The sequence below is a fragment of the Lissotriton helveticus genome, chromosome 5_1 (genome assembly GCF_964261635.1).
Source record: "Lissotriton helveticus chromosome 5_1, aLisHel1.1, whole genome shotgun sequence".
Lineage (NCBI taxonomy): Eukaryota > Metazoa > Chordata > Amphibia > Caudata > Salamandridae > Lissotriton > Lissotriton helveticus.
This window is the reverse complement of record NC_136065.1, coordinates 1,876,150,170-1,876,222,258: the sequence shown is the minus strand read 5'-3', so window position 1 is coordinate 1,876,222,258 and position 72,089 is coordinate 1,876,150,170.

The window sequence follows — 72,089 nt, the reverse complement described above, 5'->3', positions numbered from 1 at the left end:
TCAAGGAAGGGAGAGCTGTGCAACCAGGGCTGTTGTCTGCCTGGCAACCAGACTCTCAGAGTTGAGGGAACATTACCTATAATCAACACTTTCTGTCGGAGGAGCTGAGGGTCTGCTTAAAAAGTCCTGAAGCCAGCCTGCTGATGGAAGTAGTGTGCCTGGCTCTGCAGAAGGAGAGACTGGCCAGGAGGAGAATCCCAGTGAGTTCTCAGCGTGAGGATGTCCAGAGTTGGTAGATGACCACAACCACGCGGGGACGGGACGTTAAAATAAAAATTAAAACTTACCTGACCAGGTCCGCTCGGCCTCTGCTGAACAGGAACAGGCATGCTCCTTAGTCCCTCACCTCCTATAAGCCTGTGCTTTAAAGGGATCCCTTTGTCCCTTGGGTCAGTTCACAAGTCTGCTTTATTAACATTTTACCAGGACTTGTAGTCCTATGCAGCCCTGAATACTGTACTGGTGTTACCAGCTAGGAGAGCAAAACGTGTCGCTACTGAAGAGAACCCTGATCAGCCAAAGGCAACATTTAACTTCCAACACATCTTCGTAAGGAACGTTGCCTGAGGCCCCAACTGTGACTGCTGAATGTCTAACCTCAGCCACCCCAGATGACTGCCAGTGCGGTAAGCTAAGCCTGCCACAAGCTCACCCTATATCCTCCCACCCCCAGGACTTTTCCGTAAACCTTGGCTTGATTGAGGTCACTGCCTTGGTTTCGCTGCGACAGAGCAGTCTGAATGTGATGGCAGAAGTGCAACCCTCGTCCACCTCACACCCTGAACTACTGCCAGCAATTATCAAGTGCACTGGATGACTTAGACTGCACCAGGGGACAAGTGAGTTTGCACGGTGCATAGGCGAGCCTATTTGCTTAAGTAACAATAAAAATAGTGACCTATTTGCTTAAGTAACAATAAAAATAGTGGAGGAGTGTGGCTCACTGATTAGAGTGGCAGACCCTGAAGCAGAGGTCTGGCCCGGGACCAGGGTTCAATTCCCGACACGGCAGGGTCCTGAGCCCAAAATGTCCACGGACTCGATAATTCTCGCCTCGGTGCCTATTCTAATCATGGGGTCCCACGCTGCAACTCTGGGCAATAGTTGCTTAATCTCCACTACGGCGGCCCACCCTGCTGCGGGATGCCTGGCTTTCACCCTGGGGATACCCAGTAGGGGTTATCTCACAGGGAAAAAGCCAATACGGGTTCCCAAGGCAAGCGCCTTGATGCCTTCGGGTGATATGTGCGCTATATAAGTCGCAATACATACATACAATAAAAATAGTGACCCTAGTTGGTCATTGAGAACTTTTGAGCCATCTGCAACAGAACATAAATCATGACCAAGAAAGTTAAGGATTTTGTTTTAGGATCTTAACCATAACTGGAGGGAGATCGGTTAGTGAGAACCTTTTGGGTTTTATTGCCTCACTTTTAGAAAGCAGCTTAGTACAGCCATGTATATCCTACCCAACAGATTGTGGAGTACTTATTACTGCTGTGATATTAAAGTACGTTTCCTTGTCATAAAAGAAATTACTGGGCGGGTCATTAAGTTATTGTCTCCTGGTTAACTGTTCTGAACTATTGCTCTCCATATTACCTCCCCAAGAAAGCTGTGACTGCTTGCCCTCGCTACCCTGAGAGTTAAATCCAGAGAAGTTTGTACTTAGCCCAGTTTGCAGAGCCATATAGGACGGAAACCAGGACACCAGGGGCAAACTGTCTCAACTGCCACAGTGGGCCCAGTGGCCCTGGTCTGTCCTGTGGCCCCTCAAACGGTGTCTGACAAAATGTATAAAATATGCTCATAATTTTACCTTTATCAGTTAGTTGAGGTGACAAAAAGCTGCTGTCAGAGTTGCTAGTACTATTAAAATGGTTGCATGATCTTAATATTCAATATATGCAAGGTACTTCTGCATATAACCTCTGCGGTGTCAGCTGGTGGAGCAACCAGCACATGACTGCAGACCTGCATGGCCAGTCTCATTGCAACAGCCTGCAGACTCAGCGGTGTTGGCAGTCGCGGCTCGCAATACTCGGTAGGGGTGTCACGCGGGGACGGGAAGTTAAAATAAAAATTGAAACTTACCTGACCAGGTCCGCTCGGCCTCTGCTGAACAGGAACAGGCATGCTCCCTAGTCCTTCCCCTCCTATAAGCCAATCACAACGGTGCAATGGCAGCGTTGTGATTGGTGCGGAGTCCCGGGTGGCGCCCAGCCGGGCACCAGTAGGAACGCCATTTTCTGTATGTAGGCTGCATGCAGCCTACATAGAGAAAATGTAGAGTATATATGACTGCTTTGGTCGGCCCCAGGGCCAACCAAAGCAGTGTGGTACTCGGAGTGGTGCAAGCCACTCATCCCCGATCCGCCCGCCCACCCCCAACCAGGCATATACTCCCGCCCACCCCCAACCAGGCATACCACTGCATTCTGCTTTCTCGCGTTCTGATAAAACAGTGGGGCAGTGCTCCAATGCCCTAATGGAGCGGCCGCCTCTGGGTGTTGGCCCCAGTGACAATGGCTGACTTCTCAGACCAGCAGTGCCTGGACTGGTGTGGGTGCAAGGAGGCCTTACTCTAGAGCCGGAGCAGCCGTTGATAGCAACTGAACCAGGCAGGGTGATTGAGGAGGGCGAGCAGCTTCATGGCTATGCTCCTGCACGGACTGCAACAAAGGATGGTGCATAGTACCAACAGTGGCCAGGCAGGCAGAGAGTGTCATAATAGATACCTGGATGGGCAGAGAGAGCGAGGTGTAGTTCAGAAACCGCATTAGTGAAGAGTGGCTGGAAAGTCAGACAGGCAGGCAGAGGAGCTGGAAGAGCTAGTCCCCATTGACCATCTGCATATAGGAGAGCAATGTACGTGATCTTATGAAGCACATCTCTTGGTTTCTGCACCATATTAGAAACACAAACTGGGACCTCAACCTCACCTGACACCAGACCAAAGAAGACCGCAAAAGATTATATTTCTCTCCGCAGTGCCCATGGTCATCTTGGAGCTCATCTCCACTGCAGTGACCTGAATCCTGTAAATATGTCCTGTGGGCATATATTTACAATCAGCCTGAGAACACAGGAGGATCTTGCACCCCTCAAGAAGACTGCCCACCATTGTGAGGCTCTGGCATTGCTCCCGCTGAACTATGCCTCGTAACCATAGTCCCTTCCCCTAAATCGGTGGCCCAAAGAATAGCCACTGATACACCAGAAGTGGGAGTTTGAGTCAGAAAGATAACTTGCACACCAAAACACCAGAAGTGGATACTCCATATTTTAAGATGCTTGCACTCCAAATCGCCTGTGCCCTATGACTAGAAGCTGCACTTAGCTGCAAGATCAATGTTGCTGGATACCCCAGAATTACAGAGAAATTCCCAAGTGTGTTCTGAATGCCATAAAACATGTAAATGTAACTGAGCATTTTACTTAAGTTGTAATATAAGGCATGTATATTTTTACAATAGAATACTACTTTAATTTAAATTATGTTGGTTTAGAATGGTGCGTGTGGAGCCGAATCTAAACATTCTGCACCAGATCAACCGCAAAGAGTAGGCAGCAACCGTTTAACTTCACCACACCCCAAAAGTTAATGTTTAAATGGGAAGTACGTGGAAAGTTAGTGAGCTCACAGTTGGATCTTGTTCCTAGGTTTTCAAAAACCACTGCAGTTCGTGTCACAAGGACCATCTATGTACTCTTGGGGCACAAAGGCACTTGAGAACTTCCTTCCTTGATTTTTTTTGTCAATCAACAATCAAACTCCCAAGGGGAGGTGAGAGTACATGGATATCGAAGAAGACAACACGCCTCTGCATCACACCAATCATGTACTTTAATGATGTCCATGGAAGTTCAGGCTTAGATCATGTTTCTTTCTAATCTTCTGTCTCAAGATCTGCTATTTCTCCTTTTTTGGGCGTTTGTTGGACATTGCATTGTTGGCTATATTAATGCAATAATTCCAACAAAACTGGTGGAATTGAGATATATTTACTCGAAAGGTCTACTAATAAGGGAGGCCCACATTAGTTAAAACTATAGACTGCATATTAAAATGCATGTTCATGACCAGCTAAAGTCACTATAATGCAGAAGATCAGTATTCTTTGATCGTTAGTTGATTAATTCCTTTTGGAATAATTCAGATCAGATTTCATTTGGTCCCTGATAATACATGTTGTAGTGTGTACGTGGACCAATGATAGCTTAAACTGTAGAATGGCCACCTTTCTCCAAAGCGGTTTCGTTTTTAATCATGTTTTAAGCTCTCAATCCATTAAGCGCCAATTGAATTGGCAATATTGTTACCTTACACTCGAAGACAAATTCGACACTATGGAAACAAATGGCTCATCCTTCTAAAGGGTCAGGATGAAGTCATGTTTCTAAGCTATTTGTGCAGTTGAATCACCAAAGGCTTTAGTGTGAGGCGCGGTCTTGAGACTCTGCACTGCAGCACAAGCCATGTAATATTTATTTTAGTACCTAATTTAGGCTGTACAGATCTTTCTGTAGAATATGCTCCCATACTCCTCCATAGTACATATGGAGTTTGTGGTATTACTTGTTGATATTGTAAGAATGCTTGAGTGGGATCATAATTAAACTTTATGACATTAGAATGTTGAGTTGAGGCCCACTGTACCCAGCAAAGGTGTAATGCATGTGCATTAGGAATGCTTGCTATAGTAGGTGCCTCTAATGTAGGTACAGGGAAAACTTGAATCTGCTTTTCCAATGCCAGAGGACATTCCTTCAAAATGTCACATCCATGGGAATTTTCTCAGTTGGAGTAAAACACTTCTCTGCCGATGAATAAATATAAATGTGATTTGCAGGTTTCTGGGGTTGTCTGTCCCTTATTGTATATTACACAAGTATAGCCAGAAGTGCTAAGAACAATCCTTATTACTAGGTTTTTCTGGTTGTCCCATGCATGAAGATACTTAGCTTCTAACATGCCTGCTTGTAGTCTACATAGAACAGCTATATGCCTAGCCTTCCAGTCTTCTCAGAAAAGGTGGGCTTCGTTAAGTCATAGAAGGGATTCACTTCTTCAGTGTAGTGTGGCAAGTACGTGGTTCTAAAACTCAAGAGCCTCCATAAGGAATTGCTATTATCTTAATGTATTTGGAAGTTACTTGATGGCACATTTTGCATGAAATCTGGTGTCAGTCCTCTGCCTTGACTGTTTAATTCATATCTCAAAATGTAAGGTGATCTTCAACTTGTGAGCCTTTATTTTAGAACCGTGTATTCCTAAAATAGTCACTATTTGTTCACCAACATTTAAATCATTGTCCGTAATATGTGTTCTCAATCTACAAAACGTCAGGGTCATCTTGCAGAATTTTCCGTATTCTTGCGTCAAATAACCCTGGACTACTTTTATATGTACATACTAATTGCCACCATATGTAAAAGAGCTCAAATATTGTGATAAAGGTGCTATATATTGGCTAAAGGAACCATTAGCAATGTTCACATTTGTCTTATACTTTTTCCTACTAGTTTTGTCATCAGTCCAGTACTGTGAGTTTTTTTACTAGGCATTTGTGCATGTACATGAGCTCAAATTTCTATAATCCAGTGTGTAATCATGTTAATGACCTGGCTTAGCCACTGGAAAAAGAGGTGTGTGCATCGTAGAGTGATAAGACGCTATCACTCCCTGATACCGTAGCTGTGTCAGGATCACTTTTATATTGCTGGATATTGAGCCTGTATTTGTAGTACAGAATCTTTGCCTCACTCTGTTTTCTATCCAAGGCCAGAGCTTGTTCCCACTTGTGCATACTTTCAAGGAGGAATCTCGTCAAGTATTACTTCCTCTCCACAAGGCGGGTCCCTTTGGATGGAGGTCAGACATGCTCACCTCGGATGATATTGAAAACATTCGACAAATGTGTCTAGAAAGTACCTTTTACAGTGCACAAAATATCCGCATTTCTACACTATAAACTCAGTCAGCGGTGTTTACATGTTCATCTGTGTGTGTATCTGCAAGTATTCATCAGCAGATGGTCAGATGCACCTTGATAATATGGAAAACAGTGGTTACTCCCACTGCTCTGTCCAGAAGCACTACTGCCAATCTCCCTTTCGGCAGAAGTACAAGCATTATCTGAGGCATTCTTCATTTTTGCCAAATCAGCCACTTTCTTATTTTTACAAAGAGCTTTTGATTTGCGTACTTTGTATGATACTGCGTTCGGCCGCTCCTTTAATCTTTTCTTGAGTGTCTAATCTGAGAAGAATGGCTGTCCGTATACGAATCCGGATTTTTAATTTTTTTTACAATCCCTGAAATTGTAATCACCTCCTCTCAACTCTTGTGGACGAGATCTGCAGTTAATATTTGCAATATAGCCAACAAAACCTTGTCCCCTCGAGCAATACTAAGAAATATCGAAGATCCAACATCAAAGCTTCTCATCACCTTTATGCCCAAATCAACAACTTGAGCAGCTCAATGTTCATTTTGTAGTTGATGATTCTGAAAATCCAGTGATACTGCTAAAGAGGGTGTACCTCGTGTACCTGTATATAGACTAGCAAATCTATTTCCCCATGTGGTACAATCCCCAAGGAGAAGACACATAGTCAATATTGTATATTTATCTTGGGGTATTGTATAAGGATAGACTGCTTCTAATTGTTTTGTTTTGCAAGCAGATCCTAGAAGAATTCCATCTTGTTTAGTAGGCACTTTGCCCATAACTGCATTTCTGATACAGATTCCTCATCTTACAATATTCCCCAGCATCCGACTAGATCTGAAAAATCTTGAGCAATACCGCTGCACGCCAATAGATGGCTGTAATCGGATCTTCATCAGCCACATTGGAAGTGACGTTGCGGTGCCCATATGAGTGACACCAAAGCATGCTGACATTAGTTTCTAACTTTCCATGCCAACAGATTGAGAGAGCTAATGTAGTCATTTTTTTAATATTATTTTCAACTTTTCTGAGCTATGCTCTCAGTGTGCTAGGTACATGTCTCCTAATAAACCCATGAGTTTTCAACGTGTGGAGAATGTCAAAGACAGATGTCTGTATGTGACCAACACTTGGTTTGCCTGGGGTGCTTGATGTTGTGCCATGAGCCAAGGGCCTGCTCCGACTGCCAGTCCATGAATCTGAAGGCCATTCAGGAGCGGGCATAGAAGCTCCTGGCAGATTGGTAGAAGAAGGCTCCATTCCTATCCCACGGGTGATAGGGAGAGCCATTCCAGAAGAAGTTGAAACATTCTTTGGCTTCCCCATCCAAACTTTGTGCTTCTAGCCCCCTCTCCCACATACCACCTGCGAAGCCGGCGTTCAGGCCCACTCCACAGTACCCCAAGTTTCATGGCGCCGGAGTGGTCCTCGCTCAATGTAAAGAATTTTATAACATGAAGCATGCCATCTTTGGGCCACTGACTCCCTCTGACATGCCTCCGGGCCCTGTAGAGCCAAGAGGTATCCCTGCTGGGTTACCACTGATAGGTTCACTCCCGACACCAGCTGCACTCTCTGGATCTACCTCCTATATGAACCGATGCCCTCACAGTTCTCCTTCCATCCTGGCTCCCTCCATTTAAGTGCTGCCTGACGATGAGCCTATCGGCATTCAAGTGCCCTGCCTACCCCTGGACCTACCAGCCCTATTGACTCTTACTTCCTGACTAGGGAGATAAGGATGAAACGTTTGGTCTCCTAGAGGAGGGCCCTGTACCAGTGCAAATCTGATCAGAGCTGGGTGATGCTAGTGGCCTGGAAACCTCAATGGACTCTGGTATCCTTTCCCCTCCAGGCCATTTGTCAGAGGAAGGTGCATCCTTTGCCACTGTGAAGCGCAGGGCAGCAGAGGTCCTGAACCTTCAGCTGCCTGTTGTTGAGGTCAAGACCAATGTCTTTATGGAGCTGCTTAACCCAGGAGCCGGTTCGGCTGAACCACTGCTCCCCTTTAACAAAGACCTCACCTGGGAGCAGGGAATATACCTTGCACAGGGACTCCTGTGCAGTGCATGACTGCCCAACACGATTTCCTTGCCCCAGGAAATCCAGCCTTCATGTCCCTGTACCCCTACCTGGAGGTGCAGGACTCCTCATCAAAGGTCAACTGAAAAGTATATTTCCATGCCACCGCACAGCATATTTTCTCTTTCACCAGCCTAGCCTTGTGGTAAGAGAACACCGCATGACTCTTGGGCCAATATTCCAGTGCATTGTGGTACTCGATTGCACAGAGTTGCTTCCCCTGCTTCCTGAGTAGGGTCCTGCTATTCTCAACTCTTAGTGGATCGTTAGGATGAGGTAAAGTTTGTCATCAGGTGTGAGCTGAATACCACAAACTCCTTAGGCAAAGCTGTGGCTTCTACGTTGGTGCTGCATCGCCATAGCTGGTTCGGTCCACCAGATTCTCAAGGGATGTCCTAGCGTCCCTGATTAACTTGCCTTTTGATGGTTCCGCCTATTGGGCTTCAAAGCGGACTCTGTGCTTGCACTTTTGGGAGATCAGCATCATTGACAGATCTCTTGGGATTTCCCTTTCGCCTCAGTCCCAACAACATTCCTTTCAAACCTGCCGCGGCATGTATGGGCACCCACTATACCAACCATACCCAGAAGTACAGCAACTTTCTCAGTCCATTCATTGCCAGGGTTGCAGATCTCAAAGCGGATGCAGGAGACCAAACGAGCTGTCCAGTCCCCCACCCCTCCTGCTGCCGCCACCTTTATGCTTCTTTAGTGCTGCCTCCATTCAGCATAGCTATCCCAAGGGCAGGAGGATCAGACACCACCTGCCCCTGTGGTCTGCGATAACGTCTGACAAGTGGGCGTTTCAGATTGTGCAGAAGGGATACGCCTTCCTGTTCATGGAAACCCCTCCTTCTTTGCCACCATCCCAAAAACGGCTGATGGAGGACTATCTTTCCTTAGTCCACCAGGAAATATAGGCTCTTCTGGCCAAAGGAGCAATCAAGAGGGTGACCACACCAGGAGTAGGGCATGGGTGTTATTCCCGCTACTTTCTGGTGCCCAAAAAGGATCGAGGTCTCCATCTTATATTAGATCTACACACTCTCAACTACTTTGTGAGACAAGAGACATTCAGGATGCTCACGGTGACTCGGGTTCTGTCTGCACTGGACCCAGGAGAATAGATGGTAGTACTAGACCTCCAGAACACACATGTTCAAATACCCATCCTGCCGGCCCTCAGGCTTTACCTACAGTTCATGGTGGGCCACGGGCATTTCCAGTTCTCTGTGCTTCTTTTCGGCCTTACCAGTGACCCTTGAGTGTTCATAAAAGTGATGGTGGTGGTTGCAGCCCATCTGTGGAGGTTGGGGGTTTTTAGTCTTATCTTGTTTTCCTCGAACCATGTTTGTGCCTGCTTTAGAATCAGTTTACCGAAAACTTTCTGCGAGGTGTCTATCAGACTGATTGGCCTGTAGCTTGAAGGTTCCCCTTATCACCTTTCTTGAATATTGGGATGATTTCAGCACCCCTCCATGAGCTTGGGATACCCCCTAGAGCAATGGCATTAAAAACAGAATTAAGTATGTAAACCCAAATTGATGGTTCTGAGCATTAGAGATCGCCAGGTATTATATCCAACCCTGGAGCTTTGACCTTATCCATACTGCCAAGTGCAGCCACAGTTTACTTTAGTGTGAAACTAAGTCCACTGCCTCTTACAGGGGGAAAGCGCTGATCGTCCTTCATAGTCCCATATACTACCCCCTGAGCCCAATTTAGCGAAGTGCTCTACACATACTTGCGGTCTCTCATCAAAAGGCTCTCAATCAGGCTTTATATAATATTGTCTAACATTATTTGGGCAAAAACTAGCCCTGTGATCTGTTATTATAGGGTGTGAATAGAAGCAGAATTCTCTTTCATCTAAAACTACTGAGCTTTTCTGTAAGTATTAAACCATATGAAAATAACATATGATCTACTGATGCACTATCCTGCTAAAGAGGACGTACCAGGTGCACATTGTAATACTGTGAAAAAATATATAAACAAAAATAGCAAGCTCCAATTATATATTATGCAATATATGTGTTGCTTTAAGCCACGATGAGCACATGTGTAAATAAACGTTACAAAGGGGGCTTTAAAGCAGAAATAATGCAAAGCATATGACGCCATCACTTGATCTTGTGGCCAGTTGTACATCTGACGAACTGCCAAAAGATAACTCAAACATTTGCAAACACAGAACTAGGATACACTGCTCAATTGTCAAGCATACACCCACATGCCTGGTGAATTACAATGACTGATTGAGGTTATGAAACTTGATTTGAGGTGCAGTAATATAGCCAACATACTATCACTGGGCGAATACTGCTGGGTTTACAGACTGCATATAGTTGAACTTTCTTACAGTGACAATTTTCAGTAGACAGGGTTCCATATTTTGGATATGATTTGTGTCATTCTTTGTCATCCTTGGAAATAGGACTGTCTGTAATCTTTAGATTCAACAACATCTGCTGTAACAATTTGATGGATGGAATGTGTAGAACTAGAGATGAGATCTGTGGATGGCCCTTATAGTGCCGTGTAAATTAACAATGACCTGTGACAGAAGTGTTGGGGTGTTCTTGCTTACACGCTGAGGAATAAAGGTGTGTATAACTACTCTATGTGAGTAGCAGTCATTGGCAAGTGCCCAGCTGGGTAGGACACTAAAAATTGCGATAAATTGGGGATAAGTAACCCATAGATTGACAGCGTGCTCCCAGATAGTTTGCTGTGGTCCAGCAGACTGCCTGTGTGTGCCATGTGTGCTGCAGTTGAAGTGAAGAATTGACGCTGGCACCTGTGGGGTCTCAGCGCAACACCAGGCTGTGTAAAGCTTTAGTGAATAAAGAAAGCATCCTTGAAAGCCTGCACATTGGTGGCTGAGAATTGAATGAGAAGGCCGCAAACAGAGGTACAGTGCTACTATGCAAATTAATGCTATAAGTCATACGGAGTGATGAGGCTAAAGGTTGATGTAACCAAGTCTTGAAAACTAGTTTATTGTGACAATTCAGTGCAAGTTAAACAATAATCTGATGTTCTATGAAGCAGAGATCAACCAGGTAGCTACAAAGAGACATTTAAGTGCAAAGCCGATAATTTTATCTGCTTATCAAATCATTTGAATATGAAAAGACAGGTCTACCTACCAAAACAACTAAAGAAAGTCATCAGCCTGTTGTGGAGTGGCCAAAGAAACAGGGTTGGGGTTGTCTGTGTGGAGCTGTCAATAAAATAAGCATCCCTACACCAAAAACTGCTGAATGGGGCTCTGAACAACTCTACAGATCTCCATTAAAGTAAAGAGCTCACATTGAGAGCAAGGGCAAGGCCTAAGTGCCTCCAGATGTCAAGGCTGACCTTAAGCCAGCACGTCACAAGGCTTCAGAGATGGTTTGCATGAGCAAGTTCACCAAGAAGCGTTACCACTGTTGTCCACCAATGGTTATACTGCTGCTGCTTTCTTAAAACCAACATCTTCATTTGATACTGCCCCAAAAATAATATTGGCAATAGATGGACTGCTTGAATAGAGACTTTTCAGGATTTCATAAACACAAATGATGAAACAGATGACAAAAAGATTATCAAGTATCTGAAGAACGAGACTTGTAAAGGTGTAAAAGAGGCCATAAAAAGCTACCACAGGATGGAGTAGTGACATATAATCACATCAAAGCAGCCTTGAATGTCAAGTTCAATCCAGTCCCAAATATAGATTATGAACAGTGCATCTTTGTAAGAAACTGGCTCTATATATACTGCACCAAAGTGAGGTACAGCGTGTATAGAGTCCTACGGTTTTCAAGGATTTGTCAGAGGCTAATGTTAGATAGAACCTTACTCTCTAAAGTGGTAGCTTGGTCGAGCAGTAAGGCAGGTTCAGAGGAGAGTGTAAAGCATTTGATGTACACACTCAGTCAGCAAATGGTCTCACACACTCAAGAACTGAACTCTAGGCCAATTGTTTAGTATAAAAGAAATTCTAGAACCAAGCAAGCCAGGTGCAGGTAAGCATAAAAATACTTTTCAGTAGTAAATTACTTGTATGAACACCGTTCAAAATAGCAGTGCAACTTGTACTGGTTTTGGTTACAGTTTTAAGAAAGCAGTTTGTAACACATTGCAGTTGGAGTACATTCAATTGAATGGGCTTTTTAAGTAAAATGTAGTTAATTACTTTTCAGATTACTTTTGCTAACACAGGACTGGATACTACATTCAGCCCTGGGACATTTCCTGAAAACAGGTGAGTAAATGCGTTTTAGTTAAAGGTACGATTTTAAGGAATATTATTGCATTTCAAAAGTTGACACTTAGAAACTTTTTCACCTAGAATCACCAATGTTATCCTACGGGAGGAAATTCACTTAGCAGGTAAGTTAGATTATTGTTAATTTTTCTTACTCCGTGCTGGATCCTGGATTCAGCACTGGGACATTTCCTGAAAACAGTTGAGAAAATGTGTTTTGGTTGATCGGCTGATTTTTAAGGAATATTTGTAGTTTTCAAAAGTCGACAGAAACTTTTTAGGAGAAAAAGTGTCAATGTTATCCTAGGAGGAAAAATTAGTTATTGGCTTCAAGGTAAGTAATCGGTCTTTTGAGTTAAGGTTCTGGAGTTAGACTCCCAGGGTCAGTGATGCACTGTTGTTGCACCCTCAGCGGCACTCGGGTCAGCCAGGTGCAGAGTGTTGAGACCCAATGTTATCCAATGGGGGTTAGGGGAGGTTCCGGTTAGTGGCGGCTGGCAAGCAGGCTACAGGGTTGTGGGACCAAAGCTCCTAGGGTTAAGCTCAGGAAAAGTTGGGGACCAAGTTAGCACAAAAGGGGCACCCTCAGCGGCGCAAGGGCAGCCGGGCGCAGGGTGCTGTTTTGAGGTCGAGTGCCCTGTTGATTTCAATGGGGATTCTCCGGGACAAAAACACTGCAGGCTCGGGACGATGATCTTCCAGGAGTGACCACCACTTCGAGGGGTAAGTTGGGATGTAGAGGGATGGTTAGGCTCCTCTGGGTTGGGCACACAAGGCTGTGGGGCATCGGGTGCAGGGGTGCCTTTGGATGTCAGATTTTCTTACACACTCTGGTCGCGGTAAGGGGTGTCCTCTGGATTGAGGCTGCAGGCGTTGTCTGGAGGCTTGAGGCAGGTCGCCGGGGGGACCTCCTTGTGGTGTGTGTTCACTCAAACACGGGCCGGGCTCGGCGGGTGCAGAGTGTTCTGGATTAGCGGTTTCTGGCTGGCACCAGAAGCTGCAGTTTAAACATGACCGGTGTTCATGGGAGGAGCAGCTTGGAAAGTGAATGCAGGCAGGTCCTCTGGGGATTTTGAGGTTGCTGGCCACTGGACACGCTGGGGTTATGCAGGAGCAGGTTGGAGGGGAGACAGGCCTGTAGGGCTGGGGCCAAATAAGTGGGTGTCGTCTTCTTATTAGCTCTGCAAGGCTTCTCGTCCTTCTTATTTTCTTGTTGTTGCTGGATCTGAGGACGGAAGGTTCAGGGTGCCCCTAAATGCTAAATTTAGGGGCGTTACAGGTAGGTAAAGGTCAGGGACCAATGACACCCCCTATACTGCCACTCTCCAGTGGGAGGGGGGCAGGAGCCTGTCCCTGGTTGGCTGGGTCCCCCATCCTCAAGATGGCGGGGACACGAGGTTGTGCTTCACCTCGCCTCCCCCACCTTAGTGGTGGAATTGGCAGAGGTGGGCACACCTCTCTTCCTAACTTTGTTTTTCCTGCTGGGTCTCCCGCCCAAAGTGGGGGGTAGAACCAGTGGGGACCAGTTGCTGAGTACAGCAAGTGGTCTGGAGAGGCTCACAAAGGTGGTATGCCTTTGAAGCTTCTCCTTCGTGAACCCTTCCCATTCTGGGGGAGGAGGTTTGGCACCTCGTCCCAAGATGTGCATTGATTCAGGCTCCCGAGAGCAGCAAGCTCTTGACCCAGGGGTCCAGAAACATGTCTGGTGGTGGCAGCCTAGACAGCCACTCAGTCAGGTCACTGGGAGTTGGTCGAGTTTCAGGGGGCATATCTAAGATGCCCTCTGTCATGCATTTTACATTAAATCCCACACTGGCATCAGTGTCGATTTAATGTGCTGAGAAGTTTGATACCAAACTTCTCAGTCTTCACTGTAGCCATTATGGTGCTGTAGAGTTCGTAATGACAAACTCCTAGCCCCATATACTCTTAATGGCGGCACTGCATTTACAGTGCCCAGGAATGGACCTGGGTACTGTAGGGGTACAGGGCTCATGCACCTGTACTCTCACCACTGGCATAGGGCACCCAGCTAAAGGGGTGACTGATGTATGCCAGGGCAGTGTTTTGTGGGCAAAAACCACAAACATCCCTGTGTGCCATGTCGACTATTTGTTTTGTTCTGCACCAAGACACGCAGCCTGCAAAGGCAGTGTGTGTGTGTCAGGGCACAGGGCGTCTAAGGGTGGCACAATAAGTGCTGCAGACCTTGGGGGCCTTTTCTTGTCACAGTGCCCTGGGAACCTGTGGTACTATTTACCAGGGACTGACATGTAGCCAGAGATGCCAATCGGGTTTAGGCTTCAATGCAGGTATAGGGAAGGAACACAGGCCCTGGGTACCTGATTGTCAGGAGCCCAGGGCACACTCAGTCAAAGCACATCAGCAATTCAGCAAAAAGTGGGGGCATACCATGCAAGAAAGAGGGCACTTTCTCACAATCTTCAGTCTAGAACACCAGAGATTAGGTGAAAACGTTGATGAATTTGTTGAGAGACTGGATCTCCTCGTAAAGCACTGTACTTTCAATTGATTTAATGATGAGAAAGCTATATGCCTCAGAGTGATAGATGAATGTCTATCAGATTCTTTTTGAAGACTATTGCTGAAGGAAACTCTGAACTTAGAGCAAGTCCTTACAGTTGCCCGCACTGATGAGCATGCTAATCATCAAGTGGCTAACATGGAGGCCAGCGGTGTCCTGAGTGTATCAGTCATGAACATGAAAGGTAAGCCAAAGCATAAAGCTGAGGGACGCAAAGTGAAGTCTCCACAGAAAAAAAAAATGTGCTTCAGATGTGGATTATCATTTCCAAACGACCGTCAATGTGCCGCCATTGGACAGATTTGCAATGGCTGTGGCAAGGTGAACCATTTTGTGATGGTTTACAAGGCAAAGGGAAAAGAAGTGCATCACAGTATGAAGATAAAATGGCCGACCAAAAGTTGCATCTATGTCGTTCGACACGCTCCCCTAAGGCCAAGTCGTCACACCAACTGAGGCTAATCGCCACCAAACGAAGGCGATCGTCATCAAAATCATTGTCAAGGAGTTCCTCAGTATGGATTTCAGGTAAAAGGGACAATGATAACTGTGCAATGTCAATGTTTACTACATGCACATGTGGGGCTAGTTGACTGCGAGAAAAAACACAGACGAAAGAAAGATAGACATGAAAAAGCATTGAAGACTTACAAACATTTTCTGAAGATTACCCTGAAGATAAATGGGTGTTCAATAACTTTTAATATTAAAAGAGGTGCGCGAATCAACATTATGCCTGAGGAGAAATATCATGAATTGTCTCCATTACCACAACGTACGGACCCAAAAAACGAAAGTATATACATGGGCTGCAGCGACACCTTTAAGAAGTCAAAGATCATTTTGAATTTTTCCCTAATATATATATATATATATATATAAATATATATCTGTATGCATGCATGCGTGTGTGTGTGTGTGTATTGTTGCTGTATTGCTTGCTAGAGGCTGTTGGAGCGTTCTTCGTTGATATATATATATATATATATATATATATATATATATATATATATATATATACACATATATATATGTATTCAATCTTGCCAAACTTGTCCGGTTTAAAGAAGGCGCTGACACCATGAATCTGAATCCAAACTCGATTTATTCGATCAGTATCTGCTTAAGACGCGTTTCGGCGTTGCCGCCTTGTTCACTACATCTGCATCTACATTCGGTTTCTAAATTTATACTAAGAGAGCCATGGGTGTGTCTGTCAATTAGCATACAGGTTAAATCCAGATGTTGCCATGGTTACATTGAAGGCAAAACCTGTATTGTGACAAAAGTCTTTTCTCAGTTTTTACACATATGGCGAGCATTACATCAGAAATGTTTTTCACACAATATAAATTCATAAAATCACCCAAATATGTGTATTAAAATGGTATTCGCAACCTTTTCATCATGTAGCATGTTAAAAATCACAGCTAACATTTAGGTACCATTAGAAGCATTTACTGGAATTCTGGTGAGAAAAATAATACTTTGGCACACTTTGCTACGATTTCCCCGTGTTGTTGCCATGGATGTTCCTAATAAAAGGACCTGACCTAGTAGGTCATCTGGTTTGCCTGTTTCATACTGGTACAGACTTCCCACTCATGACAGCGTACATGCTTGGACCCACCATACCGTCTCGAGTCAACCCCGTCAACCATACGCCTAAACAAACCGCTGTGTAAGTACTTAGCGCGTTACGCGGTTTATGTGATTTGAATGTCCATGGTTGCCGCTCGTAATCATGCGTCTATATACTTAGTTGTGCTGCCCAAGTGGGCTTTGATGACTTGTATGGTCATACGTGGCAGCAACAATTATACTGGTGCCTGTCACTGTTTTCCGCAGGAATTACTGTTTTAAATTTAAAGTAGGTGACATTGGACAATATAAACCATGCCGCGTCTGGGGAAAAGGGTTGAGGTATTGCGCGTGCGCCTATTATAAAATCTCAACCAGACAGTAATTCTCTAAGTAGAGTTAAAGAGAAGGAAATTCTTTGTATTTTGTTGCACACTGTCTGAAGTGGTTGTGAGATTTGCCGCGTCTGGAGAAAGGGTTGAGGTATTACACGTGCACCTATTGTGAAACAATATCCAGACAATAATTCTCTAAGTAGAGTTAAATAGAGGGGAACTCTATTGTATTTTGTTGCAAAGTGTTTAAGTGTTTGTGAGGTTGGGAAAGGGGTGAGGAGTGCCGTGTATTCAGACAACGTCGTGAGTCTGAGATGTGCTCTTATTGTGCCCATGTTAACCCCGTGAAATGTGTAGTAGATGAACTGCAGACGTTCTTCGAATGGTACTCAGGGCAAAGGAATGCCATGTGGATGTGTTGGAATCTACTGGTTATAAATGGACACTTAAGGCTTCGTCCGCATTCAGGCCGAATGGGATCTTGGAGTTTAAGAGTATAATGTACCTTGACTCCAAGCGGCGTAGCGCTAATGGGCGGTTCCCCCCTCTTATGTTTTTCGGAATGCTGTCAATTACAAAATACTGGATATTTTTGGCATTACCGTTATGGGTCTCATGTATATGCCTGGCCACCGGATACGTTGGATCATTATTGGCGATTGCTCGCAAATGCTGTAAGATCCGTACGTGTGCTGGATGGATGGTGGAACCTACATAATTCTTGCCGCATGAACATGATAGTACATAGACTGCAAAGTCTGTCTTGCATGTATATGTGTCTCTCAGCATATAAGGTTTAATCCTGAACGGGACTTGTACTTTCGTAGTGTTCACCCCATGGGTACAAGCTTTGCATTTTGAACACTTTTTGAAGCCCCTTTGGGAATCTAACCAATTTTTGGTTTTTTTAAATGCTGGCGCATTGCACACTAGTTCTTCCCTCATGGATTTTGCCTTTCTGAAGGTTATTAACGGACTGGTGCCCACTGATTCACCTATGCTTGGGTCCCCCCGAACTAGAGGCCAGTGTCTTGTCAGGATTTTGCGTAGGTTACTATGATATCTGTTGTAACCAGTTATTAATCTCGGAGGATCTTTTTTGTTTGGCTCAGTTGTTATTTGTGTTGCAGTCTCTGGGAAAATTAGATCTTTCCTATTTTTACCTCTGCATTTTTCTTCCGCCCTTTGGCAAGTGCTGTTAGTGTATCCTCTCTTCCTGAGTCTTTTAAACAACTCCAGTTTGGCATTGGAGAGTCCCTCATTGGTGCTACAGTTCCGTGTCATTCTCAGGCACTCAGCATAGGGAATTGATTGTTTTAGTGGTGTAGGGTGGAAGCTGTGCGCATGTAGCAGGGCATTCCCTGCGGTAGGCTTTCTGTATGTTCGTGTCTGTATTTTGTTGTCTTGTACATACAGTTCTAAGTCAAGGAATTGAATATTGACAGCATTTGTGTTACATGTAAACTTTAGATTCAATACATTTTCATTTAGAGCCAGTGCAAATCTTTCTGCTTCTTCAGCGCTACCTTGCCATAGAATAAAAATGTCATCAATGTACCTCTTGTACATTACTACATTGTCTGACATAATGTCTCTATGTTGGACTCCTAGTACCTGCTCCTCCCACCAGCCCATGTGTAGATTCGCATAGCTGGGGGAGAAGCAAGTACCCATGGCTGATCCTTGCAGCTGTTTATAATGGAGTCTGTCAAAGATGAAAATGTTATTTGTGAGACACCACTCTGCCATTTCCAATATCATTTTTGTGTGCTGATAGAGTTCAATGGGTCTGTTTCCAAGGTAGTATTTCATTGCATTGAGGCCGTCCCGGTGTCTGATACTGGTGTACAGTGACTGGACATCCAGTGTCATGAACCTGTAGTTGTCATGCCAGTCAACATCAAAGATTTTTGCCAGAAAGTCACTCGTGTCTCTGATGTAGGCTGGCAGTTTTTTGACCTCTGGTTGAAGGAAGGAATCAATGAAAATGCTCGTTTTTTCAAAAAGGCTGCCAATTGCTGATATTATCGGCCTTCCAGGTGGTATTTGTTCGTTTTTGTGAACTTTAGGTATTAAGTAAAGTTGGGGTGTGATCGGATAGTCATTCTTTAGGTAATTTAACTCCTCCTTGCTAATGAGGCCCATTCCCTTCCATCTATACAACTCGTTGTGATACTTTTCCTGTACACCGACATTGTGGGTGGGACTTACCCTCATATAACATTCCTTGTCTTGAAGTTGATTCAGGGCTTCCTGGTTGTACATTTGGAGGGGCCACAGCACCACGTTGCCCCCCTTGTCGGACCATCTGACTACCACATCTGATCTGGATTTGATCTTTGTCATTAGGTTATTATATTTCCTTCGGTGGTCTTGATTTTCTTGCCAATATTCTTTTGTGCTTTGCAGAGACAAGTTTTTTAGTTCTTTAATAACATTGTCAGAGAATAAATCCAGGTTGTCTTTACCCATTAGTGGCATGAATTGAGACTTGGGTTTAAAGTTCGTCTTGCCTGGAGCATAAATATTAATTTCTGATGTTGATGCTGCCCCACTGGGTGTTATTCCTTCCTCTGTATTTTGCAGTTCAAGATCTATTAAATCCTGCAGAACTTCCATATTTGCCACTGACAGTTGTTGAGCATGCTCATCAATCTGTTTTGATGAGATTGGTCGTTTTTTAGCGTTTACAAAATACTTTTGCAATTTTAATTTTCGGACATATTGAAACAAATCGATTCGCGTTTGGGCATAATCAAAGTTAGTATTGGAGCAATACGACAATCCCAGAGATAAAATTTCAAGTTCTTGTGTGTTGAATTCCATATCTGTTAGATTAATGACTGTGTTGTCTATTTCATCTTGTACTGCCATTAACGCCGTCTGTAGCGTCTGTTTTGTTTTTTGTTCTGTTTTTGATTTTGACCTTGTGTTTCTCCACCGTCTGTTTTTTCTTCTCCTGCTTTTAGTTGTTGTTTTTGCTTTTTGTTGTTCGATTTCCCTTTGTCTGCGCCCAAATCCTGTTTTGATGGAAAACGGGGCCTCAGTGTTCTGAGGCGCTGCAGTCTTAAAAAAGCCAATTCTTGTGCAGGTGTTGGTGGTGGGCCTGTACATGTCTCCCCATCCGTTTCATACTCTGAACTTAGTTCATTTTCGCTTTGTTCCACTGTTGTGTTGGCTCCACTCGTTTGTTGTTTCGGTGGAGATTGCCTTCTTATTTGATCATATTTCTTAGCAAAAGTGTAGATCCTCCCGCTTAAATAGTCATTACGGTCTCGCTGAAATTTAGTCGCTTTACGTTCTTTTATTTCTGTCTCCAGTTTCAGAACTCTTTCTTTGATTTCGTTTAGACTCTTGGTAATCTCATCTTGATTTGGTTTTTGCTCAAGTTGTTGCATTATTTCATTGATACGAATTATCATTTTCTGTCTGTCACTGACTGCGAACTGGATTAGAATTTTCAGCATGTTTTCTGAAGATTTGGCGCTATTTTCCGCCCACATTTGTAACATTTCTGGGTCTGGGTCCTCATAAGTTGGGGCTACTAAGACTCTTAGGCCTCTAGGGATTCTTCCCACTTCTAAGTATCTTGTTAGTGATTTCACTTCCCACCATTTGCCAGTAAGCATGGGCGGATTTTGCGGATTGGCAATCCGCGAACTTGCGTATTTACGGATTCGCAATCCGCGAAGATCCGCGAACTCTAGCGGACTTGCGGATTTTTCCGTTTTTTGTGTTGGCGCGTGTTCGCGCCGATTTTGGGACAAGTTCGCAATTGCGAACTTACTTTTCGGCTTGCAACGGCCGCGACTATGTTGTTTCTACGTCTGGTTTATCATCACAGGTTCACAGCACCCTCTGTTTCACCACTGCCACCCTCTGGGACACCCATGCCACCCTCTAGTACATCCTCACAGGCACCTATTAGGTTTATTTATTACTGTAGATTATGGTGGTTGAAAAAAGCTAGCACACCTGCCCTTCTTCAACTGCCATCAATTAATTTGTGTTTCATTAATGTGTCAGTAATTTTGAAAGTTCCAGTCTGGCTGGCACCTGCTTCCTTCCTTATCTGTAATTTGCTTTTTGTTGCAGTGAAATTTTTTTTTTACAGGACCTTTATGGTGCTATTCTATGAGCCTGCTGTTTGGGTCATAGCAGGGTCATAGAATTGTTGCAAACTCTGGAGGGGCCCATCAGGAAGCACTACCTTGAATGTTACTAATGTTAAGTTTGAACTTTTGCACCTGCTCATTGCTTTCATTTTAGCTAAAATCGTTTTTTTTGCAATTTCGCGCGTTATTTGGGGCGCGAATCCGTGCGAGATCGATTTCGGAAGCCGCGAATACGTGCGAATACAAAATTGTTTTTGTTGCGACGTGTATGTTCGCGTGATCTTGCGCGTGTTCGCGAGGCGCTTCTAGCTATTCGTTTGCCAAGTTACCCTATCGGTCGTACACGGGCGCGGCCATCTTGTTGGCGTGACGTAATTCCGTTTCCGCCCGCTATGTGTAATCTCGCAAAGTGTGCTGCTCGCGAGTACAAGTTCGCGCGTACTCGCAAGGAAAATCTCGCGCGAACTTACCCACGCGGTCGTGAACGGGCGCGGCCATCTTGTTTCTCATTCATTGCTATGGTTCTGGGCATGCTTTCTCTATCCTCTCTCAATCTCTGCCATCCTTTGCTTGTTTGAAGTTTTTTTGATCTAATTTTACTTATTATCTAACCCTCTATTTTTCTAGCTCTATATTTTTGTGTTTTCTGCAGCTTTTAGTTACTTTTAAACTACTTTTTTAAACTCTTTTATTTTCTTCTTCACTATTCTATTTCTTCTTTATCATTTAAGTTTATTTCTGCCCAGACCATGGTAAAGGGAGCCGGGAAGCACCCTGAGAAGGGGAAGGGTCCCGCACCCCGTGCCCGGCTCCCGTGCGGGCGTTTAAGGGGGGAGCAAGTGGTCCCGAGGGAGATCTTTAGCGCGGAGGAAGTGGCGGCACTGATCTTCCATGTCCAGCGCCGCCTCCCCAAGACGATCCTGGGAGGCGGCAAGATCGCGACCGGCTATGGCATCCGGGAGCGCCGCCAGCGGTGGGAGAAGGTGTGCCGGGCCATGTACAAGATCTCTGGGGTCCGGCGCACATATAACCAGGCCACCCACCGCTGGACCGATGTCATGGACCGGGAGCGGGACTTGCTGGACGCGCTCGGCGTAGAGGTCCCCGGGCTTGGTGAGTAGTAGTAGTAGTACATTTACTACTCTGTTTTATCCTGCTCTGTTATTTGCAAATCTTTGTTCTTTACCAAGAGCAATAATGCTGCCGATTACATTGAGGTAAATTATATTTCAAAATCTTCTATGCATTTCATTTTCAGGTGCACTGCTCTCCTTCTCAGTAGCCTTGCTTGCTACTATGCTTCTTTGTTTTGTATGTTGTGTTCAGAAGCATTTCATTGGCCTGAGAAATTATGTATCAGTGTACTGTAAAGAAAAGAACTGCGTAATGCTAGACAGTAAGGGTCATATTTTCAATTACCGGCGCATCCCTGCAAAGTAGCAGGGATGCGGCAGTAATTGTGTGCCATGCCACCACCACCCATTGGCCCAAAACGTCACAGAAGCCTTACGCATCTGTGCCGTAAAGGCAGCGCATTGCTGGAGTTGCGTGCCAACGATGGCGCAGCTCCAGCAATGCTCTGGGGTACCCTATCTCCCCAATGCTGCATCAAGCCGTACGTCGGCTTCAAGCGCGCAGGGTTTGAGTCATGCATCATTGTCATAAAAATGACTGATTGACATCTTGTAGATTTCCCTCAGCCACTTTTAGGATTCGTTCCTGCGCAGGTACGCCCTCCCTTGCGCCGGAACGCCCCCTGATGGCGCAGGGCTTTACAACGTGATGCATCGCCCATATGCCCATATGTGTTTTTTTTTTTAATATATACGCCGCACCAACACCATGGCGAGTCTTTTGTTCTGCCGCTGCGTCAGAAAAGGCACGCAACAATGGAGGAAAATCAGCCGCAACTTCCGCAAGGGACTTATAAATCAGCCCCAACAGACTGAAGTCCAGTGTCCTTCCTTTAGACAGTCACATGGCTATCAGAAGAAATAGTGGCGGTGGTGGCGGGTGGATTGATAGTTTGAGTATTCACTGATCTGCAAGCAGGATGGACTTTGTCTGTCACGTGTTGTGCACTACTGCCTGCAGTGCCAGGCCTAGGCAAACCTCTTTAGTAGTCTGTTTATTGAGTTACATAGGAACTTTCTAAGTCAACGTTCCGCAAATCAGGCAATACGAATAACGTAGTATACCACATGAGATAGATCCCGTGGAATAGTTGTCTATCTATTTGCTATTTTTCCAAAATATGTTGTTATTGTTCTTTTGAAATGTTTGATTTGGTTGAAAAATCTCATCCATGTTTTATGGTTTTTCTTTCTTTCATGTTGTACATCAGCTCCCCCCAAGGGCAAGAGGACACAGGAGGAGGGTGCTGAGGATGCAGGCCAGGATCGGGCAGGCGAGGGCTCCTTTGCTGGCCCCAGTAAGTTTACATTTTACTAAACAGTACCTATTTTTTCCTAGCGTTCCTCATTCGATTTTTTCTAAATCGTCTTTGATCTTCTTGTAGACTGGATATAAATTCTTATCCTGCCTCGAATATGATGACTCCCTGTGGTATTACTAGACTATTCTTATTAGTCTGTCTGTGTAGCTAACTAAGATTGGACATTTGGCAATTCCATTGGACTCCCATTATATTCAGCAATACCTCTATGCACTGTCTCCTTACTGACTAGATAGTGTGGCAGAGTCATTCAGCTCCCGAAGTCACCGATTATAGATCCCCAATGATCTCTAGATTATCGTACGCAGGACAAGAGAGTAGTACGGAGTCACAGCACAGTCAAGAAGTGTCAGAGGCACTCATGCTTGCAAAAATTCCAAAACCTTTAGCTCATCCACTCTAGTCTAGAGGAACAAAAACCACAGAGTCTATTTAAGTGTAAAAGCTTTATTAAAAGTAAACACATTTATTGAAATCTACTTTGTCATAAAACTATTTAACTGTAAACGGAAAAGTGGTTAGTGCTGACGATTAATTGGACACATTTCTTGTGGTCGAGCCGAACTCTCACCTACTTTGAACTTGATCCTGGTCGTGTTCTTAGGACTCAGGAGTCAAGCTTCTGTCTGTTAGGAGAAAAAGTGGTGCGTGTTAAAAATCAAAAGCAAGCATTCATCAGTTGTGCATAAAAGTGCAGCAAGACAACAGCCTTCCCTGGAAAATGGGACATTTTTACTATGGAGTAGACAGTCACAAATTATTACATTGTATTCTGTTTTTTTAACATTTCTCCTAGACCAAATATTATATAGTAGTGAGTGGTGTATTCTAACTTTCTTAAATGTACTTTGTAGGTGTAACATCTGGTGACGGGGCCAGCGCGGAGGTGGCTGATGTGTTGGACTTGGACTCGGAGGCCTCTGGGGAGGATGCGGCGGTAGAAGAGCTGGTGGCCGTTCCTGTGGGGGATCAAACGGTGGTGGCGGAAACAGGTAAGCTATATATTCCTTACTTATTGAGATTGAAGACTGCATAGTGTGCTTTCTGCACGGGTGTATTACAATTACAAATCAACCAGGTAGTAGCCTCCTCGAAATGTACTTCGACTTAGCTGTGAAGTTTTTGGTGAGAAGAATCCCAATAAGTTCTTAGACGAACGTGATGGATGGGATGAACGAAAAGCGAAAGAAGGGTGTAAGTAAGTGGGACGCGAACTTGTATGATGGCTGGCAAAGAAGAACGATATGTGTTTGCTTGGACCCAGAGGTGGCTGGGAAGGAAAGAATATGGTATGGTGCATGGCTGGGTCAATGATGAAGCAAGGATGGGTGGAAGGACAGCAGCCTGGGTGGGTGAAACAGAAACTGTATGTGTGCGTATACTTTGAATGAATGGATGCCTGGAGCATGGTATTCTCTGACTCTTACATAGCAAATGTGTATCTAGAGAGAGTAGATGGTCGCCAGGTGAAGTAAGTGTTACCTTGAAGAGCATGTACCACCGCACCCGCACGTCCGTCCCAGTGCAGGGAAGGCAAGGAAAAGAAATTGTAAATGTGTCCAATACTTCCATGAATAGTAGCAGTACTTTGTATTGCGTTTGCATTCACAGCATATATCTGGTTATTACGGTGGACACTCCGTACCTCTCTTAATAACTTTAGTTTACTTGTAGTACGTCATTCATGTGTGGGTGTATCACTGTGTTCACTCAATATTAAGCAAAGCACCTAAAGTCATCTCATCTGTCATTAAATACGTCCCATGTGAAGTGATAGATAATCAAATTAGTTAGCTTCTTCAGTTTCCTTTTCTAGTACTCATTTGCACTGTAGGGTGAAAGGTAAATTAATTAAGCAGTAGCCCTTGTAACAGAGTATTCTCAGTGCCACCCGTAATAGAAAAGTAATAGCTTCACCACCTGCATGTACTGGACCGGTACAGTAACGCAAGTCTGTCTCCATCATCATGGTGTGCAACTTTTTTTCTCGGGTGCAACTTCACTGTGCTGTGTCCATGTCATTCTGCCGGCTTGCATAAGATAACGTACCCATTTCCCTAAACAAGAGAGAAGAAGAAGAATAAGACTGGTGTACTGTCATAGTCGACTGTAATGGAAGTCCATAGTGGTCGTAGAATTAGTTCATTAAACTACCACTACTGTTAGAGCAAGGATGCAGAAGTGGGAGGGTTACATAGATACTGTCCTCAATAGTTATGTACTGTGCTTTCAATTTGCTACTTGTACTCTGTGACCCAACTTTCGGCTCAATCACTTTGTGTTATTAATAAGGAGCATTGGTTACAGACTGTCTTTCTTTCTTCATATAGTTGCTCCTTCTTCCAAATCAACAACAAGGAGGGAGCAGGCTAGATTGGCCCGGCAACGGAGGCTGGAGGCCACAGTCGCCGAGTATCGGCGGCTGGTGGCCCTGGAGGAGGAGGAGGACACGCAGTCGAGCGGGGCAACATCTTCGACTGCATCCTCCTCCGTGACTAAACCAGCGGGACCGAGCCGGGCTAAGAAAGCCGACCGCCACCGCCAAGCACCGGAAACACCAGCTGCCCCCCACAGGAGCTGCAAGGAACGCCAACACCGCCTACGAGTCCGCATGTCCAACCTGGAGCAGGAGGTCCTGAGGTATAAGACCTTGGTTAAGGGCCTCCGCTCCGAGCTTGCCACCCTCCGCAAGGAGTATGATGCCCATGCCGCATCATGCACCAGCACCAGCACCCTCCAGTAGTGGAGTGTCCCTTGCCCTTTTTTTATAGACTTTTGGGGGGTGGGATTTGGGAGTTGGGATCGTTTTGGGACGTTTCAGAGACAATCGTTGGGGTTAGGGTGGGTGAGGGAGATTATTTTGTTAGGGATAAATAAATATATTTTTCAACTACTTTATCTGACCATACCTGTTTTTTACTGCTTTTCAGTCTGGTGGGTGGGGGGCGGGGGTGTAACAGTAACTTTGTTTTCCTGAACAGTCGTAGGACTTTAGTAGTACAACCGTCAAACTCTTGTCTACTCCGAAATAATACTCCATTATACTACCTCCCACCAAACGCTTATCTTACCTGTAATTTGTGTTAGAAATTAGGGCTAGGCCCAGGGCTGGCTCCAGGTGAAATGGGGATTAACGTTGTCATTCCTGGGCGGGTGACATTTCCTCATTGCGGTGTTACTAGTGGTGTGACACAGTGGCAGTTGCATGCCTATGGAAAAAAAGAAAACGAAACCTTGTTTGTACTCCTTACTGTAGCATTACAACGGTTACGGTACGATCGAGAAAATAGCAGGTGACAGTACACTAGAACAGTGCCATAATGTAGCCTAACAAATGGTAAAGTATTGCAAGTATAACTAGTACTTGCGTTGAATTTATTTGACATTGGCTACTACTACTAGAAGATATAGTACTGAAGCTGAGTAAGTCTAGAAGATATCCTCGTATTCCTTCACCAGCCTGTTGCTGCTATCACCTTATCCTCCCCAGCAAGTGTGTGGAATTATTGATGTCATTTTAGTCAGACATCAAGCAAAACAACACAGCCCGGGGGAAGAGGGTTAGGGTTTGTAAAATGGATGGGAATGGGGGTTTCTTTTTGGGTAGGTTTTGTTGAGAGAAGAAAAAAAAAGCAGAGCATGGACAAACAATAATTGAAGATACAGAGTTTACAGACAATCTTTGGTTACAAAGTAAAGGTAAGCACATGCAGTCACACTCATAGAATAAAAGACAACAATGGATACTGTATCTGTATTGCGTATGTTGTTGGAGTTGTCCTGTTGAAATTGGTAAGTAAGTTGCATGCAGCAAACAATTCCTCTTATTGGCGGCACTCCTCCATTCCAGCTGACGCTTCGTCCATCAATGTGGTGGTGACCACTGACAGAAGAGACACCCTGTCCACTGCCTGCCTGGCGGATGTTGACTGAAACCCGGCCTGTAATTATTGAACGGAAAACAGGAAGTGCTATTACAATACCACTGATAAATAAATAAAAGGTATGTACGCTGTGTGGTTCAAAAAGTCACACTTTGATGATGCCTAGCAGAAAAATGGTTACAAAACGTACTTTGAAAGTAACAGTAGACCCAAATACAGACCGTGGATTGTATTCAAACCACTTGCCTGCAAGCAAAAGTATCCATAGCCAGCATCGCTCCAACAGTGCTCTACAACAACAGAACCGCGTTGCAATAGAACCCCCCTAAACACATGCAATCCTGCTGCTAGGGCTAACCCTAACGAACCCTAACTTACAAAGTGCCAAAACTGGTGTTTCCTTATGGATTTTGTCCAACTAACTTCTAGCCGGTATTAGACCTTCCCAGGAATGCCCCAGGCAAGACCCGCCAACCCACCCGCAAAAAAACACCCGACACAACACCACCAAACAGCGAAAAAGCTAAATCTCATACTTACAATGTCTCTCGGCCTTCGGTCCAAACGCGGCGCTGTGCAGCTAGGTCGTCATCATCATCATCAATCATCATAACTCCTGTTTTCCACCACGGATTTCCTGAAAAGCAAATGCAATCAAGATTAGACTGTCGCAGCAGTGCTTCGACAGAGACCCCGGCCGCAACCCACCCACGAACAGCAGGAAGCCCCCCAAAACGCTACATTGAGCAAGATGTCTGAAGAAATGGCAAAAAAAAGGCTGTTCCTTATGGATTTTGTCCAAAACACTTGTATCCGGTATTAGACCTTCCCAGGAAAGCCCCAGGCAAGACCCGCCGGCGCCAACCCACCCGCAAAAAAACACGCGACACAACACCACCAAACAGCGAAAAAGCTAAATCTCATACTTACAATGTCTCTCGGCCTTCGGTCCAAACGCGGCGCTGTGCAGCTAGGTCGTCATCATCATCAATCATCATAACTCCTGTTTTCCACCACGGATTTCCTGAAAAGCAAATGCAATCAAGATTAGACTGTCGCAGCAGTGCTTCGACAGAGACCCCGGCCGCAACCCACCCACGAACAGCAGGAAGCCCCCCAAAACGCTACATTGAGCAAGATGTCTGAAGAAATGGCAAAAAAAAGGCTGTTCCTTATGGATTTTGTCCAAAACACTTGTATCCGGTATTAGACCTTCCCAGGAAAGCCCCAGGCAAGACCCGCCGGCGCCAACCCACCCGCAAAAAAACACGCGACACAACACCACCAAACAGCGAAAAAGCTAAATCTCATACTTACAATGTCTCTCGGCCTTCGGTCCAAACGCGGCGCTGTGCAGCTAGGTCGTCATCATCATCAATCATCATAACTCCTGTTTTCCACCACGGATTTCCTGAAAAGCAAATGCAATCAAGATTAGACTGTCGCAGCAGTGCTTCGACAGAGACCCCGGCCGCAACCCACCCACGAACAGCAGGAAGCCCCCCAAAAGCTACATTGAGCAAGATGTCTGAAGAAATGGCAAAAAAAAGGCTGTTCCTTATGGATTTTGTCCAAAATACTTGTATCCGGTATTAGACCTTCCCAGGAATGCCCCAGGCAAGACCCGCCGGCGCCAACCCACCCGCAAAAAAACACCCGACAACACCCCCAAACAGCGAAAAAGCTAAATCTCATACTTACAATATCTCTCGGCCTTCGGTCCAAAGTAACGCGCTGTGCAGCTAGGTCATCATCAATCATCATAACTCCTGTTTTCCACCACGGATTTCCTGAAAAGCAAATGCAATCAAGATTAGACTGTCGCAGCAGTGCTTCGACAGACACCAAAAATTACACACAAACCCCCGGAACCCCGCCAAAGAGCACCTCAAAGGCAAGCAAGTCAGCAAAAACGGCAAGAAATTTTCACCTCATATTTGGTCCAAAACACTTTTGTCCATTATTAGAGCTTCACAGCAATGGGCCCAAAACCGTCAACTCACCCGCAAAGAAGTACAACACCCCCACAAGTGCTGAGTCTTTCTTCATTGTGCGTAATCCAGCACTCTGCTTGGAGGGAAATCGCAGTCTGGAGGAGGAGGATAGAGGAGCATGTTCTTCAGAACTTGTGAACCTGAGGAATGTAGACTGCGGCACCTTCAAATCAATAAGCAAACAAGTGAAGACAGTTCTGATGATGGTCTTCTTTTTGGGATTAGGTGATTAAAGTTTGAATTAAATTAACTGTGCAAAACAAAGAAAGAGAGACACAAAGCACACAGGAATAAAAGTGAATAAGGACGAAAAAGAAAGTTCTTGATTGATTGTCTCATTTTCAGGGCTCGGTGTCAGGGAATAAGAACAAGATTTCGTCATCATACTCTGCGAATTCAGGCTGGATGAGGTCAGTGGCACCGAACAGAGAAAAAATCCCCTCATCTACGTTGCTGTCCTCATCGTCTTCATGTGGCGTGCTTTCTCGCACTTTGTAATCTGGTGGTATGAGGTGCTGATTCATCTTGATCATTGTCAGCCGCTCCACATTTTTGGGCGATAGGCGGCTCCGTTTGGCAGTTACAATGCCACCAGCAGCACTGAAAACACGTTCAGAAGACACACTTGCGAGTGGGCAAGACAAATAGTTTATAGCCAGGTTGTAGAGCTGTGGCCACAATTGTTTTTTGCCATGCCAATACTGCAATGGCTCCTCATTAAGAAAGACCACTGTTGAGTCATTCAGATAGTCCTGCACCATCGACTCAAGGTCATCAACTGTTCCTCCACTTTGCTTACTTTTTGCTGTGCCTGTGACATTTTTTAGAGAACCATACCCCATCAAACTTAGCCAATCCTCCTCCCCAGCCACTGTTAGTGTTGTCATTGTGTGTGGTGCAGATGATCCAGTTGCCGGTGTCTTTAACGGCTGAGAGGTCACTTGTGCCCCAGCCACAGGTGCAGAAGTGGATTCTTGTGACTGCGGATGGCCTGCTGATGCTGATGCTGATGTACTGGCTTCTCCTTCAATAACCTGCCGTTCTTTTTCAAACCTCTTGGCTGACCAGGCTAACCAATGTTTGTACTTTTGAACATCTGCATCAGCGAAAGGAAAGAATGCGTTGTCTGCCAGCGCCTTTTTGTAGCGTGGATCCAGAATAGTAGCACAAATGTAATGCTGATCTGAGTTGATGTTTTTAAGACGTTCATCACCACGTAGGCGATGTAATAATTTCTCAGACAAAATGAAATGGTTTTTTTTTTTTTCATCTTTTTCAAACTCAGAAGAAACCGCCATCAGTTGGTGCTCCAGTATGCACAACAATGGGATAGCTTTTCCCAAATTACAGTCCTCCTGGCTGACTGCACGCGTGAAGAACTCAAAAGGACGAAGCATGTCTGTCAGGCTTTTAACTATGGCCCATTGCGCCTTACTCATCCGCAGGTCCTCCTTCTGAGATGTAGCCTCTGTCAAGAAATAGTGATCGAGTACCGTATACTGCTCATGCAGACGCTCAAGCATGTAGAAGGTTGAGTTCCAACGTGTTGCCACCTCCTGGATGAGTGCTTTCACTGGCATTCCACGTTGAAGTAGCAGTCTCCGCAGATGCTTCCGGGCCTTAAAAGAATGGCTGAAATGGTTGCACATTTTGCGGCAGGTGGCCATTACCTCGAACGCTGGACTCTCTTTATCACTCAAGAATTTTTGAACTACCAGGTTGATACAGTGCGCCAAACACGGCACTCTAACATGGTGACCCTGTGACATGGCCTTAACTACATTGGCGCCATTATCCGTGGAAACATAACCAATCTTGCGTTTTAGGGGGGATAGCATTGACAACACCTTTTTGTCAAACTCTTCCAAAAGGTTTTCTGCTGTGTGACTTTTCTCCAAGGCAAACATGGCTAGTGTTGCATGTTTCCGAGCAGCTTTGAAAACTTGGTCCGGGTCAACACCTGCGTTTAGCTTTGCTATAACACCTGAAAAAGAGACCCAGTGTGCAGTGATGCACATGTAATCATCGCCTGGGCCACTGGTCCACATGTCTGTTGTCAGATGTATTGTGTGAACAGCACTCTTCTGCAAAGCTGCCCCAATCGCCTGCAGCACATCTTCATGTAGTGCTGGAACCGCAACTCTGGCAAAATAGAACCGGCTCGGAACCTTCCATTTAGGGCAGAGCGTTGCAACTAATTCAAGAAAACCTACCGCTTCTACAAAAGAAAAAGGTAGAAGGTCCACAGCTAGCATTTTAGCCAGCTTAGTGTTATACAGACGCGTCAGTGGGTGGTTGCGTTCATATGGCACGTCTGAAGTAAGCATTGTTCTAATGTTGGCCTGGACCAAGCATTTACGGGCTGATAATGACTTCGTTGACCCAATTTTGCTCGCTGGTGAACTTTTGTGCGTTGGTGTCTCACTCGCTCCAACACTCTTAGTGTGCCTCACATTGGGTGTGCTGCTGAGAGGGGTACTGGGTGTAAGGGAAGTGTTTGACACGTCTTCTTCCTGCTCGTCAACATCAGATGAAACATCAACGTTTCCTTGATTTTGGCCTTTCTTGATCGCAGCTAGGTGCGCAAACCATTGGACACCGTGCTTTCTGTCAAGATGACCACTCTGGCCGCCGGTACCATAGTTGCTACCTGGCTTACCACGACTAACTGCAAGCTTACAAAGGGTACAAATGGCAAACCTTGGATTTTTGGGACAAACAGTAAAGAAGTCCCAAACTGGGGACTTGAAGTGTCTGTGGGACCTGGAGGAGGCGGCGATACTGGTGGTGGTGGTGGTCATGAAGCTAATGCCAGATGAAGTGGAGGATCTGGATTGGCCAACTTTTGTACGTTTTCCACTTTCACCGCCACTAATTAAGGTCGAGGTTGACGCAGGTCTCTTCTTGCCAGAAAGAAATATGGAAGCGGGACGAGTTGGTGTACTACTTAACTCCAATGATTGTGGTGTTTCCACTGCCTCCTCATCGACAACATCATCATCATCATCATCACGCGCAGCAGCTCTTCGGGCTAGGGTCAAAATGTCTGTTTGCTGCATGCCCGCTGGGGCTGCAGTGACCTTTATGATGACTGGGTCGTCGTTGGCAGAGTCTTCATCAGCAGCAGTATCCGCCACTTCTTGTTGAGCCTCATCACACTCCATAAGTCTGAGACTTTGGACGAGCTTCCTTTTACGCTTAAGTACCTTTGTTGGATCATGGTGTGCCTCACTCTCAGACGGCTGTGGTGCTGGTTCCCAAGTTTGATCCGTATCATCAGAAGGAGGTGTGCTTGAAGAGGATGTAGACACCACCCTTGATCTCTTCCTTGCTAGGGTTGTGGAAGACAATGAAGGATCATCAGGAGGAGTGGCTTCCTCAAATGATACCTCGCCTTGATTGTCGATTTCCTGATGTGCCCCTACTTCGGGAGGAACAACTATTGTGGGCACTTGTTGTGACCCTCCATGCACCTCTGCATGCGCATCTCCTTGCGCTGCCTCTCCTTCCACATGTACTTGGGCTTGTACTTGCACATGTGATTGTTGTTGCCGCTGTGGTTGTTCAACACTCGTCAGATGAGCTACAACAACCTGTGTTGATTGAGGGACATTGCTGCTGCTTTCTTGCGATGAGCCAACATCACTGGTCGATGGTGATTGAAGAAGTATACTGGCTGCCTCTGCAGCACTCAAGGGCTTGGACTTAAGTTGGCGTGGTGGTGGTGGTGGCACTGAGCCCAATGGAGCGGGGGTGCTGCTGCCAGCTTGGTCCCCAGCAGATCCCGCTGCAGCTGCTGCAGGCATACTTTTTTTTTTACTCACAAAAAAAGGGGCGGGCGGCACACCAGTGTCCTTGGTAACTTGCTTCTTCTGCTCCTTACTGGCACCTTTCTTGCTAGAGGAGCTACGGGTTACTTTTTTTGGGGCCATCTTCTTCAGAGCAGGTCAGCAGGCAGCAGTTGCACGAGTTGCAGAGGGTTCTGTGTCCAGACGTGACGTCGCGTGACGTTATGCTGCACACACCGCTGCAGGACTTCTTCCTGGCACTGGTGGTTCTATTGAGTCTTCTTGTGCACCTAAAAGCAATGGAAGACAGAGGAACATCAGTTCAGTTATACACCCCAAAAAATCGACAAAACACAGAAAAATGAGTACAATCCCATGCCATCCATGATGTTTACATTGAAGACACCCCACAGAAAGACTAGGGACATGCAAGTATGCAACACTCACTACCCCTGGGCATAAGGGATGAAAAGTAGGCAAAATAAGTGCAGGCCTCAGACACTGCCTCTCCTCAAAATGGCCCCCTTACACCCCAAGCACATGTTGCTGCCTGTACCAGCCAGCACTCAAGATGGCCACCACCACCACCCACATGGCCAGTCCACATCAACAGTACACCCCCAAAAAACAGAAAAAACAGCCAGAAATCACCACAATCCAATGCCATCCATGATGTTTACATCAAAGAGAGTGAGACAACACCACAGGCACACTCAGTCCATGCACCACCACCACCCCTGGGCAAGCAAAAGGCCACACCAGCAGCCCCCCAAAAACGACAAAAAAAAAAAAAATAAGCACAATCCCAGCCCATCCATGGCCTCAATTATGTTTAAATTCAAGAAGACACCCCACAGAAAGACTAGGCCCATGCAACACTCACCACCCCTGGGCAAAGGGCCACACCAGCAGGCCCAAAAAAACGACAAAAAACAATAAAATCTGCACAATCCCAGCCCATCCATGGCCTCAATGGTGTTTAAATTCAAGAAGACACCCCACAGAAAGACTAGGCCCATGCAACACTCACCACCCCTGGGCAAAGGGCCACACCAGCAGGCCCAAAAAAACGACAAAAACCAATAAAATCTGCACATTCCCAGTCCATCCATGACCTCAATGGTGTTTAAATTCAAGAAGACACCCCTCAGAAACACTAGGCCCATGCAACACTCACTACCCCTGGGCATAAGGGATGAAAAGTAGGCAAAATAAGTGCAGGCCTCAGACACTGCCTCTCCTCAAAATGGCCCCCTTACACCCCAAGCACATGTTGCTGCCTGTACCAGCCAGCACTCAAGATGGCCACCACCACCACCCACATGGCCCGTCCACATCAACAGTACACCCCCAAAAAACAGAAAAACAGCCAGAAATCACCACAATCCAATGCCATCCATGATGTTTACATCAAAGAGAGTGAGACAACACCACAGGCACACTCAGTCCATGCACCACCACCACCCCTGGGCAAGCAAAAGGCCACACCAGCAGCCCCCCAAGAACGACAAAAAACAATAAAATAAGCACAATCCCAGCCCATCCATGGCCTCAATTATGTTTAAATTCAAGAAGACACCCCACAGAAAGACTAGGCCCATGCAACACTCACCACCCCTGGGCAAAGGGCCACACCAGCAGGCCCAAAAAAACGACAAAAAACAATAAAATCTGCACAATCCCAGCCCATCCATGGCCTCAATGGTGTTTAAATTCAAGAAGACACCCCACAGAAAGACTAGGCCCATGCAACACTCACCACCCCTGGGCAAAGGGCCACACCAGCAGGCCCAAAAAAACGACAAAAACCAATAAAATCTGCACATTCCCAGTCCATCCATGACCTCAATGGTGTTTAAATTCAAGAAGACACCCCTCAGAAACACTAGGCCCATGCAACACTCACTACCCCTGGGCATAAGGGATGAAAAGTAGGCAAAATAAGTGCAGGCCTCAGACACTGCCTCTCCTCAAAATGGCCCCCTTACACCCCAAGCACATGTTGCCTGTACCAGCCAGCACTCAAGATGGCCACCACCACCACCCACATGGCCAGTCCACATCAACAGTACACCCCCAAAAAACAGAAAAACAGCCAGAAATCACCACAATCCAATGCCATCCATGATGTTTACATCAAAAAGAGTGAGACAACACCACAGGCACACTCAGTCCATGCAACACTCACCACCCCTGGGCAAAGGGCCACACCAGCAGGCCCAAAAAAACGACAAAAAACAATAAAATCTGCACAATCCCAGCCCATCCATGGCCTCAATGGTGTTTAAATTCAAGAAGACACCCCACAGAAAGACTAGGCCCATGCAACACTCACCACCCCTGGGCAAAGGGCCACACCAGCAGGCCCAAAAAAACGACAAAAAACAATAAAATCTGCACAATCCCAGCCCATCCATGGCCTCAATGGTGTTTAAATTCAAGAAGACACCCCACAGAAAGACTAGGCCCATGCAACACTCACCACCCCTGGGCAAAGGGCCACACCAGCAGGCCCAAAAAAACGACAAAAAACAATAAAATCTGCACAATCCCAGCCCATCCATTGCCTCAATGGTGTTTAAATTCAAGAAGACACCCCTCAGAAACACTAGGCCCATGCAACACTCACTACCCCTGGGCATAAGGGATGAAAAGTAGGCAAAATAAGTGCAGGCCTCAGACACTGCCTCTCCTCAAAATGGCCCCCTTACACCCCAAGCACATGTTGCCTGTACCAGCCAGCACTCAAGATGGCCACCACCACCACCCACATGGCCAGACCACATCAACAGTACACCCCCAAAAAACAGAAAAACAGCCAGAAATCACCACAATCCAATGCCATCCATGATGTTTACATCAAAGAGAGTGAGACAACACCACAGGCACACTCAGTCCATGCACCACCACCACCCCTGGGCAAGCAAAAGGCCACACCAGCAGCCCCCCAAAAACGACAAAAAACAATAAAATAAGCACAATCCCAGCCCATCCATGGCCTCAATTATGTTTAAATTCAAGAAGACACCCCACAGAAACACTAGGCCCATGCAACACTCACTACCCCTGGGCATAAGGGATGAAAAGTAGGCAAAATAAGTGCAGGCCTCAGACACTGCCTCTCCTCAAAATGGCCCCCTTACACCCCAAGCACATGTTGCCTGTACCAGCCAGCACTCAAGATGGCCACCACCACCACCCACATGGCCAGACCACATCAACAGTACACCCCCAAAAAACAGAAAAACAGCCAGAAATCACCACAATCCAATGCCATCCATGATGTTTACATCAAAGAGAGTGAGACAACACCACAGGCACACTCAGTCCATGCACCACCACCACCCCTGGGCAAGCAAAAGGCCACACCAGCAGCCCCCCAAAAACGACAAAAAACAATAAAATAAGCACAATCCCAGCCCATCCATGGCCTCAATTATGTTTAAATTCAAGAAGACACCCCACAGAAAGACTAGGCCCATGCAACACTCACCACCCCTGGGCAAAGGGCCACACCAGCAGGCCCAAAAAAACGACAAAAAACAATAAAATCTGCACAATCCCAGCCCATCCATGGCCTCAATGGTGTTTAAATTCAACAAAACAGTTGTATCATGCACCCATAACCAACCCTGGTCCTACTGGATACTGTGGCTACCCACAATATAATTTATTTAATTTTCTGAAAAAGTTCCAAAATTGTACTTGCAGCAACTGTAATGCCCCAAACAAACTTACTTGTGAAAGTTGATTTCTAATCCAAAAGTGATCCAAAGACAGTCAAAAAGGCCTCAAATCCAAATATCCAGCAGCACCCACAAAAAGTAATCCTTCCAGCTCCAGATCCAAATGAAAGTGACCAGGAGATGGACAAAGCACTGGGAGGAGCCTGCTGGACAGGAACAGGAAGTTGGAGACTGTGGGGCACTTCCTTCCTCCCCCCCCCCCCCAAAATGGACTCCTTGCAAAAAAAAAGGCCATGCAAATGTCAACCTGAGGAGTGATTCTGATAAAAATCATAATTTTCTGAAGGTTTATCCTGTTTGCTGGTGATTTTCTTGTGCGAAATTGCAAAATCTCTATTTCGCAAGTGCGAGATTGTTCCTTTCCGCCGCAACTACATGTTCGCAATTGCGAACTCTCGCGAGGTGTGCTGTGCAAGGTGGCAAGCCGCGAGTACGTATTCGCGGGCGACAAACTCCCGCGGGAACACGCAGCAAGATCTAAAATGGCGCGTCACTCGCAAAGAAAAACAACTCGGCAAACGCTAAAATGACGGAAAGTGAACGCCGTGCACCACGCCGCGCGCCGCAACCAAGCAAAAAATCCGCCGCGAGCGGATTCACGGATTTTCGACAAATTCGCGAGCGTTCGCGGATTGCGGATTTGCCGAAAATCCGAAAAATCCGCGAGCGGAGCGGATTTTACGCCCATGCTTATTTGCCAGTCTCTTTTTTGCGCAATTTTTCCAATTCAATGAGTAGTTTCCGTGTTTCATCCAGAACAGTAGGTTGTGCCTGAGCGCTGGGAGTTTTTTTGCCGCTTATGCCTTTATCAGTGTCTGTGAACACATCCACAGCAGCTTCCTCTCTCTCCCTTTCCCATTCGGCAGACATACTGATTATATTTAGTTCAATATCTTCCGTTTGCATAGATTCACTGCCCGCGTGTATATTTGGTCACACACCGGGTCTCCCTCTCCCATGAACCGGAGTATCTTTCACACCCGCTTCCCGTTACTTCCAGCTTCCAGCCGTCTTACCTGGAAATTTCCGACTACTCTCCAGCCGTCGTAGATCTCCAGACAGATGGCGTTCTGCTGTTTTGGCAGGTCACTCGGGTTTCTAGGCTCTTGCAGGTTCTGGGGGGCTCTGTGTGTCTTTTTTCGAAGAAATACCAGCCGGTGTCCTCTTTACACAGAGCAGCCAAAGCGAGGAGGGTCAGCGTTGGGTTCAAAGGACAATATATATATTCAAGCTCCATGTGCATCAGGAGTAATGGTGAAAGGTTACATGCTCTTCAATGTCTAAACTGTATTTTTTGAATAAAGGCTTCACGATGTCATGATTAAGCTCTGAAGAAACTATACCAAGAGAAAGAAACATTTCCATAATTTTAAAGAGAGTGAGACTAATCAAAGGTATATTAAAATGCTGAATTTTCAAAGGGTGAGAGTCGCTGGGATATGTACAAGACTTAAGTACTTTAAGGTAATATTGATATGAAGGAAAAGTAAATTTGTTTAGACAATGCGATGAGGATGATAATGAATATGTTACACTTAAATTAGAGACACTTTGCAGTCAGAGATGTCACAGTAATCAGTAATATAAACAGTTGTGGGCGAAATTGCACAATGAAATACCAAGAGCATGGCAAGACTCATGCTGGATGGAATCACAAATGCTCTTGATCTTTTGTTAACATATATATCTGAGAGTTTGTTACAAAATTCTTCTGTGCTGAATGAAATTAGAATTTATAGAAATGTAAATTAAGAGCTTAAAACTTTCCTTTTACTTATTAGAGGCATTTAAGACTTTGGGTAAGTTTATCATTTGTGCTCACCTGGCTAGCTTCAAGTTTGAGATTTTTAAAATCTTTGTTAAACTATGGGAATTGTATTGATTTAGTGTTATCCTTTCTGCAAGCTAACTGAGAAATTGTATCAGAAATTGAAGTGGCCAAATTAGCATATTACATATAACTTGAATTTGGGCATACAACTTCAGGCAGCGATGAGAACCTCTTCTTAAGTTCATCGTGGTGCAATTGATGTAATGATCTTCTTAATTTAATTGATGTAGGCGTAGCGGGGAGATTAAGCCTTATAGATTTATTGATTTTAGTTTCAAATGTATTTTATTGGGTGTTTCAGCAGGCATAAACAGAGACATCTCAGCATGTTTTAAGGGAAAGAGGCATATACAGCGGACGGGACAGACAAGCATGTCTTCCCTAAAAGTGAGAAGTAAACTTAGACAAATATGCCAAAGAGGTAGCATGACATCTTGAAAGCAAATGATCTGCGATGCAATAAAATAACATAAGAAGGACAAAAAGGGGAGTGTTCCTTCCAGATAAAAGAGACAGTTTTCACTGAACAGACCAGTGCCATTGGAGCAAGCAGAAAAGCAATTGTATGGCCCAGCTACATGAGTGGGAAAATCAATCATCTGGGAAAAGGCCAATATCTCTGCATTGATTGATTGATACTAACAAATGCTTTCTTGTTAAAGCACTACTAAAAATTCAAACAAATGATTGCATGTTACAGTTATCCACCTGCCACCTTGAACACAAGCCAAGCAAGAAAAATTACATCATATTTTGAAGATAGCTTTCATTGGTAAACAATTAATTATTGTAATCCTGATGGTTATTCACTTACTATATCAAACCATACCTGTGTTTCAGCCCACAAGAAAGGTGGTGTTTTGAACCGTAATAAGGAGTGCAAATTCAGAGACTATCACCATGTATATCATATGTAACACTTCAAGTTAAAACTTCAATGTTTAGTTATGCTAAGCTCTCCATAACTTTTTAGATATCAATGGTTCGGTTGTGCAGATTAGGCCTAGCTGTCTGACCAGCCACAACACAATACTCAGTGTCTCTATTTCTCTCTCTTTCCCATTTCCTTTTACTCATGCTTACTGTATACCTCCATAATGGTGTGGAGTTGGCTGTGAGCCTGGTAACATATGGAAAATATCTTCGACCCTGTCAGATCCAGATTTCCAAGATAGTGCATCCTGACAGGAGGCAACCATGTTATGCACTTAAGTGGGATTTGTGAGCTACAGTATTCTACTGTAACCGAGGGTAATGTCCACCATTTCAATAACATTCTGAGTTGTGCTGCTCCTATGTAATCTATAACATTTGGGAAAACTATGCAACCCTCCCACAGTTGTTTGAATAGAGTGTCAATGGCAGCACATGGGAACTTTAAAAAAAAAATGTATTTTGCTTTATTATCCAACAAATACAAACCAAATAGAATGTTTCTGTATCATGATTGCAATCTGAAAATTGATGAAAACATGACTAGTATTACAGTGTGAAATAGTCATATCCATTATCAAGTTGTCCTTCGTGTGGTTCAACCATCCTCCTCCTTCTAGACATAGAAAGTAAACTCTAAGGGCACAAGATGCAGAGTCTCTGCATCTTTGACATATTGCTGTTATGTCACAGGCACCATATCAATCGCAAGCCTCGTTCAGCTGTGACTATGGGAGGCCTAGTGGTCGCACTGGATCCCCGGAGAGTCTCCCGCACAGTGGTCAGTGCCATGTGCCTCTGTGTCCTACCTGTTCATAAAGACCTAAGGGGCCCCCATATGTCCCTCGGCCATGAGGTCACTAGGGGCCAGGAACCTAGGTTCTCCTGGTCTCCATCGCTACGACTCAGCCACCCTCCATGCTCTCAACCCCGGAGGCCACACCGACTGCGCAAGATCCTAGCCCAGCACGACCCACGGGCAGTTCTCGTGCAGACACTGCCAAAGATCCTTCACCATCGACAAGGCGACTGCAACCGCTGAAGGGCCGCCTACTGAACGTCCCACTGAAACCCTGACTTGCATCCTTCTCAACGAACGCTCCCTACACCGACACTCAGTAGAGATCTGGGACCTGATCGGCACCCTCTCACCCGATGTCACCTTCTTCACAGAAACCTGGACAAACGCCACCTCCAGCCCCGACATAGTCACTGCAATTCCAGAGGGCTACAAGATCCAGAGAAAGGACCGCCTACACCGCCCGGGAGGAGGCCTCGCCATCCCACACAAGATGCCCTCCAACTCTCCACATCCAGCACGAGCAACCCCCAGTCCAACACGGAACACCTCCATTTCCAGATCCAGACCAGCCCCAGGACCACGCTAAGCGGCACCCTCATCTACAGACCGCCTGGACCACGCGCCCAGCCCGCAACCACCATCGCCGAGCTCCCCGCACCCCATGCCATTACCTCCATGGACTACATTCTGTTCGGGGACCTGAACTTCCTCCTCGAGAACAGCCAGGACCCCGGTTCCACCACTCTCCTCGAGAACCTCGCAAACCTAGGACTGCAACAGCTCGTCAGCACCCTCAACCACAGAGCGGGTCACACCCTCGACCCCATCTTCGCGGGAGGATCAAACATCCGTTTCAGCCACACCACCCAGCCCCTCTAGACGGCCCACCACTGCGTCCATTTCACATTCAACACCACCGCCGCACCCAAGCTCTACCCGCGCCCACCGTGACTGAATTGGGGTAAGGTCACAGAAGAACACCTAAAGGGCACACTCGTCCAAGACCCACCCAACGCCATGACCGATACCAACTCCGCAGTCAGGGAATTCCACCACTGAGTCTCCTGCTGCGCCGACAAACTAGAACCTCTGTGCCGCACCGCCAAACAATGCCCGCTGAAGGCTGTCTGGTTCACCACCAAACTCCAAGAAGCGAGACACTCCTGCAGACACTTGGAGAAAACCTGGCGAAACCAGAAGACCACGGAAGCACAAAACAACCAAAAGGGCGCCCTGAAGGACTACCAAAAGGACTACCGTATATGGGACACCAAAAGGACCTTCATCAGAGACAAAGTCAAAACCAACGCATCCAACATCAATGAACTGTTTAACATCATTCAGCAGTTCACAAAACCCACCTGCGAAGCCACGGACATCACTCCCTCCCAGGAACTCTGCGACAAACTCAGCTCCTACTTCCACCTGAAGAGCAAGGCCCTCCACGACAATTTCAGCGAGCCAGCAGAAGACGCCATCACACCTCCCACCACCGTCTAGAAGCCTTCACCTCCTGGGCCCCCACGTCCGTCGAGCTCATCACCTCAACCATGAAGAAGACGCACTCAGGAGCCCCAACGGACCCCTGCCCCCCTCACATCTTCCGCAGGGCCAGAGCTGTCATCGCACCTGAACTAGGATGGACAATCAACTCCTCCCTCAGATCCGGCATCTGCCCAGATGACTGGAAGCGTGCAGTGGTGAAACCCCTCCTCAAGAAACCAACAACCGACTCAACTGACCTGAAGAACTACCGGCCCATCTCTTTCCTCCCCTTCGCAGCCAAAGTCACCGAAAGACTTGTGAATGCCCAGCTGACCACCTTCATTGAATAGAACTCCATCCTAGACGCATCCGAGTCTGGCTTTTGGAGCAACCACAGCACCGAGACCACCCTCCTCGCTGCCACCGACGACATCCGCATGCTGCTAGACCAGGGACACCCCACAGCCCTCATCCTCCTAGACCTCTCCGCAGCCTTCGACACCGTCTCACATTGCATGCTAGCCGCCAGACTCCACAATGCAGGAATCCTGGGAGCCGCCCTCGACTGGACCCAATCCTTCCACTCAGGCAGAACCCAGAGGATCAGACTCCCGCACCACCTTCCTCTCCGACCCCACTGACATCATCTGAGGAGTACCCCAAGGATCATCACGCTCTTCAACATCTACATGGCCCCCATCATCAGACAGCACGGGCTTAGCATTGTATCCTACGCCGATGACACCCAGCTCATCTTCTCCCACACAAAGAACCCAGAAGACACCAGACTCTGCTTCCAGGAAGGAATGAGAAACGTAGCAGCCTGGATGAAGGATAGCTGCCTAAAGCTCAACTCTGAGAAGACCGAGGTCCTGCACCTCAGCCTGGGACAGCACCTGGTGGCCCCCCACCCTCGGGAGCCCAAAGCCCAACCACCCCGACAGACCACGCCCGGAACCTCGGCATAATCCTCGACTCCCCCTCTCCATGAACCGCCAGATCAACACCCTCGCATGCACATGTTTCAACTGCCTCTGCATCCTCCGCAACACCTTCAAATGGATCCCCCCCAACTGCAGAAAGACCGTCACCCACGCACTAATAACCAGCAGGATAGACTACGGCAACGCCCTCTATGCCGGAATCAACAAAACTGTATTACACAAACTCCAAACCATCCAGAATGCCGCAGCCAGGCTCGTTCTAGGGACACAGCCCAACAATCATATGACCAAATACCAAGGAAGCCTTCACTGGCTCCCCGTCAAGAAGAGGGTCACCCACACCTACAAATCCCTCAACAACATCGGACCCTAATACCTCAACGACCGAGTATGTTTTCACGTACCCAAGAGGAACCTCCACTCAGTCAACCTCGCCCTGGCACAGATCCCCCCATCCGCAGAAACAGAACCGGTGGGAGAATGTTCTCCTTCATCGCAGCCAGGACCTGGAACGAGCTTCAGGAAGGACCTTAAGACCTGGCTCTTTGACTGACCCGGACCTGCTCCCCCCACCACCAGCGCCTTGAGACCCTCACGGATGAGTAGCGCGCTCTATAAATCTCTGATTGATTGATTGAGTAGGAGCATGAAAGCATAAGTTTCAGTACAGACTGTCAAATCTCTGAGGTAATCATTCTCCTTGGGTGTATTACGAGTACCCCATTTCAAAGCAACTCAATGTTTGGCCAAAAATATTGCTATTGCTGTTAAGTGCTGGAATCTTTTCGGTGAGTCTTTAATATAGCCGAGGAGTGTTACGAGTGGACTCATCTGTAATCGGGCAGCATCGACCATGAAAGCACAATGAAATCACATACAAAAATTCACAGTTTGATAAAATCATAATATGATATCACTATTAAGCGAAGATATATTGCCCTCCTTAAAATACAAAATTATACAAATGTCATTTAATTTAAATTTTTCACACCCATATTTCACACTGCCTCTAGGAATCCCTTAATCCCAACTAAATCTATACTAACCAATTAAGGCGAATCTTCATAAAAGTCAAAAACACGGATCAATCAATGCACATTTCTTCCTTAATCTCGGAGCTTAAGTAACAAAATTCAAGGCTGGAAAACATATCAGAGGAGACTCAAAACATTGTAAATAGTGCAAGCCCTCTTGATGAGTATTAAAAGATCCTCTGCTAAGTATAGGGCGAAGGAACAGTATTCTGGTCTATCATATTCAGCACATCGTGCCAGTAGGCAAGGACAATGGGGCATTGCCAGGCTAGTTATAGGAAACCTGCATGTGCTCCTGTTGGAAAATGTTGGGTCAACTGGGTGTTGGCGGGTCGGACTACTGTATGCTCTGTGTAGGAATTTAAAATATAGTAGTTTGTACCAATAGTTCATGGATATAAGTCATGTCTGTGTGCAACAATACTTCGATTGGGCGTCCGTCTGGGGTTTGCACAGATCTGTGTCCCATGCCTGCCCACCCAGCGCTTATTGGCTCACTTGATTTTGAGACACACAGTTGAGATACCAATCGCATCATGTCAGATGAGGCGATTGGCTGTGTCAATGAATGTGTCAATGAATGAAGGTAGATACCCCAGAAAATTGTCCCACATCATGGTCCAAAGTCTGGCACACATCAAAATATGTTGTGAGGTTACCTTGTGCCTGGAATTGCTGTAGTGTAAGGAAATGCCCATCCGTGTATAGATGGCCAAAGTCTGACATGGCCGTTTTCTCTTTTATGCCTGTTCCAGAGTGAGACGTAATAGGAAAGAGCTACACATTCTGTGACATAGAGGACACTACACCCAGCATGTTGTGCCTACTCTTTTTACCTCCTTCTGGGGCCTGGGCAATCCCAAAAGAAGTGTGAACACCAGAAGAGTGGAATCCGCGCGATCTTATTCAGGTATTAAGTAGAAAAAAACCTACGTCTTAGGGGTGCCAGTAGTAAGTGACATTGCACCACGTAGTAATCAAGTTCAAAGTTGGAGACCTTGAAGACGCTGTGTTCAAATCAATCAATCAATCACAGAATTTGTAGAGTGCACTACTAAACCCGTGAGGGTCTCAAGTGCGTGGATGAGGAGTTATGTTTACATTTATTTTTTATTGGTTTCTATGAAAATCACATGCATTACAAAGTAATATGGAAGCCACCAAAGTGAGCGCCAAGCGTTCTGGGCGAACCTTTCCGACAGGCTAAACATAAAACTTTCATAGGCCCCTGGGTGGCAGTGGGAAGCGAAAAGCTTTCATACAGCCTGTTTATCAGGAACAACCATAAGAAGGAAAACCAAACTTGCCCCCCAAACCTCCCCCCTCCCCAGCCAGTGTGTCGGATTCCCAAAATATAGGTGTTAGAATGCACAGCGCTCTCATCGCGATCCCTCTGCGGGCCCAGGAGGGTCATTCTTGGCATCTGTCAGGCGTAGCAAACGGAGGAATCTGGGGCACGAGATTTCATTGAATTCTTTAGGAAGGAGTGCAAGCAGCGGCTGCCAGACTGTTTGGAATGATGCCGCCGACTGTGTGAGAGTGGCTTGGATACGTTCCATTCCCAGAGTGAACCAAAGTTTATGCAGCCACCCCGTGTGAGTAGGTCGGGTGTTCGTCCCCCAAAGGGATAAGATGTGTTGGGATGCCGCCTGCATCGCAATGCCCATCTGGCATCCTCGTACCGATTTCAAAGGGAAGGTGAGTGTGTTTGGAAGACCAAGGAGGGTGTAAGCTGGAAATCTTGGGATCTCAGTGTCAAATGAACTATATATGTCGTTGAGTACTGCTGTGCAATACTCCCTAAATTCTGTGCAGTCCCAGAGTAGGTGAGTCAAGGTGCCCTTTTCCCCACAACCCCTCCAACAGGATGCGCTGCGGGTCGGGTTGCCTCTGTTCAGCCTCACAGGGGTGAGGTACCAGTACGTAGCTAGTTTCACCGCCATTTCACTGCCCGCGGCATTCCGCGCTGTGTGGTTGGCCCTGTAGTACACCAAACGCCATTCACGATGCGACAGTGTCCTCCCCAGCTCCTCTTCCCAGTGTCTCTGCCCCGCTGCGTGGTGTATCTCGTCGGGGGGTGAGCATCTTATATAACTCTGTGATAAGGCCCTTATCTGATTCTTTCGTAACCAGCCATTTTTCAAAACCAGTCATGTACCTACCGACTAATGGAGCCTGTTCGGGGTGTGTGAGCCAATGCCTGAGTGGAAGTACTGAAAGAGCTGCGGCAAAATTATATCATATCCCCCGAGTCTGCTCCGAAAAGGGAAGAAAGCCTTGTAAATCGAAGAGATGACCAGCCGATCTACAGCTAGACCTCTGCCACTGTGGAAATGCTTGAGGGTCAGTGCCAGGCAGGAACTCAGGATTGTCCCAGAGAGGGGTGAGCGGGGAAGGGAAAGTAATGAGGGCCCGTTTAACAGCAACCGTGTCCCATACTCTCAGGATGGTGCGGGTAATAGGTGAATTCTGAAGGTAACGTGGCCTGTGAGATCGATGTAGGAACGGTATCCTCCACAGAGTCGTCTGAGCCATGGCCCTGTCTTGGAAGAGCCACCTCTTCTCCGATTCTGGCCTGTACCACTCTACCAAATAGCGCAGTTGTGCTGCTTGAAAGTATTGTTGGAGATTAGGGATCCCCAGGCCTCCCTCGTCCATCCCTCTGTATGCCAGTTGCTTGTGTAAGCGTGGTCTCTCCCCCCCCCCATATAAAATGCTGGAGAGCTGATTGTAGGTTCGCGATACTCCCGGCCGGCGGGGACACTGAAATAGTTTGAAAAATATATAAAATCTTGGGAAGGGCCGACATTTTCACCGCTGCAATCCTTCCTAGCAAGGAGAGCGGTTGTTTGGTCCAGCGCGCCAGGTCTTTATGGATCTGCGATGCGAGGTTGGTGTAATTGAGGGCAACCGTCTTCTCCGTGGACGGAGTAAGGGTGATACCCAAATACGGAAGTTGTGGCTGCGTCAATAACCCCCGCCATACCCCGGTGTGTCGTGGGTAGAGCGTGCATTCTTGCCCAACGGCAGAATCAGTGATCTCCCTCTATATATCCAGAAGCCGGACACCCTTCCGAAGGATCCCACTTCTTCCAGAAACGCTGGTACAGAACTCTCTGGATGATCAAGAGCCGCCAGGATGTCGTCAGCATATAGGCATATAGAGTGTGGTTCCCCACCGAACGTTATGCCCCGTATGGTCGGATTACCACGTACTTTTTGTGCCAGCGGTTCGACGTAACAAGAGAGGGGAAAGGGGGCATCCCTGCCGTGTACCGTGTTGAATTTCAAAAGGGCTGGATCATAGGCCGCCTAGGCAGACCCGCGCCCGGCGGCGATGATAGCAACTCGCAACCCATGCTTGGAAGCGTTCACCCACTCTAAAATGCGTCAGAACCTTCTGCAGGAAACCCCAATCGACATGGTCAAACGCTTTTTCAGGGTCGATAGCCACTAAGACCGAGTCTGATTGCTGAAAGTAGGTTTTATCGACCAGATGTAGGAATCGCTTAGTATTGCCACTACATTGCCGACCCGGGACGAAGCCCGATTGGTCCGGCTCAATAATTCCAGGTAAACAAGATCCAAGCTGCGCCGCCAGGACGCCCGTAAACAGCTTGAGATCTATGTTAAGCAAGGAGATGGGTCGAAATGCCGACCACTGTGTAGCGTCCTTGCCCGGTTTGGGCAGCACTACCATCTCCGCGTCCAGCATGTCCAATGGTATGGAACCCGGGCCTTGGAATGAATTAAAAAGCCGAGTGAGTATCGGGGCAAGTAGCGGGCAGAAAGTTTTATAAAAACCGGCAGAGAAGCCGTCCGGGCCAGACGATTTTAGGGGTTTGAGGCAGGATATTGCCGCTACTACCTCGTCAAATCGGATGGGAGTGTCTAGCGTGTGCGCGCTCACTGAGGTTAGCGTCGTAGTGGCAATACCTCTCAGATAGGCGTCAGCGTCCGCTCCCGGGACTGTTTCGGCACTGTATAATGAGGCGTAATAATTGCGAAATGCCTCCGCGATCTGCGCCTCATCCCGAATTTCGTCCCCGTTCTCGTCGCGCAAGGCCAGGATTTTCGAGCGTTGGACCTTTGCCTTCAGTGCACTGGCAAGGAGGCGACCAGTCTTGTTCCCTCCTATGTAATAAGTATGTCGCAGGCGGAGGGCCGCATATTCGGCCCTATCGATGTCTAGTCCCGCCAATTGGGCTCTAGCCGCCTTTAATTGCTTCCAGACCCTGGGAGCCCCAGTGCGACTGTGGACCCGCTCCAGCTCTACGACTTCGGCTGTTAGGGCCTCACGTTTCACTTTACGGTCCTTGGACTCCGCCGCTGCCACCGCAATAAGTTCGCCGCGCACCACCGCCATCAGGGCCCACCGCAGTGCTGACACTGGCGTCTCGGGACTATCATTGATTGCTAAATACTCAGTAATGCACTTATGGAGTTGCCGAGCTAGGTCTGCACGCTGCAGGAGTGGTTCTCTTAATCTCCACCCACCGGGGGGCCTCCCAACCTTGGGGACTCTGAGTGTAAGCTCCACCGCATCATGATCAGAAATAGCCGCCGGAGTGATGCACACGTCTACTACCCGGGCCTCCAGCTACGAAGAACCTATAAAGTGGTCCAATCTAGCATAGGTGCGGTGTACATGAGAGTAGAAAGTGTATTGTGACGTTCCTGGGTGTTTAGCTCTCCACAAGTCCACTAACCCTCTTTGCTGCAGCCATTCTTTGCCTGCCCCGGAGATAGCGCCAGCACTGCCATACCTGTGCCCTGACCTATCTTTATCAGTGTCCATTACTAAATTAAGGTCCCCCCTAGAAGCAGAAGGGGGTCTGAGGAGCACAGCGCGTCCGAGAGGGCGTTCCGTAGGAATGGCTCTTGCCCCGTGTTTGGTGTATACAGAGACCCCACCGTTATCTGCTGGCCCCCCACCAGTATGCTGTGAGCTAACAGTCTACCTTTGATCTCCCCTACCTTATCCTTGACCTGCCCTCAAAATTGTTTAGACACCAGAATCGCAACCCCTGCTTTTTTCTCCGGTGTGGAGGAGAAGAATTTGTGGGGAAATGCGCAGGACCTCATCCTATGCCAGTCTTTCGAAAGCAAGTTTCTTGGATCAAACAAATCTCGGCCCCTGAGTTTTCTAGATACGAAAGCACTGCCCTCCGCTTAATGGGATTGTTCAGGCCTTTTACATTTAGAGTCAAGATTCTTAAGGTGGTATCTGTCATCCTGAAAGCAATGTGTAGTATGTGCTAAGTGAATCTAGTGACATTCCGTCCTGTCGCATGTTTGAGCCCTGCCCCTTCCAAAACACTGGTTCCCACCCCTCCTTCCCCAACACCCCGTCCCCCTTCCCTTCTGGACCCCAACAAAGAACTCCCACAATCGCCACCCCCCCCCTTGAGCCCCAATACCCACTGCCCACCTCCCCCCCAGCCCCAACCAGGAACTCCCAAGTGTGAGTCATAGTCCCAGGCCTATCAATACTCAGTTCAGGCCCGTGGTAACATTACGTGGAGGAGTGTGTGGCAGTGGCGACCTCGTTGGCCCCCCGCCCGTCTCCCCCCTAGACCCCCGTCTCCCCCTAGACCCGTGTGGTCTCAGTGCAAAGAAAAAAAACCCTGTTGTCGCTGCATCAGTTCAACGCCGCTGTGTCCTTAGACACTTCCTGGATAGCCGATGCCTGTTACTGTGCCATTGTCGCTGGGTCTGGTTTAAGACTGGCCTTGGGCGAACGTCTGCCTCCCACTCGCTGCCATCCATCTCGCGAGGTTCGCGGTGACTTCTCCTGTGAGGGTCGCAAAGCTGCCTCCTCCGTCTTTGAGTCCTCGTCGAGGTCAATGCCCAGCAGGGCACATGTGTCCCGTAGAGATCTGAGCTGATGCAGGGCTCCTTTCCATTTAAAGATTAGCCTGATGGGGTGACCCCAGGAATAAAGAATCCCTTTTGTCACGCAAGAACGGGCCCCTCCGTCCTCCTCCCCTATGGTTTCCTTCGCCGCAACTGGGGACGACGGGCCCTTCTCTCCTTAGGGGTACCCTTGACCAGCATGTCTGCTATGTGGCATCCGCCCCTGCGTCCCACGGCGGCCATGATGCGCCAATCGCTCTAGCCCTGGAGAGCCTCGAAAGCTCGACTGCTTGAATGGGATCTACTCTGATGAATGCATGCTCACTTGGTGCCCATGCAATGCAGGCCGAGATACTAAAGTCTTTCCTGGCATTCGTAGGAGCGCTGTGGCAAGGGTGTCCACGTGCTGCCTTATTCTGGAATTTTCTAATCTAGAAGCGGTGGCAGTGGTGAATCAACCACGCACCACCGTGTTCTTTGCCTCACAGTCTTAATAACTCTTTCCATGGAAGCAGAGCGCAGTGGTGAGGTTAGCAACACGTTTCCGTGATCCAAAGGGCATCGTGGTGCCTGCATTTGGATTTAGCGTGCAGATGGTTGATGCCACGCTTGGTCTATATTAGTTTTCTTCATTTACTTTTTATGCTTCCAAACAGAGCGGAGTGTTGTGGTTCTTGCCTCCTACGCATTACCGTGTCTGTGCATAACCTTTGATGATATTGTGCAAATTCCTGGCTTATTGAAGAAGTGATTCTGTTCATTTCACTTTACTTCTTTGGAGCTCTGAAAGAAAGATTTCTTTTCATGGACCACACAAATAGAAATCCATTTCACTGATAAGCCTGTTTGATTCATGGTAGGCCTATGGTATTAATCAGAAAGATGCTATAGAAGGTAGGGGTTTATAACATTTATGAGTATGTTCCATGTTTTCCAGGTTATCCATGCTGCTAGCGCCATATCTTCAGAGTATATCAAGTGGATGTTGTATCTCAGTTCCAAACAGGTATATTACAGTCTAGTGAGACCATATGAGAGTAGGCTGGTTGTATATGCATTGTTTATATTTATGTCTTTTGTTGTTATAGGCTCCCTTCCCTGCTGTCCCTTCCCTTTCCTTTCCCTCACCTAATGGCTCAAACACTCTGTGTATTACCTTTAGAGTGTTGGTGACGTTGGGAGGTGGACCATTTCTTACGAAAACTGGATTCTGCGGAGCACAGCCTGACATTAAATGCCCATGTATATCTTGGGGAATCACTGCATATTTGGCAATTAATGACCCAACTAATATGTGCTTTGAATGCCTCTTAGAATGCAGTGTATTTCTTTTCCGTGCCCTTGTTCAGCAGGAAGTATTCTACTATGGCCGTACATAATGCGTCGCAAAACATTGGGACTAGAAGGGAATTTATGGGAATTGCCACCATGGTCGGCACAGTTGGAACAAGGGAAATGGCACATGCAGCTTAACCGGGGAGTGATCCGACAGGGTACAGTTTAGTTGTACAGTGTCAACGACCCAGACCCCAGATTTGGTGCGTAGAACCAATAATCAAGTGAAGGTCTCTTGTAGTGAGGAACAGAATGTACATTCCTTAGTGATGGATGTGCATATTGCTACAGATCTGTTAGCTCAAGCAGACTCATAGTGCCTTCCACCATTTTAACTGATTGTGTGTGGAAAGAGCGTTGTGTACCCGTACAATCCAGTTGAGGGTTTAGAACTAAATGTCAACCTCTGAGTTCCTGAGTATAGGAAGGATTTCTGAGAAAAACTGGGATGCATCAATGTTTGGAGAGCAGACTTTATCAAGGCTAGCTTTATGTTCTCCAGAGTTCCTATCAGGACTGTCAAGCAGCCGTCTACGTCAATATGTGGGTGGTGTTGCCTACAATCTACATGTGTACGTATTAAAAGGCAGACCCCTCAGGTCTATGAACGATATGAAGAGAAGAACCTGTGAGGGCCCTCTTTTCAGGCAAAATAATATGTGCCTTTTGGGGATAAATGCATTTCCTGTAAGAGCTTGATGTCTCTAGCGTGTCTGTCTAGATATGCCAGAACTTGCCTCGCCTTAAGCCCCCGATGTTCCAGGAGAAGGAGAAAGGTTTACTAGGGGATATAATTTAGCTGGGCTAATCTCAATGTGATGGCAGAATTAAGGGCTAGATGTACAACCATAGCATTTTGCGACTCGCAAATTGAGACAAATTGCAAGTCACACTTTGCGAGTCGCAAAATGCTATGTACAACAATGTCTGAGACACTGTTTGCGATTTCCAATAGGGTTGCAAATTGCATGCCTCATGAATATTAATGAGGCAGTCGCAATTTGCGACTCCATTGGGAATGGCTAGCACTCCCAGGGATAGTGGCCTGCTGGGGTCAGCAGACCACCATGTTTGGAACTGCTTTTAAATAAAGCAGTTTTGTTTTTCTTCAAATGCAGCCCGTTTTCTTTAAAGGAAAACGGGATGCATTTAAAAAAGAAAAATGAAACTTTAAAGTTTCATTTTTTAAGGGCAGGAAATGGTCCCTGAGACCATGTCTCCTGGAGACCCCTTCCCATTTGCGAGTGCCTTACCACCCGTCTGAGAAGGGTGGTAAAGTGTTAGTGTTTTGCGACCGCATTTGCGGTCGCAAAACATACATACATTGGTTTTGGAGTTGCTATTAGGGAGGGACGCCCTTTGAATGCCCCTTCCTAATAGCGAGTCGCTAACCCTATTTTGCGAGTCGCTAATTGATTAGCGACTCGCAAAATAGTGTTGGTACATGGGCCACACATTTTTTGCTGTCGTAAACGGGTCTTAAACCTCTTTGCGACTGCAAAAAACGGTCGTAGATCTGGCCCTAAATTCTGTATCACAGTAATATATTTTTGGATTGTACAAGAAGAAGAAAAATGTATAATCTTGTAACATCTATTTTGGTGTTGTCCACTCTTAGTCCCTACCCCACAAAAACCAAGGAGCTCATCCTGTATCTTCACCCAAGCTTTTGGTTTAACATATTTAGCTGTGGTATATATATTTTCATGTATTGACCTGACCCAGATTTAGCTAGTAGTTTTCCTAGGAATTGCCATTCTACCCTGTAGAATGCCTTGTCAGCGTCCAATGCGAGGAGCATGATTTAATGTGTATCTATCTCATGTAGTCATGTTGATGTTGCCCCAAATTTGTCTGTTTTTGATGAAGCTAAAGTGGTAAATGTAAAAGAGTATATGTTGGATGATGCTGAGGTGTGTCACCAAAGTCTAGTATCATATTTTGCATCACTGTTTAAAAATGTTCCTCCGAACTAATTTCATAGACAATTCCACATACAAAATCATTTGGGTTATTTGATGAAGTACCACACTCTTGCTTCAAACTGATCTTGTGTATCAACCTAGAGAAAGTATCTGCTATGACATTTTCTGTTCCATGAACATATTTCACACAAAAATTGTAACCTAGCAGACAGACAACTCACTTAGATATTCGAGGAGAAATCAAATCAATGCCCTTATTCGTGAAAACCTCACAAAATGGTTTGTGATCCATTTTAATCATGAATGTAGTGCTCCATAAGTATTTTTTACATTTCCTAATGGCCCATTGGACCGCAAGAGCTTCTCTTTCAATGAGTGAGTATCTACATTCTGCTCCTTTGACACCCCTCGAGATAAACATAATAGTGCTTCCAGGACCACAACATCCTTGATACAATATAGCACCCAGACCCTTTAACCTTGCATCAGTGGGGATAACAGAATATTTATTGGGATCAAAGTCCTAAGCTTAGGAGCTTGTGAGAGTTTAGTTTTGATTTCACAAAATTCCTTCTCATATTCTGTACTCAACACAAATTTCTCTCCCTTTTTTCATAAGTTTCTCATGTTGTAACTGACATCTGCAAAATTTTGACTACAATTATTGTGGTATTCAGCCATCCCCAAAAACGCATATGTTTGTCTTTGGATGAATGAGAGGCCATATTTTAAATGGTGTCTACTAGCTCTGCCTTGGAGACCACTCCATCAGCAGTTATTGAATGACCCAGATAATTCATTTCACTGACACCAAATTTGCAATTCTCTAATTTAATGGTGAGATTTATCGCACTAAGCCTGTCCAGGACCTGTCTAACTCTACTGCCATGCTCCACCTCATCACATCCATGTACCAGTATATCATCCTGATACACTTATATCCAACAAAGAGCAGACCCCCCAAATCACAGAATGACTAAAAACCATTGATGCTCTCAACTGTATTCTCATCCCTGCTGACTCCCTAAAATCAATGGGAATCACTCTGGACCTAAACTTAGGCATGGTCAAACATATGAAGAACACTGCAAAGAGAGCTGTCCTCAACCTAAAACTACTTAACAAAATAAAACCCTTCATTCCTCCCAAGGACCTTAAACAGGCTACACAATCCCTAGTTCTGTCCAGATTGGAGTACGGGAATGCAACCCTCACAGGCACAGCAAAATCTCACTTAGCTCCCCTCAGATCAACTCTATACGCAGCAGCCAGGATGGTCACTGGAGAAAAGAAATACGAACACACCTCTCCCACTCTCAGAGAACTGAAATGGCTCCCAATCGAAATGCGTGCCAACTTCAGAACTGCACGTCTCACACACAAAGCCCTGCACACGGGCAAACCTGCCTACCTGGCCTCCAAACTCAATACAGCTGGTCATACAAGGAATCTCAGGAGTACTAACACTCTACTTCTCATTCCTCTGAAAACTCGCAAACAAAAAACCTTATCACGCTCCTTCTCTGGAAATGCACCTAAAACCTGGAACGCCATCCCAATCCATATCAGGACTAACCCCTCCTTCACAAAATTCAAAAGCCAGCTCAAAGACTTCTTCCTCAACCGAACACTTCCGAAGGGATAGCTGCCCCTACCCTAAACAAGACTCGTCACAAATCAATGTGTTAACTATTGTCCACCTGTATATTCGATTGCTACATGACATATGTTGTAAAGCGCTCCGATACCTTCGGGTCTGGCTAGCGCTATATAAAACTCTTAAATAAATAAATATGCGCAGACACCAGCTACATCATGCAATATTTCTCCATGGCGCGTTGTCAAGGTCCACTTGCCTTCCAACTTATCCTCTCGAAGACTTGCACAGGAACAGAAGATGCTAGCTTCCCGACTCCCACTTCCAACCAATCAGAATCAGAAATATATCATGACTCTAACTGATTAGACAGGGGGAAGGGGGAAAATTGGATAAAATAACAAAAGAGAAACAGAAGAGACTGGTCCTGATCCTCTGGAGTTCTGTTGGAATCTTCAATCAGCTTGTCAATCAGCTTCTCGAAGAACCCTAGGAAAACTAAGCACATACAAGACAATAATTTCACTGTACCTATGCACTACTCTGATTACCTTTTACTCTTTCTAGAAACACCTACCCAGGAATCAGTAGTGACCTGCCGCTCTTCTATACTGAAGTGTAGTTGAAGTGGTCTGTCTATTCTGTATTTCCAAATGACAGGTCTACCTCTTAACTTCTGTAAAATAATAATTGTTATAGTTTACTGCTCTATACACCGTACTTATACTAAATTATATTCCACGTGCTCTCTCTACCTACCAGTGTTATCTTAACGTTGTCCTTATATTTTTCTTTATAACTTCTTCTTTTATACTAGGTGCTTTCTCCTGAATTTAGATGAATTAACCTCATTCATTCCCTTCAGATAAGTTATTTTTTCTTCTTCTTGTAAGCTCCCTTACTGGCACTGAATACCTCTCTAACACTGTCCCTAACTCTTACTAGATAATACTTGAAGTCCTCCGCCTAGCACTGGTTCAGACAGTTAATAACAATAGTGAGCAAGTCTTTACTTCTTTTAAGCAGTTCTCGTATTATCCTGGTATTTGTAACGTTACCAAATTAATATACAGTCTCTTGAATTCAAACAGATTACAGAAAAAAAAATCCACTTAGCTCTGAATGTCTTTTCTGTTCCAAAACGAGTCTCTTTCTCTCTCTCCGCCTTCTGTGAATTATTGACAGGAATTCTCAGGTCTGGTAATGTTCCACGCTGACAAGCCGTTTACCGGGCTCAAGTTTCACCTTTGAAACTAACTCAGCTCAGAGACGCTCTGCAACCCTTTGTCGACGTGACTCTTCAAGGTCAAGGCTGCGAAGTTAAATCAACACCTCGCTGACTGGAAACATTTCTTCTTAAACCAAAGTTTCTAAGACTCTCTCAGACAGGACCTCTGTGACCGGATTCTTCAGTGAAGTGCGCAGTTCCGAGGGAGCGCGCGCTGCACCTGGGCTCCCAATCACACGCTGGAAGAGGCTAGACTGCTAACCTAGCATTCCGCGCATTCCACAAACAGGACCAAGTGATGCCTTGGCTGGCGCTCCATTTTCTTGTCTTAAGGCATAATGAATCTGCATCAAACTTACTGGGAGGAGGGATCCTGACACGTGTTGAAAAATGGAGGCTACCGAAACCAGGTCAAATGGAAACGTGACATAGGTAAAAGTCCCAAATGGTGTGACAAATGCAGTGAGATCCTTTGATGATTCATCCAACAAGATCTGATGATAAGCTGAAGTTAGATCAACTGTACAAAAGACCTTATCTTTACCCACCATCATTAACAAATCTGAAATATTAGGAAGAGGATATTTGTCAACCAAGATGCACTTATTAAGCTGTCTGAGATCCACACATAATCTCAGAAAACCATCAGCCTTCCTTGCAGCCACCACTGAAGCCAACCAAGTTGTCTCGTCTACCTCCTCAATGATTCCCTGAGATTTAAGTTTGTCAAGTTCACAACGCATCTCTTCCTTCACAGCAAACGGAACACCACGTACTTTACTAGAAACAGGAACAGAACCTGGAATGAGTTTGAGCTTGTGACAGTAACCCTTTTTCAACTCTTCTTGGAGTGCAGCGCCATGACTTACAAGATTAACAGGTTGAGTTTCTTTTAAAACAATGGGAGGATTGTTGTTAGGATCTTACATGATACCTAAATACCTTTGATGCTACCAACTCAAGATACTGTCTCCTTTCTTAGAAACATATTTCTTCCCAGAGGTAAAACATCCCTCATATTCCACCAAATCAACAAAATACCCACGCAGTTCTGTGGGATCTCCTCCATAGGCACATGGTGTAATGTCAGGCTTAAGTAATGTGTATTTCCCTTTTAACCTGCTTGCATAAGCTTTACTGGCTACAATGGGAAATTTTAGCTCCTGAATCAAATAGAAATTTAGTTCTCTCACCCTCCACTACGATAAAGTCAAAAGGGACCTTTGTTTCCAACTCGAAGAACTATCTGCCCACATTCAAAATCATGGGCTTCCTCATGCTTGTCAGAGTCCACTTCATTTACCCTCTGCTTGAAACCTTTCATCCTACAAGCCACAGCAAAATGTCCTTTCTTTTTACAAAATGTGCACACAGACTTGAGTGCAGGACATGCTTTATCATTGGCGAAGTGTCCTACTCTATCACATCTGAAACATTTCTTAAATTTCTTAACTTGAGCCTTAGCAGTATCTTTATCTCTGTGGGGTAATTTTGCTTCCCCAACCTTAGTAGGAACGTTCTCTTTTATATCACAGCAAACAGAACGCACATCCTTGTTAAAATCCTTTGTGGTTACCTGTACACACTCTAAAGAGTGCTCAATTCTTTTTTGCGACCAGCAAAACTTAATTCAAAGTGGGTTCATATTTAAGCCACATCTCCTCACGCACGCTCTCAATCCTGCAACCTAACATGAACTGATCGCTAATTCTTTCATCCATCAAATAATTACATTGGCAAGATTATGCTAAACGTCTAAGATCTGTAACATAATTCTCTATTTAATCTCCTTTCTAAAATTGTGCTTAATTTGGGTAAGTAGTGTAGATCAAGTTTATGTATACATGTCTCATATTTATTTACGTCAACAACAATACTGTCAGGTACATCAGGAAGGTGGTCAAAAACATCTTGCCCTTCGCAACCAAGACAATGAAGTAATAAAGCTGTCCGCCTCTTGGCAATAAGAGAGGTGCCACACACACACGCATACCTTTCTAATACCTTTTTCCATTTGGCGCACTTTATGGGTGTATCACCAGGAGTAGAAAGAAAAAAACAGAGGTACCGTAACATTTTGCATTATTGAGTTTCAGCAATAACCCCAAAAGAAGAAGAAAAAATATTTATATATATATATATATATATATATATATATATATATATATATATATATATATATATATATATATATATATATATATAAAATAATTTTATATATATATCTCCAAATCAAGAACAGGTAGCCCAAGCGAAGCAAAACCACACGAAGTTTCAAATAAGCACATTTATTGCATCCATTTCACTGCTCGCTCCAGGCAGCTAACAGAGCCGTCTTCAAACATAAAAGCCTGACGCGTTTCAGGAGATAATCCTTTCTTCAGAGGCAATGTTCATGAAGGCTTGAAAAACAGTTTTAGGTCACGTCTAATATTGATCTCACCTGCCACAGTGGGCGTGGCTATGTCGCACTGCATCCTGTGCTTCGTAGTCCGTTGACCCTCTTACCACAGTGGGGCTGCTTTTCAACCTTACACCTTGAACCAGTGTTCTCCAGGTGGAGTAAAGTACAGCACTGGAGGCCATCTGTGAGCGCTTTGCAGCAGCGAAAATGTGCTCAAGGTAGCACCACCTGCGTTGGCGCTGCACTTGCCTTCGTTCCTATTTGTGCAAGCCCCTTCACAAAGGCTGCACGGACCCTCGCCAAAGGTGGGCTTCGCTTCTCGGCTGGGCAAACAGCGATATATATCCAAATCAAGAACAGGTAGCCCAAGCGAAGCAAAACCACACGAAGTTTCAAATAAGCACATTTATTGCATCCATTTCACTGCTCGCTCCAGGCAGCTAACAGAGCCGTCTTCAAACATAAAAGCCTGACGCGTTTCAAGAGATAATCCTTTCTTCAGAGGCAATGTTCATGAAGGCTTGAAAAACAGTTTTAGGTCACGTCTAATATTGATCTCACCTCCACAGTGGGCGTGGCTATGTCGCACTGCATCCTGTGCTTCGTAGTCCGTTGACCCTCTTACCACAGTGGGGCTGCTTTTCAACCTTACACCTTGAACCAGTGTTCTCCAGGTGGAGTAAAGTACAGCACTGGAGGCCATCTGTGAGCGCTTTGCAGCAGCGAAAATGTGCTCAAGGTAGCACCACCTGCGTTGGCGCTGCACTTGCCTTCGTTCCTATTTGTGCAAGCCCCTTCACAAAGGCTGCACGGACCCTCGACAAAGGTGGGCTTCGCTTCTCGGCTGGGCAAACAGCCGATATATATCCAAATCAAGAACAGGTAGCCCAAGCGAAGCAAAACCACACGAAGTTTCAAATAAGCACATTTATTGCATCCATTTCACTGCTCGCTCCAGGCAGCTAACAGAGCCGTCTTCAAACATAAAAGCCTGACGCGTTTCAAGAGATAATCCTTTCTTCAGAGGCAATGTTCATGAAGGCTTGAAAAACAGTTCCCCTGAGGTTGTGACTGGTGATATAAACAAGCATTTGCAATGCAATAGGTCTCGCATTCGGAAAGTTTGAGCTATTGGTATTGTAAATGACACATTTTTTAGTATGTGTTGGTTTAGAAACTAGCAAAGTGAATAGTTTAGTCATTTGGTTTGGTAATAGTTTAACATTTTGTAAATGTGACACCTATCGCATTTGTAATGCAATAACTGAGGCATAATAAGCTTGTCATACTGTTTTTTTCAATGTGGGTTGTTGGCACAGTTGCTGTGCAGGCAGTTGTCGTGAACAAGATGGAAAGGGAAATAAAGGAGGGCATGTAGAGATAGTGGCCAGGGAGAGTAGAATTAGAAGGTGTGCTGTTTTATTAGGCGAGTTGGTGCTAGCGTGCATTTGGTGTTGATGGCTGAAGGACATGAAAGGGGGCAGGCGGTGATGCGAAGCAGCTATAAAAGTTTGAGTTAGGCTTGCTAGACATGCAGGAAGAGAGTATTGCTGGAGTTTGCTAGAGAGGGTCATGCTGAGCGATATGATAAAAGACCGATGTTTTGGGAAGTCTTAGCTGCTTGGTGAATGCTACGGATATGGGGCTGTTGCTGAGGAGCGCATGATGCTGTAAAAGTAGAGAAGGTGTTCATGCTTGTAGCTAGAAGTGTATGTTTCAGATGGGGTGTTGTAGAGGTGACAAAAGCGTTTAATGCACTACAGAAGAAAGTTATGAGCAAGGTGTCCTGGAGTGCGAGGGGCAATGAAAAGAAAGGATGGCGGGGGAGGGAGGGGGGAGGCGTTGTTGAAGATGACGTAGCGGTAGAACAAAGTTGCTGTAAGCTGGAGGTGTACTTTATGGTAAAAGTGCAGTAGCAAGGAAGCACGAGAGACATATGTTTGTGTTGTTGTATATGCTGTTTTGTTAAGTAATGGGAGGAAGGGTGTGATTTTACTTTTGAAGTTATGTTACTGATGAAATGCTGATTAAGATTTGGACTGTGCAGTTACTTTTGGGAAAGAAGATACTTTACGGGCTAGTTTGTGTCATGCATACTTTTGCAATGTTAACAGATACATACAGGTACTGCAGAGTTGTTATGGGACGCGTGAGAACGTTTCTTTGAGCACACGGTAAAGATGGTGAAAAGTGCATTCATTACGTAGTTAATAATTAATAATGTGAGTATTCAGAGTGAACAATAGCAGACGTACGTAATGCAAACGCAAAGCTTTTGTGGCAAGAATAGCAGTGCTATTTGAGAGGCAAGAGACTATGTGCTGTACACTGGCAAAGACATTGCAAAGCTGCATGACTGAGCTGACTTTACGGGTTTGTCTGGATGCAAGTTGTGGGGGTGAGCTGTTAATTAACTGTGTTAGATGTTTTGTATGCAGTGAAAGATTATTACTAGATAGTGGTGTGCGTACGGACGGGGCAGAGTTGGTATGGCGCTAATAACAGCAGAAGGAGGTGGACGAGCACTAGGCTGTTGAGTGTGAAGTCTAAGATAGGTAGGCACGTGGAAGGAGTTGACTGTAGAGAGTGGAACTTGTGAAAAGAACTCCTGCCCATACGCTGCACAGAACTAAAACCACCTTTGCCCATGCGTCACCTCCACCGTCGTCATCATGTGTCAGCAAAAGCAGCAAACTAAAGGCGTCTGCAGCTTATCTATGTTCTGCAAAACACATTTGCAAAAGTCAATGTAAACATCGCAAATAAATGTTTAAATGTGGGTTTACAAAGTCATCGTGGGAAAATTAGGCAAGGGGTTCCTATTGTATTTGAATGACATTAGCATGAAGCTTAACACAAGGCAGTATGTGACAAAGTGCATCTGAAGCTGATTGGGGTGAGGCTTACTGCTCACTGTTACCTGGCATCGTAGACTGCCTCTGTGCTCACACAAAGCGATACACGAGCGCAGGCGGGCCCGCGGCCCTTGTCCTTCTTCTACTTCCATGGCCCTGGTCTGCCCCCTGTCCTCGGGCTCGGGTCGTGCGCAGCTGATTTTAGACGCGGGTCCTTGGCCGTACTCTCTTTTTGCGGCGGGCGGGCACGCGCGCGCTCGCTCAGTTCGTAGGAGGGACGCACTGGTCCTTGTTCTCTTACGCATCTGTATAGGAGGCCGAAAGGGGGCACGCGCTGGCATTCAGACAGACGGACGGACCGAGCGCCATGGAGCCGCCGCTGCTGCTCACCGCCTGCCTCCTGCTGCTCGGCGACCTCTCCGGTGAGTGCGAGGAAAGAGGGGGGGGACATCTCACCCTTGGGGGTGGAGGCGGCGGGGGGGTGTCTGTATGTGTGCGTGTGTGTGCGTGTATGTGCGCTCGTGTGTCTCTGTGTGTGCTCGTGTGTGTCTCTGTGTGTGTGCGCGCAAGACGCGTTGACGCCAGCCCCTTTGAAGGAAAAAAAAAAGCGAAACTGACGATGTAGCGCGCGCACCGCCATGCACGTTACAAGCAGCCAAGACGCAAAAGCGCGCCCACGAGGTCAAATCTCCGGCAGGAGAAGCGCGTGACAGTCTGCTGTCCACATTCCCCCAAAAGTGATAACATAAGTTGTCTCGCCCTAGACAGCAAAAGCTTCGCTTTTGCTTTCGTCTAGGCGAGACCTAAAAAGGTTTTGAATAAAAGGGAAAAAGAGGCTCCCCTGCTTACTGTACAGCAGCCAGCTCCTCCGGAGATGTTGAAATGTAGCGGGAGGGCTCGTTTTCGGAAGAGGATATCATGGATAGTAATGAGGCGTTGGCGCCACCTAGTGGCAATTTTCATTTATGAAATTCTGTTGACGTTTTGAAGAAAGTTTCTGGTGAAATGTCTGTGAGGCGTGATATTCCTATATTTAATACAAAAATGGTTTTATCTAACGCCGAGGCTTCCGCTTCTTGCGACAGGCCACTTCTTTTTCATGTTATTTCTTCTGTTAGCAGTGTTTTTCAGAGAAAGTTAATATTTTACCTCAAGTTTCTCCTTCAGAAACAGGGCAAGATTGCACTCCTTAGGTGTTTTCTGGTTTATCTACTTCAAAATATTCAGTCAGTAAAAGGGTTAGGCCTGTGATATCAAAATCTGAGGTTGGTGGTGATGAGGTTAGCCCCCTGAGGTCAGCAAGTGAGCCTCCTAGAGCGGGTGGTTGGGTTTGGATGGAAGGGGATACAACAGGCAGTCTGGCGTTGCCTGAACCTCACTCAACTGTGAGTAATGGCGGCTTGCAGGCTAATCCTACTTTAAAATTGAAGAAGGGCATCAGGTGTAGCAAGTTTCCAGCGTCTTGTTCACCTTATCTCACGGTGCCTGATCATTTTTCAAGACCCTACATGTCGGCAAGTAGTAGCGACTTGCTGACTGGCTTTTCAACAATACCGCAGAAGGATAATAGCTGCGCTGCAACATCTTTGAGCAAGTTTGAAGCGTCTTGCTCGCCCTTGTCTATGAAAAGAAAAGCTGTTAAAGAAATCTTTCCAAATCCCTTACCTGATACTAGGCTCTCCCAGTTCAAGAAAGCGGTGAACTGGAGGTCTCTTGATGGTGGTGTTGGGGATGGGGCTCAACCTTCAGGTAGTGGGGGTATTGGGAACCCTTATGCTGAGAGTGATGACAAATTATCAGAACTAGTGGAGGGTGAGATTGCAAATCAAGAGAACCTTTCTAATGACTGTTTTCCTTCCACGCAGGGGGAGCTAGTTAATCAGATTTCTCGAGCTAATATCATACAGGCTCCAGAATCCAAAAGAAGCTGGAAGCAGCTTGAACGTTTCTCCAAAGCTTCAGACGGTCTAATTATGAAGAAAAGTGCCTCGTTGGACAAGCCCCTTCAAACAGGTGGGCAAGTTATTAGCTGTTGTTCTCAATCTAATGTTAGAAAACGTAAAGCAACCACAGTTCCCGAAAAAGTCTGTTGTCATTGTGAGTCTGTAAAGTTACAAGAGAAGGTGTCCCCGAAAATAGATACAGTTGCAGATAAGGCATCTAGCTCAGTTTCTCAAGAAGAAAAAGATGCAAAAGACAAAGCCACGAGTTTAAAGAGGTTGCCCTATATGGGTGTGTCCTTGCCCTTAGGTTCACAGCTAACTAAACATACAAAAGACTAGGGGCCAGATGTAGGTAGGCTTTTACCGGTCGGTAACGGCCGAATTCGGCCGTTACCGACCGGTAAAAGGCATTTGAGATGTAGGGGGCAGAATCGGTAAATTTACCGTTCTGTAAATTTACCGATAGGTAATTTTACAGAATCTGTAAATATACCGGTCGGTAAATTTACTGACCGGTATATTTACAGAATCTGTAAAATCGATATGTAGGTGGGACTCTTATGAGTCCCACAAGGCCTTAGAAATCGGTATTTTACCATCAAATTCAATTTGATGGTGAAATACCGATTCAGGTGTGCATGCAAATGTGCGCATGCACACCTGTGCCATATGGCAGGCAGACCTGCCCTTAGGGCAGGTATGCCTGCCATATGGCCCCCGAACCTTTTTTGGGGGTGCTAGAGGGTGTCAAAGTGACACCCCCTGCACCCTTGCCAAAAATCTGTATTTACCGATCGGTAAATACCGACCTGTAATGCCCCATTCATTCCTATGGGCTTCAAAGCCCATAGGAATGAATGGAGCATTACAGGTCGGTATTTACCGAATCGGTAAATACCGACTTTTACCGATTCGGTAAATAAACATCTGGATTTCCCTACATCTCCCCCCTTCATATTTACCGACTTTTAAATACCGAATCGGTAAAATTCGGTATTTAAGGGTCGGTAAATATGCTTTACCTACATCTAGCCCTAGATTTGGAACGGGGAATTTGTAGATGTTTTCAAACTACTACACAGAGAGCTTCAATCTAAAGAAGGTTCGAGGGAAGAGGCAGGGGAACTAGCGAAGAGACCCAGGGTTCCTACTAACATTGATTCTTGGACCTCAGCCTTTTTGATTTTCGCGAGTGTCTTTTGTGAAAAGTTTCCGGACCGTTTGATCTCGATCTTGAAATACTTGGACACGATTCGAAAGGCTCAGGCAGAGTTTGGTGTTTTTGCATGTTTGCATTATGACGAGGAGTTCAGAGCTCGTTTAGTACTAATTCCCGAGAAACCTTGGGGTGAAGTTGACAACGAATTGTGGGTTCCGTGGATGTATCCACAGAGGCCTCCTCCTGCATTACATACCACCAGTGGTTTAGCAGTTACTCATCGGCCCTTTCTTGGTAAACCCCCTCTGGGAGGGGTGGGAACCTGGGCAAAAAATACGGCCTATGCTACAGGAGCCTGTTGGAATTTTAACAGGGGTTTCTGTCAAACGTATCCATGCAAATACAGGCCTAAGTGCTCCAAATGCGGGGGTAAACATGCCATGCTACAATGTTTTAGCGAGCAAACCTCAAGCTTTTACACAGGTCAGGGCAGAGGGAGAGGCGCCCCTGTCCAGCTTCCTTTCAAAGGCGGTTACACCAATTGATATTCCCAACTTATGCAAATGACATAGGTTTTACCCTCTCAGAGAGAAAGCTTTAAAACTGGAGTGGGGGTTTAAAGAGGGCTTCAAACTAGGTTATCAAGGTCCCAGGCAGCGCAGGTTTGCGCAAAACTTAAAATCTGCCAAGCAATTCCCACAAGTAATAGCTAACAAATTAGACTCCGAAATTGCCGAATGTAGAATAGCTGGCCCCTTCTTTTCCTGGCCTTTTCCCAATCTTATTGTTTCCCCTTTAGGAGTGGTTCCTAAGAAAACGCAGGCAGAATTCCGAATGATTCAACATTTATCTTGGCCGAAAGGATTATCAGTGAATGATTTCATAGCAAAAGAGGACACTGTCGTTCAATTCGCCTCAATGGACGAAGCTCTGGATTTAGTTGAAAAAAACGGCTCAGACGCGGAGTTGGCAAAATGTGATATAAAATCAGCTTTCAGGTTACTTCCAGTGCATCCACAAGATTTTGAGTTATTGGGCATACATTTCCAGGGACATTTCTTTGTCGACAAAGTGTTACCTATGGGTTGTGCAGTGTCATGTCAACTGTTTGAAGATTTCAGAAGATTTGTCTCATTATTTGGACGATTTTCTATTTGTTGGTAAAAGAGGTTCACAGCTTTGCAGTAAGGCCCTTCAATTTTTCCAAACAATGATGCAGGTGTTGGGCGTGCCATTGGCAAAAGAGAAAACAGAGGGACCAGAGACATGTTTAATATTTCTAGGAATAGAGATTTATACCATGAAAATGGAAGCCAGGTTACCTAAGGTAAAAGTACAAGATATTGTGAATTTTCTGAACCATGCTAAAGGGTCATGAAAACTGACTCTCTTTGAAATGCAATGGTTGTTGGGACATTTGAATTTTGCCTGAAGAGTAGTGAAAGCTGGGAGATCTTTTTTCAGAAGGTTGGGTTTTGCCATGGCTGGTATTTCATTACCGCATCACAGGGTCAGTCTCCCTTCAAATGAGAGCTGACTTTCAGGTTTGGTTGGTTTTCCTGCAAAGTTTTAATGCTGTTCCTATCAGGTCCATTGACGAACATTTTGTGTGGTCTATACAGATATTGTCTGATGCTTCAGGAGCTAATGGTTTTGGGCTTTTTTGGGATGGAAAATGGAGCGCTGAACCTTCGCCTCCTCCCTGGATCATTGAGAAGCGTAGTATTGCATTCTTTGAGTTTTTTCCCTTGATAGTAGCATTGTCAGTCTGGGGTAAGTTCCTAGCTAATATATCAGTGCTTTTTCATGTTGATAACAAGACTATGGTTGATTTGGTCAGGGGTCAGAAGGCAAGGGACAAATGCCTGCTGCATTTATTACAGAGCTTTATGCTAAGTTGTTTAATGTTGAACATAACCTTTAGAATTAAGCATATTCCTGGTATGGACAATAATATAGCAGATGCGTTATCTCATTCCCAGTGGCAGAGATTCCATGGTTTGGCACCTGCAGCAGATCCATAAAAGACTCGTATTCCTCAGGAGCTATGGCTGCTAGCGGACTGAAGATAAGGATGTTGGTGGAGCATTCTCTTGCTATCAGCACGCGTTTCGCTTACAGGAGGGCTTGGGAGGAATTCCGACAGTCAGGTGCGACTTGTCGTGACAATGATCACCTTGGCCTGGTACTTCGCAATGATGATACACTGCGTTTTGTGCTGAGCAATATTGAGAGAGATATAGCAGCTACCACCATTTCAGGAAAACTGTCAGGGATAACTTTCTATGGAAAATGCTTTTGGGGTTATGACCCGTCCATGGGTGAGTTAGATAGAAGAATATTGCCGGGTTGGGCCAAGGTGAATAAACGTGGTACAACAATGAGCAAGCCTATATCTTTTGAGTTGTTGGGAAAGATCATAACAACATTGCCTACACTTTGTTATTCCAAGTTTGAAGTTGCGCTTTTTCAACTGTGCATGGTATGGTTATTTTTTGGCGCATTTAGGGTATCCGAACTCTTGGGGAAGCTGTTTATTCCAGGTTTAAGGTACTCAAATGTGTCAACATCATTGGATTCAATAAGAATACATTTAGAGTCCTCTAAAACAGATCAGAGAGGAAAAGGGGCCAACGTGGTGTTGTGGAAACTTAGCGGTCCGATATGCCCTTGGTTCGCCTGGTCACATTTTCAATAATTTTCTCATTATCCTAATAGTAACTGTATTTTTCAACACCAGGATGGCTCTGAGCTCACCGCGTCCCAGCTTTTAGCGGTATTGAGAAAATCCTTGCTCGCCTTAGGTTTAAATCCGCTAGATTTTGGTACATATTCATTTCGCATAGGAGCTGCCTCAGAGGCCGCCAGGAGGGGGTTTTCTTTACAGTAACTGCACCGGCTAGGTCGCTGGTCATCGAATTGTTGATTAAAATATGTTAGAAGTTTTGATGAATGTTAAAAAGTCCATTTTGTTCTTGCTAATATGTATCTCTTTCTAGGTCCCTGCATACTTTCATCACCATCCATGGCGAATGTATGGATTATAGGACATTCTTTCATCGGATGGGCGGCCAAGCAAGCAGACAGAAGCCACTATGGCGTTAATTTAGGCTTACTTTTGAAGATACAGACATATTTTGGTATGGTAAGAGTGCGATGAAGTGGGGGTCAGCTGTTCCCCAGTTTGAACGAGTTGGCTGCCCATAAGTTTCTATTAATTAATTTAGGAGAAAACGATTTGGTTCAATCATCTGGCCTTGGCTCCTTCTCGAAGTAAAAGCTGACTTATCCAAAATTGTGCTTTCTTGGCCCGATACAAAACTTGTAGTTACTGCACTAGTACCTAGACGGGTGTGGGATGTGCCGAAAAATGTTCTGCTGTGGACAGAGCCCGTCGCAAATTGAACAGGGAACTTCGCCAATTCTGTCTTGTCAATAACATATCTTGGTTATCACATGATGACATTGGTAAAGATGACTTCCAATTTCTCAGATCGGATGGTGTACATTTAACATTTATTGCAAATGAGTTGTATATTGTAAATATAAAAGATAAGTTATCTTATATTTTGGGGTTACGTCCGTGGGGTTGAAGGTTTGCACAAGCGGCTTTCCTTCTTGTTGTGGGGTCAAAAAATGATATTAAATACATTGTTTTGTTCTTTTACAGCGATGTTTCTTCAAAAAATGTTGGGGTGTTTTACTATGGTCAATATATGTTTTACAAATCATGGAAATGCATTCGAAAAGAGGGCTGGGGGGGGGACAGGAAAAACACCTTGACAGGGTTTTTTGCTGGTGGCAGATTGGGACGAGATTGAGGCAGGTAGGAAGGGTTGGGGCAGGCAGAATAGCTTAGGTCACAAGGGAAACATAGATAAGGGGTTGGGGTAGAGGTTACAGGTGCGGGAAAATTGGGGATCTATGTGGGGGAAATACGTTCATGGGGGAAATCTCTTGGGGGATCAATATGGGGGAAATTTCATTGGGGGATCGATATGGGGGAATTTCATTGGGGATCATGGAGGGGTGGCGGAGCAGGGTATATATATATATATATATATATATGATTAAAATAAAGAAATACCTGGCACAAAGAACTTTGGGTCCGCATTCATCTTTCAGAGTGAGAGTGAAGTTGCAGGTGAAAACTGCAATATATATATAAATATATATATATATACATACATATATATACATATATATATATATATTTTTTTTTTTCATTGAAAGTGATTGATTGCATTATGATGCTGTTTTCCGTTGCTAAATAAAAGCGACCTTTTAACCCCCATCGGTCTGCGATGTGAGTCATTGCCCGAAGGAGCCGCAGAGAAAATGCTCTGACCCCCTCTGCACCTGACACGCCAGTGAGAATTCCAGAACTGCTGCTGTGCATGTCAGCGACGTGGACATCGATGAAGCCACTGTAGGGATGTGTCAAAGAACATTTGGCGTATCGGCGCTAATTTTTCTTTAGTGAAGATTGCACGTCTTTGGATGTGCGTCAATGCGCTGGCACAGAGGTTACTTCCTCTTTCATGAAGATTGCAAGTCTTTGGATGTGCGTCACGGCACTGGCACAGAAGGTCTGAGTTGTAAGCTCTTTTCGCTTGAGTGACGCTTGTGCACCAGAACTTCCAAACGCCAACCTGCCTTAAGCTCACGCCAAGACAATTAAGTGGCAAAAACCGGCTTGAGCGTTCAACGCCAGAGAAATAAAGTTGAAAAATAAATGGTAATGAAAAACGAATAAATAAAATTGTTCACCACTGTAACAATACACCGGGATCCACTCGCTTTTCAAAGCAGCGTTATTCACTGCAAAGTTGACATTAATTCACACGTCTTGGAACCAGCAGAAAGGCAGGCCGACACTCGCTTAGATGACATAAGGGCATCAGGCGAATCACAGGCTGTAAGAGCAAAGTACCAGGAGAATCCAAGTGGCATGCAAATACGGTCTCAGTGTCCTCCTGGCAGTAGGTAGACAAAAACTGATGAAGAAACCGTTTCTAAATTTTAAAATCATGGAGTTGAGCTCTCCATCTTCTCCCAGTCATCCCTAGTGTTAAAAAGTCTCTTTCTTCAATGATGAGACGTAGCCATAAGCTCTTGATTTGTATCTTCATCAGAAGAACAGCTCAGCAATCCATCCAGCTCTGTCTGCCGGCTATCAACCCTTTGAATCTCAACATTCCGAGCCCCTCTCTGCATTCTAGAACATGCATATGCTAGTACACATTAACACATGGATCTATTGCAAATGCTGGATCATGTACAGGTGTCTGAGCCATGCTGGTCATCTCAGTGCCTCACTGTTTTGATAGATATTGTTTCACCTGCCTGTATATTCCTGTCACTTGTGTTCCCTGCTTTCACCTGTGGTTAGTTGATCTCTAGCTGGGAGAGGTGTTTGTGTTGCCAATGTAGATGGGCCCTGTCTGCCCTGGCATGTTTAAACAATCCAGGTGCACTGTTTGTGGTACATAGGGCAATCTCCTCTGAAACATGGTTATATTTAAATGAATATGTATGGATCATGTCACAGTGGAGGATCTTTTTGAGCAAAAGCGCTGCTATATCTTGTACCTCACATGGTAGATAAAGGGTCAGCTAAGACACTGAAAATTATTTCGTCCTCCATTAGGAGGAATCCCATTGCTGTCAAATGGCCAAGTAATGTTGTGGGTATGTTAAGCGTCTATCTATACTCATTTGGACTTTCTCAGGATCTTAAAATACATCCTTGAATCTTTGCTTTAATTTCTGTGTGCACAAATGTATGGGGTACTGGGTCCTGAGGGGGCCTTGCCCTCTGTGAGGCAACATGGTGTACCTTCCCAAAAGTATTGGGTCTCATCCAGTACAATCTCTCATCTGTTTTTGATATTACAGAAACACACTATAAACACCAAAATCAGCATACACAAATATTGGTATTTTACGGTAAATAACTTAATAATTAGCATCATGAGTATAAACATCTCAGAGAACAAAATGGCTGAAACGATAAACCCTAGATACACTACAATCATATTTCATAAAACATTCCTAACCAATTTTGTATGCATGTAAGTGGTATTTCAATAGCACAAACCAAGCCAAAAGGCAGCGGAGCGAGGTAGTTGATTTGGGGACTGTTAATTCATTGTGATTTAGTGTTCCTTAAAGAGGTGTGCTTTCACCACTTTCCTAAACTGGAACAGCTTTGGGGCAGTCCAGATGGATACAGGGATGTTAACACAACAAGATGAGGGACGGAGTGCTGACACTTTTTAAACACTCACCCCCATTCAAGTGATCTAGGTTAAATCCATTGTTCTTTTGCTGACTATGTCACCCCAGTTTGAACCCAGCTATATGTAAATGAGTCTTGACCCTGCTCCCCATGGGAACACTCCAGCCCAAACTGCCAGGCCAGGTCCTACCTGGACCGGAAACAAGCTTCCTGGGACCTGTTTCGGGGTTTCGCCCCTCATCAGCCATGCTAGCTTGAATCCAGTGGCACAGCAGCCAAGGGATCCATATCTGGGCATACCCTTAGCCACTCAGGGCGAACATAGCAAACACAACAAGATGATGGACGGAGTGCTGAAACTTTTCAAACACTCACCCCAATCAAGAGCTCTGGGTTAAATCCCGTTGAAACCAGTCGTAGTATGCTTGTTTCCAATCAAGGTAGGAACCAGTAAATTACATTTCCAGTGAATCCCATTCAAGACTCCAGGGTTCGTATGAGGGTGGGATGGTCAAATGTGTCGATGGCAGCTTAGAACTCCAGCAATATCCACAGATGGGGTCATCTTCATCTGTGGTCAAGATAGCATAGTCTACCATGGGTAAGGTAACAGTCTGTGCTACAGCATGATCTGAAGCCAGACTGGTAGATGGCTAGAAATAACATGATGTTGGAGTTGAACATAGATTGCTTTTTCAATAATCCTTCCGATGAATTGTAGGTCAGTGATGGGTCAGTGGATGGCGAGGTCATTGGGTTTTGGTGTAGGTTTTGTTAGCACTGGAGGGATCTGGCATGTCTTGAAAGCTTCTGGGAAGATGCCTTTAGTAAGGATTGCATTGACATTGGTGAATAGGGGTAAGAAAGTATCCCCAAATTTGATTAAGAACAATTGTAAAACATCATCTTCCTAAGAAGTTGTTGTTATGGATTGGAGTATGTGGCGAGATCTTCACTAGATAGGGCGTTAAAGACTGGCCATGTAGGTATTCTGAGAGAATGGGTGGGAGTAAAAGATGAAGTGGACTTAGTATTATCTATGTGCTGTTGTATTGTCTGTATTTTTTCACTGAAGCAGATGTTGATGCCATTGCACTTTTCTGTGGCGTTATGAATAGGTGAGTCTAGCAGAAGGTTAATGCAGTCCTTGATTGTCTTGAAAATAGCTTTGCTTCTGTTGGGAGGGCTTTATTGAGGGTGTTGGTATAGTACTTGGATGTGGCTGATGTGATGAGCTGTCAACATAATGAATGGAGGGACTATAGTATCAGGAGGTCATTTGCAGTTTTATTTTTCTTGAATTTTCTTTACAGTCAAAGGATGGATCGTTTATTGTCAACAAGGTCATTAGAGTACCAATGTGCTGAAGGCTTTGGCTTGCACTTGCGTGTTTCATCTGGGGTGTGGATGTTCACATAGTTTTTGGAAAAAAAGTGAAGTTGTTTAGAAGTGGGTTGGTGTCAGATATGGAGTTGATAGGGTGAGAGATAAGTTCAAACATTAGGTTGTCTATGGAAAAGTCTTTGAAAAATCAGACAGCTTGGTCTTCACTTTTGAAATTACCTTGGTTTGATGGTAGAACCCTGAGCAGAAAGATAGGGATGGTTGATGTGTTCGGTCCAGTGCAGCTATATGAGAGATTTGCACTGGAGTGTTGATGATGTTGAGAAGAAAATCTCAAGGATGTGGCCATTGGAGCGTACTGCTTGTGTGATATCTTGTCACATGTTGAATGTGGTTGCAGGGGTGTAGCTTGTACTTTTTAAGCTTGGGTTAT